Source organism: Lycium ferocissimum, chromosome 7, assembly GCF_029784015.1.
Source record: "Lycium ferocissimum isolate CSIRO_LF1 chromosome 7, AGI_CSIRO_Lferr_CH_V1, whole genome shotgun sequence".
Classification (NCBI taxonomy): Eukaryota; Viridiplantae; Streptophyta; class Magnoliopsida; order Solanales; family Solanaceae; genus Lycium; species Lycium ferocissimum.
In genome coordinates this window covers 10,198,871-10,269,999 of record NC_081348.1, presented here as the reverse complement: position 1 = coordinate 10,269,999, position 71,129 = coordinate 10,198,871, and the positions used below count along the sequence as shown (strand labels likewise).

Genomic DNA, 71,129 nt, shown 5'->3' with positions numbered 1-71,129 from the left:
TTGAAAAATTTCTTGGCCCTGGTTGATAGGCAGTTTGGTAAGAGGGTGAAGATCGTTAGAAGTGATAGCAGAACTGAGTTCACATGTATAAAGACTTACTTCTTCGAACATGGAATTCTTTTCCAAACTTCTTGCACAGGGACACCACAGTAGAATAGAAGAGTTGAAAGAAATTACCTTCACATTCTTAATGTGGCGCGAGCATTAAGATTTCAGGGTCATCTTCCAATCAAATTCTGGGGAGAATATGTCTTGACTGTGGGGTACTTGATCAATAGAACACCATCTTCGGTTTTGAATGGAAAAACCCCCTATGAAATTTTATACGGTGAGGAGCCCCGTTATGATCACTTAAGGGTGCTAGGGTCACTATGTTATACACACACCAAGGGAATAATGAGAGATAAGTTTGAAAGTCGAAGTCATAGGTGTGTCGTCTTGGGATACCCCTATGGACAGAAGGGTTGGAGATTGTATGACTTAGAGAATGATGAATATTTAGTCTCAAGAGATGTGGACTTCTACGAGACTAAGTTACCCTTTCTTTTGTAGGATCTGGTAACTTAGTCGACAACAGAAAAGTGATCCCGGTCGAAACGGAGGAAGGAACTAACACAACTTCGATAAAAAGCAGACTGATAATGTCAGTGCGAACGGAACTTGAATGGACAAAATACAGACACTGGATACCGAACCTACGGATCAGCCAGGATTAGACCGGATAGATGCCGGTCCAAATAGAGAAAATGTGGAAGAAGTACAAACGGAAGGTATTCGGGCCAACGATATGCCACTAGAGGAACAATTGGGTCGGGGTAAACGTCAGAAGCATGAATCGATTTGGTTGCGCAACTGCGTCACTGAAACATTCCGGAAAGAAAGTCCATCAACGCGTCCGCCCAATCCTTAGCAACCCTCAGGTGCGCCTTATCCTTTAGCTCACTATATATCTTATGATAATTTTTCCTTGCAACACTAAAGCTTCCTGGCAGCGATCACCACAGGAACCGAGCCAAAAACCTTCTCGGAGGCAATGAAAAATGAACCATTAGAGAAAGGCTATGCAGCAAGAGATCCAAGCATAAGGCCATGCAGCAAAAGATCCAAGCATTGGAGGATAATGAAATGTGAACGTTAGAAACATTGCCACCGGATAAGAAAGCACTCGGATGTAGATGGGTATACAAGATCAAGTACAACTCTGACGGCACAATCGAGCGATATAAAGCTCAGTTGGTCATTTTCGAAAATACACCGGAGGAAGGAATTGATTACAATGAAATGTTTGCTCCGGTTGCTAAGGTAGTAACCGTTCTGGGACATTTGTGGCTGCACGAAATTAGGAGTTGCATCCGATGGATGTTCATAATGCCTTCTTGCACGGCGACCTTACGGAGGAAGTTTATATGAAATTGCCACCGGGATTTCGTGTTCCTGGTCCGGGCCAAGTATGTCCACTCTGGAAATCTTTATATGGTTTGAAAGTGCTGGTTTGCGAAATTGTCAAGTGCTTTGATGAAATATACTCATACTACTCTCTCTTCACAATGCATCGAGGAGGTATGCAACTTAACGTCTTAGTCTATGTGGATGACTTGATTATCTCCGGCAACGATCATAGTGCCATTGAATGATTCAAAGACTACCTACGCGCATGTTTTCACATGAAGTATTTGGGCCCTCTGAACTACTTTCTGGGAGTTGAAGTTGCAAGTGGACCAACTGGGTTATTTCTCTGTCAACAAAAATATACTTTGGATATAATCTCTAAGTTCGGTTTACTCGGAGCTAAACCAATCAATACTCTTATGTAACATAATCACGGTTTGGCGGCGCCAAAGGAGCCTTATTAGGAGATTCGGAACCATACCGACGTCTAGTCGGTAGACTACTATACCTCAATTTTACGAGACTTGAGTTGTCGTATTGCATGCATGTTCTGTCCCAATTTATGCAGCAACCGAAGGAAGCACACTGGTACGCGGCTCTCTTGGTGGTACGCTACTTGAAGAAGAACCCAGGGCAAGGCATTGTGATGAGAAGAGATTGTGATCTCCAGTTGTACGGATGGTGTGATTCGGACTGGGATGGTTGTCCGTTGACTCGAAAATCACTTACCAGTTGGTTTATCTCCCAAGGAATCCACCCGTATCATGGAAAAACAAGAAGCAACACATTTTCTCTCGCTCGTCAGCAAAGGCGGAATATCGATCAATGACAATTACAGTCTGTGAGTTGAAATAGCTAAAGGGAATTTTGCATAGTTTGGGTTGAACATAAATCTCCGGTGAAAATGTACTGTGATAGTCAAGCGGCATTGTATATTGCGCGAAATCTGGTGTTTCATGAACGGATTAAACACATTGAAGTCGACTGTCACTATGTCCGGGAGCTCTGCAGTCCGGAATCATACTTCCTAGTTATGTGCCTACCAGTTAGCAATTGGCCGATGTGTTTACAAACACTTTAGGAAAATCGCAGCATCAGTATTTACTTGGCAAGTTAGGCTTCGAAACCCTCATGCTCCAACTTGAGGGGGGTATTGAGACAGGATGTGACCGGAACAATTTGTCCGGCCACGTCAGTGTGTCGGTAGGAACCCTATCCTAGTATAGTTGTAATAGTTATTTATGATGAATTTGTAATTATGGTAAAATAGGATTTTAGTTCTTTTAGAATAGGGTTACCTTATTAGACTAGGGCAAGGAGGACCTTGTATATAAGGAGATCATTAAGATGAATGAAGGGCAGAAAGAATTCTCCCATTATTCTTGTCTCTCTAAATTCTCGTCTCTGTCTCGATTTTAATAAAAACTTAATATTCACTATAGCTATAATCAGAATAATAAAAAGATAAAAGAAAACTTCTACTTTGAGAAGTTTCAGTTTCGGAGAGGAAAAATAATAGTTTAAACATAGGCACGTTGACTTGCCACGTTTGGACATGGTTTGAAACCATGTTTGGACATACAATTTGAACATTTTACGTTGTATTTTTTCTTATAGACATAAAAACCCCACAAATTGTGAAAACTATCAAAACATTCTCAATTCTTAGATAATCTTACCAAATGAGCAAATTATAGTTTATAACAAAATTAGTTTGGCTTTCTAAAAAATGCAACATCAATTAATCAAACTTTTAGTTCAATGAAAATTTAACATGAATAGTAATGTAGCTACTCTTTAATATAATCTTCCCACATAAATTAAAGGTTGGTAGACATAAATAAAGGTTGGTGGAAGTTAATGAGATTGGTAAATGATTGATGGGGGTAATTGTTAAAAATATCTATCAACTTATGAGTTTTTTTTTACAAAATATAAACTTATGGATTAAATTTTATATTTTAAAAAGTTGAAACCATGGTTTCAAACCATGGTACCAAACGTATGTCCAAACAGTGGTTTGAAACCATGGGTTGGCCAAACGCCTACTAAGACATGTTTTATTTAGTATGGATGTTTTGGCTCATAGAATGAGGTAAGACAGCTCATCCTCTGCATCACATTGCTCATATTGACAACTACACAGTCATAGCTAGTCTAAGTGAGTTCACTATCAAGTTATATTAACAGATCAAATTTTTCTTCTGTTGGTTCTTCATTTCCTGGAAAAAAAGATGGATTTACCGTAGCCTTGTAGGACAAATCCACATGAGGTAACCCGCAAGAATTGTTCCACCTCACTGCTTAAGGGAGCACCACCGGAGACTATGAGGCGAATCCTGCCACCTAGCCTATTCTTTACCTAAACAACAAGACGAATAAATGAGTCAGGAGACATGTAACTATCTTTTCCTTGTCCATAACTGAATATACCTCCTCAAAAGTTGAAAGATCAATGCAGAAAAAAGCAACATAAGTTTTTTTGGGTAGTTGAAGTTCTTATATATTAAAGTAGGCCCATTAAACATATAAATATGCTACTGCCATTTAAAGAAGTTCTAAAGAAATGCTTATATATTCTGGTTTCCATAATAATTAGGAAAAGATACAACCTTTCTAAAAGCTAGCAGATCAGCCAGTCGCGAAGCATTCTTCTGTTTGTACCCAAGATTCATCCATTTAAGCTTGCTGATTTTTGAGATGGGAATCAGAAAAGGATTGCCGGACAATAGAATGTAAAAGTTTGAATAGAACAAATAGAATAGAATATTACAAGTTATATAGCAAGTGGAACATGCTCCTCCTGAAGGGATTGAGCTCTTCAAGTGCTTTCAATACACCTGATAAGCATAATTTGAGACTTGATTACCATAATTCAAATTGTTTACAAGTAGCATCTATATAACTCAAGAAAAAGCTAAGATTTTCATGCCTTCATGGATCCTTTCATAAACTCGAGGTACTCCAGCCAAAAAGGTTGGCTTCAACTCCATCATGTCTTCTTGTATCTCATTGATATTCTTGAATACAAAAACAACAAGAAGCATCAAAGTTTTGGTAGTCATTAAGTTAAAAAAATTAAGACTCGAACGCAGAATTGAAAGCTCCAAGCTACATTCAGTTTCTTGAAGTTGAGTGTAGCCAGATATTGAACTTGTCATAACGCATTCCGACACCTTACCCCATGGAAGTATCCGACAGAAGCACCCTTATGGAAGAAATGTTCTTCAATCATCCGATCAAGTATATGCGCAAGTGGTAGGAAAGATATGTACACATCATCCACTGTCATCTATCAAGAGATCAAACATTAGTTAAAACAATAAATTTTGGCACTTCTGATAATTTGTCTAAATCTAAATATACAAGAATCATAAGGCTTAAGAGATTGCCAACACAATTATAAAAGAGCATTGAAAGTCAATTATGAGTAGAACTTAGAATGGGAAATCCTGATAAGATACAGATTCATATACAAGTAAGAGATGACCTGAAATTGTAGGAAAAGGATTTTTACTTACCTTGTCTTCAAAAATTTCCATAAAATGATCAACTCCTGTTACAGATGCTGTCATATTTTCATGAGTCAATATTACACCTTTAGGTTCCCCGCTAGTTCCACTAGTGTACATGATTGTACATATGTCAAATGGCTGTGGCGGTGAAGGCTCTGATGGATTCTCTTTACCCTGGAAAAACAAAAGGTATTAAATATTCTTCAAAATGAACAGCCCCCAGAAAATCAAAAGGTCACCCTTAATCCCTTGTTCTTGGCTTCTTGCTTTGGAAAGCATATTTTTTTGTGCTTTCCGTTATCAATAATGTTAGGCAATAGGTGCAATAGTGCTAAAGGAGCGTTTCAATGGTAATACTGATCAAATGAAGAAGACACGAAGTAAAATAATGAGCTGAAGAAACTTTCAGTAAATTACCATGTTGAGGAATTCATTCCAAGAGTATGGCTTAATACCCAAAGAAACTGCCTTATCCTTCTCTTCCTGCTGTAGCGAAGTGAAACACACGAGCACTGCAACCACAAGCAAACTCAATAAAAAATTCCAATCTGGAAGCTGCAACCAATACACTGGCAGACTTACATTTCAGGCGTTTAGCATGTTTGCACTCTGAATTTAGAAGCTGCAAAGATGACATCGAACAGAACCATTTAAAACTTAAAAATGCCAAATCAAGTAGTAAAGGTCAATAGTAATGAAACACAAGAAAAAATTAAGGTGCTTTAGATGATCCTCACTTCTTTCACTTTCTTGTCTTGAACAAAAACGATATCAACCTCAGCATGTTCAATAATAAAATCCACAGCGCCGGGTCCTACATCAGCATAAAGCAATGGAAGTTAGAGAGAAACCAAATTCTCAGTTAATACCTTCCAGGACATCACAGGCAAATGTCTATTTTGATATTGACCTCATAATTTATTTTCTTTTATCTAGTGAATTGCAATGACCTTAAATCATGAAAACAAGACCAGCATTTGCTGCTGTTATCCAGACAACATAATATAAGTGGGAGACTGTGGAACCATTATTTACCAAGGGTATCATAGAGAGGGACGCATATTAAACTGTAGCCACTGCAAGCCTGCAAACAAATTAAATCGCCTTATTAAATGATGTCAATGGATAGTTCTTTTGACAAAATTAAACGTATTATGTTTACACATGGTCCAGAACATAGACAAACCTCCATTGTTACTATCCACTGAGGACAATTGGCTCCATATATTCCAATTCGAGCACCCTGTTACACATTCGAACAATATTATATTTGATTTACGTGACATTCTTAAGAAGCTAAGCGGATAAAACTTTTAAGAGTCTATTACTTACAGGTTCAACACCGTGAGCCCGTAATGCAGAACCAGTCTGCAAAGTCTCTTCATAAGCTTCTTTGTAGGTTTTCCAGTTATAAGGACCCCACTATTTTAGAAAATGGAAAAGAAAAAGAAAAAACGAGAAGATGGTGAGTAAATACAGAGAAACATTTTATATTCCACTGACATTAAGCATGACAGAAAACCAGATAAGTAGATAACGTTGTACACCACCTTTCCATCCTTAAAATCACGCCATCCCAGCATTCTATTCCCTGGATATTTTTCTACGGCTGCTCTGTTGATCAAAAGAATAAATTTTAACTTTTTCTTCTTTCAATCCACGTAACTAAACTGACAGGAATAAACATCTATGGTTTACTAACATTGGATACAGAAATAATGGAGAAAGCAAACAAGAAAATCTAAAAGGAGATGGCGTTTGCCGCTTTCTTGTTTTCGCTTAAGTTATACAGCTTAAGCTTTGTAGGTCTATGGAATTTTCTCTCACATTCTTGGCTCATTTAGATGAAATGTTAACGCAATTCAACAGTTTTCATTTTAAGTAGATGCTCAAAAGTTCATTCTTTTTCACTGATTCTTGTGGACGTTGAAGGGAAAGTTACCTAAAAAGCTGCCAAGCTGTAGACAAATCAGGATCAGCTGGAGGAAAACCATTTTGAGCTATTGGATTTCGATAAACAGGACCAATAGATGGCTGTCCATTTTGGCCTTCTTTTCCTTCCTCTACCTTCAAACCAAACATGGTCATGCTCATTTTTTCAACTCCTCTGCCTCAGCACAAAAATACTCAACTCAAGTATATAACAAACACCAGTTTATAAGTCGGTCCAAACAGAGCTCATAGAGTAGTCACTGTAACTTCCAGCAAAGAAGTAGTACTAGAAGAAAGGACACAAAATAGACCTGCATGAGTGGAGTAACGACCTCAATTAATGTTGCAGCTACCAAGTACAGATCAAGATAAAAGAAAAATGCTTAGGACGTAATAGGGTGACTAAAACAGAAGCTTAGCAGATTGCTAAGTTTGTATTTTTTTTCAATGGGGTGGTTGGTAGTTGGCTGCAGGGAGAGGCAACTAAAAGTATGCAGCAAAAAAGGTGTGAGAATGAGAATTTAAGGAACACATGATTACTGGGAGCCATTAGAAACGTACCTAATTGGCTATAACTCACATTTTTCTTTCCCTAATCTAAGCTGTCCAGCAACAATAGAGAGACCGAGACTCGTGAACAGATTAAATTTGATGGATTTGATTATTTTAATAATGTTGAACCTATAGAACTTTTTGAAATTATGGGTTAATGATATTTGTTAAATTATTTCGATTATTTTAAAATATATACTACTCTGTATGAAGAAGTATTAGGTTCGGTTGAACCATTGATATATCCGCCTCTGCATGTGAAGTTACCATCTCCATACCCCTACTGTCCTACAGTCCTCGAAAGCTTTGGCTAAAATATTACAACCTCTCTCTCTGTCTCAATTTACGTGGCACAGTTTGAATTTCGAGAGTCAAAGTTTTTTATTTTGATCATGTATTCGGTCATGGAATCTTTAATTTTTTTGAGACAAAATTTATACATTTGAAAACTACATAAAAGTTACTATAAGTCGTAATAATTAACAATTCAAAATAATTAAAAGGCATATAAAAATATTGTGGTCAAAGAAATCTCAAAATCTGAAAGGTGTCACATAAATTGGGACGGAGAGTAAAGAAAAGCCAAATATCATTCCTCCTTTTTTTGACTTTTTTTTTTTTTCTTTTTGGGTTTAACTATTTGGTTTCTGAAATTTATTGTCCGGTAATCCAGATTCAGGCTGTATAGGGCTCCTTCAGGGGGAAAGGCTTCTTACTGTTTATTCTTAAGGCTCAAATTAGGGACCAAACTATTCAAAGGGAGAAAAATCTCATCTATCACACAACATTTCCTTGATATTAATGTACAGTGTAATGACGTGTAACGACAAATTCAGCATTTAGAATTAGTAAAATCAAAATGAACGTGATTTTATTAGATGTTTATATTTTAAATACTTTTTACATATATATACTATATAATAGTTCGAGATGGAAACAATAAATTCAATTGAATCCACAGGACCAGCTCTAACTCCGGCCTAACAATGGGAAATGACTTGCAGTGACTATGTCAATTAATTGAATTTGGCACAGTTAGGTGGTGGAAGAGGCCAAGATATTTGAAGCGCCTTAAATATTTTGCTATTTATTTAGAAAGTACACAGATGATCACCGTCCCAAAAGGATATGTATTAATGAAGGGTACGTTGAAAACAGAGAGGTAGTTGAAACCGGCATAATATTACTGATACAACTACTACTGCTACAGTGCTATCTTGGTAATTACTGTAGTATTATTTATACTTACTTTCAAAGGATAACACCTTTTTATATTTTAAATTTTTTTAACTTTAAACTTCTAATTTCACTCCTAACAACATACATAACCTCGAGCGGACTTTAGTAGGCCTTTCCGCAGTAAAATTACTGATTTAGGGTCTGTTTGGAAAACCACCTGCTAATTGGAATTGGTGTAATTACCCTAGTAATTACGCAGTGTAGTAATTATGACGACTTATTTATTTGTCATAACGTAATTACAGTATAATTACAAACGTATTATTTGGTTGCAAAAGTGTAATTATACAATTTGATTAAATTTTAAAAATAAAAATGAATAATAAAAAATTAAAGTAATATTTGACAAATATGTGCCTTTATAAATGATACTAAATTAGATACTTAAGATACATATTTTTTCTTGAAAATATATTAATTAATAATCATATATTGTAACTAATATTGTAAAAATAATTGATATATATTTTATATTAATAATATTTTAATTTAATTAATTATAAAAACTAAAAGCATACATTTCGTAAGAATATCATGGACACATGTTTGAGAGAATGCTTAATATTTATAAATATAATTCCATCACATTATTTAAATGTTTGACATAAAAATAATCTATCAATTCTAATTGAAAAATGAATGGCATGCAATGTGAAATAACAAGTCAATACTACTAAAGCAAATAAATTGGAACCGAAAATATAACATAAATTCAAAATCTATTTTTTAAACATAATACGCTTATGTCAAATACCAACATAACATAAAATAAGTTCCAACATAACTTAAGTAAATATAATTCAAAAGAAAAGAAAAACATAAGTCTGTAACCTCATTCAACAACGAAATTATACTTTAATGACATCGCTCGTTATATGTCAAGTTTGTTAACGACTTAATTTTCTAATATTAGGAGGTGTAGTTCCAAAAACTATAATAACACAATTATGTTAAATGAAGAAATAAAGAAAATAAACAAGAAATAAAAAAAAATGAGCATAAAGGTCGGAAAATGAGAACAAAAAAATGAAAGATAAATACGTAAAAAAAAATGAAAAGTAAAAACCAAAAAGAAATTAAATAATAGAAATGCAAAATAAATTTAAAAGAACACAAATTAAAATAAAAACAAAAAATAATAAATTAAAGAGTTGTCATGTCATTACATGGTTTAATTACATTCAATTCTTAGTCTCCCTTGATAATTGGAGAGTGTAATTACACCCTCCCTATTACACTAAATTCACCTCTAACTTGGCAATTAGTTGGCCAAACAAACATATCAAACTGTGTAATTACACCCAATTCTAATTCCTGTGTGGCTTTCCAAACAGGCTCTTAAAGAATTATTAACAGCTTAAACAATTGAGTGTCCTTATTTTGTTCTGTCCCTAATGAAGCGGCTCACACTAATCCTCGGGGGCAATTCGCAGAATTGCCCTTCGTTTGGGGTGGTCTTTAAATTTTGCCCCTCATATTTGAAATCTTTAAATTTTGCCCTTCGCATAAACCCATAGGTTCCAGGTTCGAACCCACGCGCGGTAAAATTTTAAAAAAATTCGCAAGGCAAGTTTAAATTTCGTTATCCCCCAACGGCATACACTTGTGGATATAGGTACCAAAGTTATGCGGACCTAAGATACTTATGCCTTATGGGCAGACTTGGCATAAGTATACGGTCCGAGATAACTTTGATAATTCATTCAAAAGTTTATGCCTCTGATTCGCATAAAAGTTTGCCCATTAAAAGTATGCCCCCAACCGCATAACTTTGTGAAGGAATTACCAAGTTATGCGTTTAACCTAAGATATTTATGCCTTATGGGCGGACTTGATAAGTATGTCGGGGTCTAAGCATAACTTTGATAATTCCTTCAAAGTTATGCCGGTCCGTGATAAAAGTTTGCCCATTAAAAGTATGCCCCCACCGATAACTTTGTGAAGGAATTATCAAAGTTATCGGACCCGCATACTTATGCCAAGTACGCCCCATAAGGCATGAGTATCTCGGTCCCGCATAAAATGTGTAATTCCTTAACAAGTGTATTGATGGCGGCATAGCGAAATTTAAACCGCTTTGCGAATTTTTTTTAAAATTTCGATGCGCGTGGGTTCGAACTTGGGACCTATGGGTGTTAAGCCAAGCAAAATTTAAACATTTCAAATATGAGGGGCAAAATTTAAAGACCACCCCAAAAGAAGGGCACTCCGCGCAAAAAAATGAATCCTCGGAGCTTGTTTAGGCAGAATTTTCTTTTTTTTGTGAGCATCGTGGTAAGAGTTGTAGATCGCTTCATATAGAATAATAGTTATCACAACATATTTTAGACTATAACAAATCCGACGTGTATTTTTGGTATGTGTCAAATTGTTTTCGAACTGTATGGCTAGTCAAACACGTAGAAATATATAGTTCAATAAAATTGAATAGTTCTACTAGGTACTAGCTGTTTGATGGGTTTGTATCTTTGGTTCCCCCTTCTCTTCATATTTGCTTCTTGAATATGCCAATTACCATTAAATCGTCAACCTGTTTGTCTTCTCAATTTAATTAGAACGCCATGCATGTTAGTCCATGTAATCTTTTCCAACACATATCAGTTCTTGCTAATACTATTATTTGACGATTTATCAAGGGATAAGGTATAAAAGTATACCTGAATTATGGTGAACTTGTCAACTACACATCTAGTCTATGTGAGGGTCCTATGACTTTCCTGAATTTATTTTTTCATCTTATATACCCCTTAAACTTATTTTTTTCGTGTTATTTACCCCTCACTAATTACTTGGTAAAAAAGGTTAAAACATAGCATGTGCAAACACGTGCTCATTCAAAACAAAAAAGGGGTCTCGATGTCTTTTTTCATTTGATTCTTTTAGACCCAAACAACCTGACCCTCATCCTCTCTTAAATCCTTCTTCATCCTTCTTTCACTATTATGATCTCCATCTTTTCTTTTAATTTTTTTTTATTTTCTGAATCACCTTGATTAAATTGTCGCTCTTCATTACTCTTTTGTGTACTCAAGCACCTTATTTGCAGTTGTGATTTTGTCGAAGTAGTACTGAAAGGAAGATGAAGGGTTTGAAAGAAGATGAGAATTGATCGGGTTTGAAAGAATCAATGAAACAAAACATTAAGACATTTTAAAAAAAAAAAAATTGAATAAGTGTGTGTTTGCACATGTTGTGTTTTTTACTTATTTTTTTATAGTTAATTAGTGAAGGGGCCAAATAATACAAAAAAAGTAAGCTCAAGGAGGTAAATAATACGACAAAATAAGTTCAGGGAGGTAAAACCCTCGCATAGTTTAGGTGTGTAGTTGACAGTTTTGTCATAGTTTAGGTGTGTTTCTATGCCTTATCCCGTTATATTAATTCATGTTTTCCAAGTAATTAAGAAAGACATTTAAACCAAAAGAAAAGAGATAAAGCACCAATACTTTTCTATCAAGCAACGTAGCCATTCTTGCACGGCATTTAGCAACGTATTTGAAAATCTGGACAAAATTGATTATCTCAACTTGCAATAGAAAACATGTTAGTACTCGTTTTAGAAAGTAATTGTAGCAGTTAAGAAAAGTTGGAAACAGTAGCTGTAGCAGTATAAATGAGTATAACAGCATGCAGTTGAAATATTTAGCTACCCAATTTATTGTCATAATAATGAGTATAATGGCAAAGAAGAGAAGCGGCGTTTTATTTAATTGTGACTTGTTAGTTGTTGTGATGAGTCACCACGAAGAGAGAGAAAGGGAGAATGAGATAGAACAAATTGATGAAAACTACTCCCTCCACTCCATATTATACTGTGTTTTTAACTTTTACGTTTAGTCTAAAATAAGTAGTACTCCCTCCGCCTCATAATAAGTGTCCCTTTTGCTAAAAAAATTTATCTCATGATACGTGTTATCTTAGGAAACCAAGACATAAATTGACTAGTTTATTTCAACTCTATCCTTGAACAAAAAAGAAAAGTTAAAGTAACATCTAAATAATGATTGGAAAAGTCACACAGTATCTTGGTATTGTTAGATTCCTAATGTCAAAATGATTACTACTTGTGCATGCTCTAATCAAGAGAAAAAAGTAAATAATCTTTATTATATAGGGGTAATTTAATAAACTTCACATTGCATTATCGATTTCTTAATATGATGCTTTTGGCTAAGATGACACTTATTATGGTACGGAGGGAGTATTAGTAATTTTTTAGATAATCAAGAAAATATTAATTGTTTATTTTTGTTTATCTTTATTTAAATAAGTAAATTATTTACGTATTCAAAAAATTATATTAAATTGATACTATTTAAATAAAAATAATTTACTAATTTCTTACCTTCTAAAGGGCGAGTGATTTTTTGATGAGTGTGCCCAAACAAAAAAAACACCATATAACGTGGAGAGCAAAGCCTTTCACAAAATTTGGAGTACAAAGATGAACATGAAAGAAAGCGACAGAGAGAGAATAGAGCTAAGCAGCGTAAAGAGGTAGTTGTCCGTGCAGCTCGACAAAATTAAATCACTTTGACTGTCCTCCAACTGGTGCATGCATGTTACTCAAATTATGTAGTACTATTTGATTAGGCATAAAATTTAAGAGAAAAAAATGATTTCTAAAATTTGTAGCCTAAATTAAACCGTAAACATTTATGTGGATATAAATCATTTTATTAAAGAAAAAAGAGAGTTTGCAAGTTAAGCTATTTCTAATTATAGAATGTAACCTTCTTTTTAGGACAAACTAAAAAGAAAAGCGTGTCACGTGAATTTGGAGGAAGGCAGTACAAAATTGTAAAACACAAATGGATAAAACGAACACTAAACTTCTTTTACAGAACTACATAGGTCTAACCAAAAATGGATCAATGTGTATTGAGTTTTTACAACGACCTCAAATTAATATCACATCAATAACTGAATTCATGATCAAATATCTATAGATTTTTAATAAATTTTTAATATACATACAAGAAAATTTTAATATAGATATAAGATTTGAGCAGAAGATACAATTTAACATGGACTCGTAAAAATGTAAATCTTCCCCTGCATCCACTTACGAGAAATAGCGTAGGGTTAAACCTAACCTCAACTGAATTTGCCCATTTTGCTCAGTTGGGGAACGAAGGTACCCTCAAGCACGCGGTGCATGGGGTTTGATGTTTGTAGTGGCACTGTAGCAGAGGTAGAAGTACCTATGTCTTGTATTAGGAATAAATATGTCGATAGTTAATAAGATTGAGTCAAAAAATCGAAACAAGAACGGCTTATTCAATACACACTCCAAGCAATCAAAAGCTCATTGTCTATTGCAGTAACAAATACTACCCAATTCACAAACTAGTAAATCATTTCGATGACAAAAATGTTTCTTTATCATGAAATCAGAAAGCAAAAAGCATGCAATGCAAAGCAGTTTGATTCTTTAACCAAGCAATAGGAGTAAAAAAAAAAAAAAAAAAAAAAACTAAATCCGCACATTGACAGCAAATATCAGAGCCAAGACAAAACCCCGAGTACCTTAGAAGAAACTCAGGGAAACAACTATCATAACACTGAACTGTGATGCAATCGAATATCTCAGTAAAGAGCATATTAAAGGTCCAAGATTTGGACCATGTCAGCAATCAGCATCCACATTCTGCTTATATTTTTATTTTATTTTTTTGAATAAGACATTCTGCTTATATTTGACTGAAGTGAGACATTTGCAAATGCACAAAACAATGCAGCTGAACACTAACAATCCCAACACTTTTTTCTCAACTTTCAAGATCTATGACACGACTATTTAGATAAATTTCAACAATTACCGAACAAAAATTTCTAATTTGAAGACTCACCAGAGATAAAGAAAATAACAGAGGCACAATCAACAACAGCATCAGATTCATCACATAACTATTTCCTCTGGCCTGAGGAAACTCGTGGTCAAATAAGTTTCTAAAGTCATTTTGAACCTTAAGGTCCACGAAATGTTGTCCGGAGCTGACAAACTATAGGCCATCCAAAAACATGTACGACTCTAACGAAGTTACCTAGACAGGACATATACAACATTTGGCATGATCCACAAATGGTTGACAAAACACGTACCCAAACTAAGACACTAGTGATTACAATACCATTCATGCAATAGCAGCAACCCATGCTTCAAGGTAAACCCTTAACGGTGAAATACTGATGGCAGTTAGAAAGGTTTACTAGCAAGACTGTCATATTCATCATGTGCCTTCTTTGTGTCTGCTTGAATATCCTTTAACTTTGACGTTAAACCAGCAATTTCACGGTCCTTAACCTCCTTCCTCGAAGTAGCCAGGGATAGTTTATCCTGTAATTCTGCTATTTGTTTATTGATCTCTTCAATCTCTCCATCAATACGTTCTTTGTCCGTATTATGCATGATAAGCTGATTATCAATATCTGCAACCTGTGTTTCAAGCTTTTCCTGCTTATCTTTCATCAACAATAACTCAGTCAGACGATCTCGTACAAGCTGCACATCAAATCCCTGGGTTTCCAAGTCGCTGAGAGTCTCCAAAATTTCCTGAATGGTGCTTCTAGGATCGTCATAGTGCAATCTAGAAGTCCTCTCTACGATGCTTAAAAAAGTTACCATATAACCTATAGCTACTCCTTCACGGGAACTCTCTTTACAGTTTTCCAACGGATTGAAATGTGGCTTCTGAGGAATCCTCCTGAAAATATCCATGGATTCAATTGTTGACCAAAGTAGTGTATTTTTCACAAAAGGCAAGCTCTGGCTTTCAGTTTGGGCTGCTGGGGTCCCATTGACAGGAGGTTGCATGGGAATGTCTTGTTTCTCCCTCGTCTCAGCACATTTTTTCGGACTACGTGCAGGTGAAACTCCTGGAGGAGAAAAATATCATCAAATAACAGCCAGAACAGGAAGCAACTAATGAAAGGTTAGTAGCTTACTCGATCCATCAACAGAAGTTGGAGACTGTATTTCTTCAAACCACTTTGCAAGGGGTTGATCATCGAATCCATTGTAGGGTATTTCAGCGAGAACTTCCTCACCATCGCTTGCTATCCTGTTTGATTCAGAAGTTTTTACTCCAGAAGAGTCAACAGAACCTACAGAAGGCCAATGGGAGGTTAAACACACGAGAAACTCAACAAAGAGAAGTGCAGCATATAAGCTGTTCCTCTCTGTTGCATGATATAAACTGCGTCCTAAACAATCTGCATATGGCTTTCAAAATTCAGCACATCCACTAAGTGTTCAAAATCAGGCACCAAATTGCCAACATCACCCTCCAAAATTGCAAATACTACTACTACAGAAGCCATAACTCACCTTGAGCTTGAGATTCAATATTTAAACTTTTTGCCTGTCGTTTTTCCCTCTTTACATAATGCTTCTCATGCTGCTGGGATGAAGACTGAACTGCTTTCTCATTTGACAGTTTTATATGGGCCACCTTCCTCGTCCTGCCTCTTTTTCTGCTGTGCCCAATTTGAACCTGTGCCTGCTCCTTACCATCTTTTTGATCGGGAACCTGTACCAGCTCCTCAATATATTTTTGATTGGGAACCTCTACCAGCTCCGTACCATCTTGTCGATTGGGAACCTCTACCAGCTCCTTACCATCTTTTTGATTGGGAACCTCTACCAGCTCCTTACCATCTTTTTGATTGGGAACCTCTACCTGCTCCTTACCATCTTCAATTACCATAACTTCTAGCTCGACAGGACCTGAGCTCTGATCTTTTGAATGATCTTCACTTGGTTCCTTATCTACAAAAACAAAGCAGAACACCTTAAGGGGAAAACCGGAAATCATTTTCTACCCTCAGACTGTAGGCCCAAGGAATTTATGATAATACCTGTTGGGATTGAAATTAGTTTCTTAGGTGGTCTTCCCCTTTTTCTTTTCTGACTGCTCTCTCCATCACCTAAGTGGTTGGTCTCCTAGAGAAAAGGCAAATTCAGAACAACAAGGCGGTTTAAAAAGTTCAATTGAAGGTGCTGAACTTGAACAGAATCTTACAAGTATTAGAAAGGAATCGAATTTAAACAGCATGGCATAAGTAATTAAGTCAGAACTCTCAAAGCACACAACAAGAAACAGAATAGTGTGGGACATATTATGCCTTTGAATCTCTGCTTACCTGTATACCATCTACAGCAGCATCAATCTGCTTCTGATCTCCAATAGCTTCCAAAGATTCATTATTAATTTGACGAGACTTTTTAGCCTTCGAGCTCCTAATTTTAGTACACTCCAACCCTATGATGACAGGAACATCAGTTTCTTTACGCATAGAACGTTTTGGAGTAACGTCAGCAGCATTTTCTATTGCAATACCCTTGTTACCTGTAAAGCAGCTCTAAATTGTATTTAGATTTCAAAAGTACCAAAAAAACATACGAAGCAAAGAAATAATACCTGTTGTAGGAGATTTTAGGCCTCGCAACTTCTCAAGTGCCCCACCCTTCTCTTCACCAAGTTCCTGGCATCTCTTTCTCTGCGTATATTTGGATGAATGCACTAAGCACTTTCTTTTTCTTTTCTTAAATTAGATGAATTTACCGAGTATGAAATCTGATTGACGCAATTAAATTGGAATGAGCATATGCAAATAAAGAATTTTCCAAGACCTTTCTTCACCCAACTAGGGGTGAACCCAAGCGGCCAAGCCAAACCCTTGAAAGGCGCAGCTCAGCTTGAAGGAAAAGCTTTTTGGCCCCCCAAAATGAATAAGTAGCTCAGGCTCAAGCGAGATGTTCAATGAGAGCACGCGTCACAACTAAAGCAAGAACCCAAAAGATAACTTCTGAAAAGGGAGCAATCTAGGAATCAGCAACAAGATCCAAATATCCATTGCAATTCCTCATTTCCCTACAGGTATTGTAAACGATGAACAAGAGGAAAATAGGGGAACGAAGAAGCAATAACTTCAGCTCAGACCAAATTTAGTGAAGCTGTAGACCCTCAGATAGAATAGAGTAAAGCCAAATCAATCACCCCGCAAAAGACGACTTCTGCTAGGTAGCAATTCAAAATTCAGTCTGGAGTCTAGGAACCTTTGATCTAGATTAGCAGATGGAAACTGCAGGTTGTTAAGTGGCCTTCAAATGGATGGAGAATAGGAGAAAGCGAAGAAGAGATACCAATTAAAAATAATAAAATGAAACAAACAAACAAAGAAGAAGCAGCTCTACTTTCATCATTGAACGAAAAGAGGAAGCAAAAGACTGAAGACAACAAACTTTAAGAGCTATTGGCTTTAGGTTGGTCAACTGACTGATACATTTACATAGTTAGTGGCAGAATAGAAAGAATATAGTCAAGTAGTTCACCAGCATGCTAATATAGTCAGATACGAAAGGGAAAGCAAAAAATAGATGAGCTGAGCACATTGAACTACATTCCTGAGATCGGCTCATTTGGTTAATCAGGATAGCTCCAGCTTGAAGGGTTATGAGCTAAGCCAGACTCAGTTAGCTCACAAGTGGTCAAACTCACTTGCACCTTGCTTCCAATTGAAAGAGTGGTCAATTGATACAAACAGGTCAGTTGCGGCACTACTCAGCATCTGTTTTGCTACTACTAAAATGTCACATCAATTTATGCTTCAATGCTGCAAAAAATTCTACGGAAAAACATCTTGGCAAACAATAGACACTCTATTTAATATTACAAGTGATGACTCTGTACACATGACACAACTAGCTTTATTTTGTCATCTAGCAACACCACATTGCTTCCTTCATCAATTTCAGCACACTCAAGCCAGAGATGTGGAACAGATTCCTCCCATAGTCCGCATGCATGTTAATTGATCTAAACGAGCAAAAAGGCGACAAGCCTCGTGGGGCTTGAAGCAAATGCATGAAATGAAGCACACACTTCTATGAATTAAGTGCACAATTTATGGAAGATTAAAAAATTCTGTACATATAGGAATTTAGTACTATAATAAACAAATTTCAACTAAAATAACTACATTTAGCATCCAATATACAATAGTGTTAATATTAATTCAACTCCTCAAAATTGGGATCCAAAAAGCGTCATTATTTGAAGAGTATGGCTTCACCCATGAAACGCTACCACCGCGCTTCACATCGCTTCATTGCATTAAGCGATGGCTTCTAATAACACTGACCCACCCCTCGGCTCTATATGCAATAAAAAATTGGCAGCGAGAAATGACTTACAGTTCTGTTCTGCCAAGAGCGAATATGAGGTTGCTCATCTCTAGCTACAGTTACTGAACTCTTCATTTCAGCATTTTCAGTTCTGGGGCTGGGATGACCAAAGGGACTCTTTGTACGGGGTTTTTTAGAAGGCTTTGAACTAAGTTTACAGGCTTCAAGTGACATGTCTTTGGGCGGCTCTAGTGGCTGTGGAGATGCAGCATCACGATTGGAAAGGAGAATCTCATCAGTTGAAGGTGTCTCATTAAGATCCTCTATATTCTTTATAGAATGATGTGTTTTTTCCTCAGAGATCTCATTCATAGTGCTTGATCTGCCAAGTGGAACATCCTTCTGTGGAAGACTAGCGTCATTGCAGTTATTGCTTCCATTAGTTTGACAATCTGAAGGAATTGGAATGTCCTGAAAGTATATTTGGGTAAGCTTTAGCAAAAGTGAAGTAGATAATACTGAAGGGCCTGTCAAACAACACTAGATTTCAGTTTTCACCCACTAACAATGTAGGTCAAAGATCTGGAACCAGAAAGTCAAACCGAACTTCAGTTCTTACTATTTAGCTTAATCGGTACCATGTACTTTGCTTAGACACTGTACAAACTCAGATCAATTGAGAGCATTATCGCATAAACACTTCTTAGCTCAAGTCATATTTACAGTCAGATATACAGTTAAGAAAGTCAAATTACTCAAAAAAGAATTAGACATGGAAAAGACATAACAACTTATAAAGCAAATGCTAACACGTAACTAACCTTAGAGGAATTTTAAAAAATGACAGTAAAAGAAGATTATTATTTGTCTTTTGTTATACATATATTTTTTCAGAGGAAAACTCAAGCTACTAAATGTATATCTTCCTCAAGTCAATTCAACTCTGATGTCCACACCCTGATACTGGAAATATCTTGATAGACACGAGATGCCAACGCCATGAAACAACAAAGAAAAGATTAACCTTTTACAGCTTAGGAGTAAAAGAACATCTTGTCCGAGTGCCATCCGTCACGTAACCAATGTTCATATTTCAACTTAAATGAACAAATTCCACCTACATCGGGATGGTTTGTTACTCGGGGAAGTGGGGCGGCCGCTGCAAAATAAATTGGTGCTTTGCTACTTACAACTTACAGAACCAGATGGATTATATAAGGCCAGCAATAAAACCACTATCACCATTATTAATTTTTTGATAAGTAAAACTACCACCATCTGACCACCAGGAAAGAAATAATAAAACAGAAGTCTGATCCCATAAAAGTAACAAGACCTGAAAACCAAAGGAATTCAAATGGACCATACCCGATTAGTAAACCATTGCCCATCTTTCCAATCCATATGAGGTCTCAAATCAGAGTCGCTAAACTCCTTCTCCTTGTTAGGGGTCTTAAAAAAGACAATATACTTACTACCAGCAAGCTCTCTAGTGATGACACCACTCCACCAGGCAAGATCATAAAATGCATCCACTTTTTCCAGCAAATTGAATTTCTTCCTTGTGATTTGCGGTGGAAGAGGTCGGATATGGAACGAATCAACTGTTACTTTGTCAATAGCTGCCTTTTTGTTGACTGTCCTATAGCTCTCCACCAAAAAAAGGCCATTTTCACAATGTTCAAGGACTTTTGAGGGAAACCAAGCATCACGGCAATCATCCCTATCGAACGCTACTTCCACATTCTTTCCCACACTAAACATCAATGAGCCTGTTCTCTTTCGACAATTAGACATGACGAGATAAGAGGACAATTATAGAAATCAAGAATTCAAAAGGGATATGAGCTTTGAGTAGAAATGAAAACAACGGAGCAATGAACATGAAACAAAGGTATGTTCGGTAAACTTGAATGTTTGGTATGATCAAACATGTTTTTTTCTGGAAAATGTATTACTATATGAAATCATTTTGCAATGTTTGGTTACATAAAACAGCCTCTCTACCCCCACACAGGTAGAGGTAAAGTATGTCGTACATCCTACCCTCCCCAAACCCCACTTGTGGGATTACACTAGATATATTGTTGGTTAAATGAAATGTGAAATATCTTCTCTCTAAAGAAAGGGAAAACAACTTTCATGCTCAAAAATGTCACTAAACACACGAAATCGTGCCCTATTGTACCATAATAACCCCTTTTCATACCCCCACCCACTGGAAAATGATTCTTGAAAGTTAAAGCATTTCCTCATAAATACATCATGCAAAAACATTTTGTTTCATACCTATTATAAGACCAAAAGAAATAAGTGAGAAGAACATACTGAAACGCAATTGCAGTTATGGAACGAAAAAATGACAATACCTGCTTCCCGGGTCGGACCCATTTCCCTTTGACCCATTTTTTATGAAATCTCAACTCAGTAACACCAAATACAAGTTCGTCCGGTGGGTTATTAAAGGTCACTTGATACCTAAAACCGTCTAAGACCCTGGTTACGACACCTGTCCACCAACCATCCTTATAAGAAGCATCAACAACGTCGTACAACTCAAAACTGTGAACTGTCTCAAGCGGAGGTACGGGTCGTACAAAAGAAACAGACAATAGCTCCCTTAAAGGCTCGGAACCATTTTCGTCAGCGAAAATGTTGTTATACTGAACCAAAACCCTATTTTTCTTGGATGTGGGAGAAGAGAGACCGAGGATTGTGGCTTCAAACCACACTCCTTTAAAACCTTCTTCGTCAGAAGTGACTTCAACAGTGGAGCCTTTTGTGAGATATTGGAGCTGCTGCTGGAGTCTAGTTGTTCTTGTACCACCACGCATATTGTTTTGCCCCTCTTTCTTTTTAGGGCTTTTTGTTAAAATCCAACTGCGAATTCAAAGCCCTGGAATTGTTAAAATTCCCAATTTCCCCTTTTGCTTTCCCCTTTTTTGACGTCATATTTTCATGATTTTCGGATTTTAATATTTGGGGCCTGGGCGGGAAGATTCACCATTCAGCTTTGGCGATATTTCCTATAACAAACTCTATCCTTAAATATATTCACCTTAGTGAAATTTATTAAACTAATGCCTTCATTCAGTAGCGGAGTCAAAATTTTCACTAATGGGATTCAAAATATAAGAAATTAAAAAAAAAATCACTTTTTTTTTGTATTTTGGAGTTGGAGTTGAATTTGGCCATAATTTTTGAAATTGTAGTTTTTGTTAAAATGTAGTTTTAAAAAAGTGAATTTTTTTGAAAAACAAGTTTTTTTTGTTTTTGGAATTACGAACAACAAGCCATTTTTGTATTCGTATACAAAATATAAATTCAAGTTTTACATTTAAAAAACAAATCACAATTCTGAAATCATCCTTTTTTGCAAAAAAATTGAAAAAAAAAATCCTTAAAATGAGGAATAAAGTGAATAACTCTTATGGCCAAACGCCCACTTAAAGTGTCTTTAAACTGAAATTGTATTCGGAATTCTTATGGCCAAACGCTGAAAAATGAAAAAAAAATCTGGAATAAAGTGAATAACTCTTATGGCCAAACGCCCACTTAAAGTGTCTTTAAACTTTTTCCTTTTGGAGATATATTTTTATACTTTCAAGGTGCTCATTTTCAAGAACCAATAAGATTCCACTATTCTCTTTTTACGATTAGTTGCTTTTTATCTTGGAGCTGTAATATTAATTCAGATGAAACATATTTTTGCATATAGATGAGTGATATAGCTAAAAGTTTACATGTGCTGTTATAACAATTTAATCATATTATATTAAAAGTGAGAAGCTTCAACCTTCAAAGTTAGATTACAATTTTACCCCTATAGTAAATCAAAATATAATAAAATATTTAATTAAATAGTAATATTTTAATTACATAAATGTTAAAATACAATTTCAACAACAGAAATGAATTTACGACCCAGCATTTATTCAAAACCTAATTAAAGATCTAATTCAATAATAATATTAAAATTACATAAATGGTGACAGTATAAGAAGTTTATTAGTCCTACGTTAATGCTCCATTCAATTCCGCCAAAACGTGTCTAGCTTAATTATTCACTCCATCATTTACCACTAAACTAGAGAATGGTGAGCCCGTGCAACACGAACAATGAGTCAGTTTATAAATTTTATTAAATAAAAATATTTATAATTCATTATCCAGATAACAATTGTTATAGTCCTATATTTTTAGGTACGGAGTAAAGAATTGAGCGTTAGCTTAATTGCTGAGTTCCCTATCTTCCATGATTGAATTGAAGAGTTCAAATCCCATTAATAACGCAGTATTCCTTTCCTTCCACGATTGAAGTGAGGAGTTCAAACCCCATTAATTGCGTAGCATTCCTTTCCCTTATTCCCCTTCCACCTTCTCTCTGAGTGTAGCACAAAGAATTTTAAAGAGAAAATACAAATTGACTATATCGATTTTTTTTTAAAAGAATTATCTATAAAAATATTCATAGTGTTTTTGGTACAATCTAAATCCTCCCATTTCTCTTAATTTCTTCTGTTAATTTTCTCTAAGTTTAACTTTGCCATTATATGAACTTACTATCATAATTTAAGTCCTAAACTATTTGAAATCTTCTCTTATTTTCTATCTATCAGGGAATTCTTCTATCATAAATTGAAAATTTATCCTAATACAACTGATGTAATAACCTATTATTATAATCACAAATTTGATTGTGATTAGCGCAAGTAATCCACATAACGATGGTAATACTTTGATCTTAAAATATTAATCTATGCTACTTATCATTTAAAATTTTCATATTAAGAAATAATTATGATGGATAAAAAGCACGGCACAAAAAATATCAAACTAACTATTGTAGAAGCTAGTGCTATTTATATTTTGCTATTTGTAGTTATTTGGTGAGAATTTTACTATAAAAAATAGTCAAATCATTATAATTCAGATATTCTTATTAATAACTATACTAATACTAATCTGAAAACCATTAAATGAAGCCAAAAGCTTGATATAAAAGTTTACAAAAATTATTAAGACACTTTAATTTGCTGGAGAATACAAATAGATATGTAGCTAGGGGAAGGGGTCCACGTGGAAAATTATTTGTGAGACAAATGTTAATGACTAATGATAGAAGGAAAGGGGCGAATTGGTCCACAGACTCAAGTTTGTATTGGAGCTACAATAAATTACTTTTGCAACCAATAGAATTGTTTCATTATAAGATAATTATGGATAGGATGCACTAAATGACCGAACTGCCCTTAACTTTAGTTTTATTTACAAATAACAAACATGTCGATCCATTCTCCTAACCCATGCTTCTATAACAGTATAAATAATGATTCCCGTTATTTATGTTGCTGAAGCCCATGCATTTCTTCCACGTTCTACAGTTATTAAACAATAGCCTCCTCTTCATTGCTACAAAAAGTCTAGAGAATTTGAGAGGTTGGATTGAATAATTAGATATAAATTAATTCAATTAACAAATGTGCTTATTTCAAGCAATGCCAGTCAGCAAAAACAATATAAAAGCAAGAAAGGGGCTTCATTTTCCTCAAGTCTTACGCTCTTTCTCTCTGTCTTTATAGGCTCTGCCATCTGGAATATTTTTTAGCAGATCTTAATAAATTTTTAATTTTTTCTTTTTTCCCCTTTTAGGTCTCGAATAGTTTGCAGAAGAGATATGGAGAAGTACATAGAATTGTTTGATGCTAGAATCAGAGTCGTCACTAGATTCAACTTTCACTATCCTCAAACTTCAGATCAACAAGCTCTTCAACACCAATTTTTGTGTCGTCAACGGCTTTCAATTTACTCTTTTTATCATAATTAGGCTGGAAAGTAGAAAAAAATTGTTGTGTTGGAGGCAACCATCTTGCTTATTGATGTAGACCTATAGAGTTTCCCCTAGCTAGAACAGGAAATATGACTCCTCCATTTTATTTGTAAGTAACTCTTTTCTTTCGACTATGTGAATCGTGTGAATATATTTTATAATTAAGTTGAACGAGCATAGAATTACGAGACTCAAGTTGAGAAAGATTGAACACAGAAAAGTATTGTACTTTGTATTACTAGATATGATAATAACGTGAACTTTATACGTGAGAAAGAATTCAAATAACCTGTGATTTTGAAATTGATTGACTCTCTCATTTTTCTAATCTATTTTTTTCCATTGTTGTGCTATACAATGATATCTCTTCACGTCTAATATGTGCATTATCCTTTTCATCTAAAAAAACTAATTTTTTTAAATAATATAATACACATATTGCTTATGGGGAAAAGAAAAGTAGAAACAAACATTATATTAAATAATGCTAAATTTTGCTAAGAAAGAAAAAGTGAAACCAAATATTGTATTAACAATGTTAAATGGTATATGAAGATTAATAAATATCTTCTACTCCCAATCAAACAACGCCTAAATGTTTCGGGATACTCAATGATAGAGTTTACAGCTTCTAATTGGCCAAAGAGATATGCATCATCAAAGATAGAAAATTCTAAATTTTGTGTATCAACAAAAGCTAAAGTTGAATATTAATGCACAAAGAAGTAAGCGACAGTAAGAAAGTATGAGGCTACATTTTCTTAAAAACAAGCCAAAAATTTTAGGACATGAAACAATTGTATCCATAGTCGACGTTGCTCAAATTCATATTTAACTATGTGTTGTTGATATATAAAGAAAAGGAAGTACTGTCAAGTCGACACCTAATTTTTGACCTCCCATAACTTGTTTTGATTACCCAGAGTCCTTGAATATTAAGCAAAGTGAAATATGTGTTTTTAGAAGTCAAAGTAATTTATAAAATTATTTAGATAATATTTTACCAATTTTTTGTTTGATAAAGTAATTTCTATAATATTATAAATTAATCCAAGTATTTTACAATTGTAATGTTTTTGCTAAATTAACCAAGAGAAAATAATTTACAACAATTATTTACTTAATTGTTTAAATTGTCAAATTGTCAATTATTAAGTATTTCACTCTACTTTCAAGGAAATTGATTAATTAAAATAAATAATCTTTTTGCCCCTCAAATTTCAGTTTTTGCATAATCAATTGATATTGATAATTTTTTAAATTAATCATAATTATTTTAGATAACTAATTGTGGTGATATTTGTAAATTGCTTGTGATGTGTTAATTATGGCTACAATTGAAATAATTAACTGATTAGTCAAATAAAGGTCGTATTTGAAATAATCAATTTCATGAAATCAGCCATGTTTTTAAATTAATTAATTATTTAGTTTTAATTAAAATGCTTTAGTAATCAACCCTTTTGATTTTGCCTACTCATTAATTTGCACATTTTTTCCCTTTATACATATAAATACACACTACTATATGTATTCGTAGAAGATGCGTGTATATATATATATATATATATATATATATATATATATATATATATATATATATATATAAACGGCCTTTTAAAAAAAAAAAATGGCCGAGTCCAACCCAACGAGGGCCAGACCCGGCCCAACGTTCAATTAAAGAAGGGGCAAGGGCCCCTTTCGTTTTATTTCCGTAACCAAACAAACCCCACCCCTTCCCCTTTCCATCTCTCTTTGAAACCCTAGTGCCGCCATGGGGCGGTGGACCCGCTACTATGTCATCCTTGCCATTTGTGGCAAGTTTGTAGACGTACCATGATTTTCTCAGGTTTGGTGTGACCGTATTAAGCAACGCATTTAACGTTTTACATTTTTCTTGTCAAATATTGTCCAAACATGGTATATTTCGCTACTTTTCTTTGCTTTCTAGTCGATTCAACGTTAATACTTTGTGAATCCTTAATTGTTTTTGGTTGTTTGTGAATTTGAATCCGTGGTTGCTATTGGTTCATGAGGAACCGAGAAGATCGACTCATTTTTGGGTTAAATCTAACCCTTTATCTGTTCATTTGCTTTTTCTTAGGTGAACAAAGGAGGACTTTCTGCGAGGAATATACATATATTCACTAAAAAAAGGAACTCGATTCTCTAGCTTTGGCAATTTTGCTTTGAAACTTTGATTTCGAGTCCTAAGTTAAAATTTTAAGTCTTTTTTCTTTGTTTCGTGGCTTGAGTGTGAGGTGAAAGTGGGTCTAAAAACTTCCAATTTCAATACTCGACAGTTTCGCACATCGAAGAGGTGATTTTCTTTCCTTAGTTATTTCCTTTTCATTTCAGTCATTTATATTCTAATTGTTTGTATGGTTTGATGTTTGTGGCTATTTGTGATGTTCTAAGTCTTATAATGCTAGTTTTGTTTTAGCTTAATCTTGTTTTACTTAGTTCTGTAAGTTGTTTAGCCTTATGTGCACTTGGACGATTTGTTAAGTAGATTTTAAGAACTTAGTTGTATATCCTTTGATTAAGTTATGAATTAGTTTTAGGAAAATAACTTGTTAGTCATGTGAATATGTGTTTTATTCTTCATGATCAGCATCTTGAGTTTTCTTGTTGAGCTATGCTTTTTTCTGGTTATGATAGCTTGAAGTCTGACCTATGTATTCAAGGGTTAATTAGCTATGAGTCCTTCTAATCTGGAAACTCTTAAGTTTAGTTATATTAGTTTAACCTTGATCAGTCATATGTGATAAAGCTTGGGGTCTATTTGACCATATTTGCATTTACCTTGGTTCATGTCCATACATTGTTATAAGTTCATTAGGTATAAGTGTTTGGATAATGAACATGCTAACTAATTAGTATGCCCTTATGTTCAAAAGGTAATGACTTGATTTATAGCTTTCTTGTCTATTTTGTGGGAATAGGTCTACTCTAGGTGTGAATCATTTATGATATCTGGGTATTTGACTAAGTTTAAGTCATCCACATTTTGGATAAAGTAGTGTGACATGATTAGTCTATTAGTATCTTGATGTGTGAGTTGTTTGAGAATGTTTTTGGTAATGTTTACCCTATCATTTATTAACTTAGGAAGGCGTGCTAATCTAAATCTAAGAAGATCTAAGGGGTATCATTAGTCCCTTTTAGTCTATACATATTGTTTCCTTTTGTGGTTGAGTGGCATGATGGGTGTTTATGACTCTGGAGTACATTTGATTTCAAACCATTCAATTAAAAGAAGGAGTTTGATACAGCCACATGATATTTAAATGAGAGTAAGGTTTACTACTTAACTAAGTGATTAGGAAAAGGGTAATAGTTAGGTTTAAACATTTTGATAGTTTTAAAGAGTGTTTGGTCACAATATGTTTGTAAAGTTCATTATCCTGTCTCAATACTTACTTGGTTTTAATGAGTCTCAGTTAATGTTTTCGAGTCTTTTGGCATGTTTCAAAACCAGTTCTGTTTGATGTTTGATTCAGCTTGGCTCATGAACAACCACTATTTTACCTGTTTGAGTCCAGCTTTGTGCTTTTACATGATCCACCCAACAATTTGAAGCTAAGTGAATATGCAATACTTCCTATTTTTAGGTTGAGTTCTGTTTCAAAAAAGTTTTCAAAGACGAGTAAATAGCCATGCTTTAAACTGAGTCCATTTTCTCTTTCTTTTATTTGGGACACTGTTTAAGAGTGAAGCACTCAGGCTTGATTTACTTAGTCAGTTTTTTTTGTTTGGATCTTGTGCCTCGTTGCATTTTTTCTTGTTAAAAGAGTTAAACACTTTTTGGCTGAAAGATGACCTGTTTGGATTTTTGAAATTGCTTTGGGATTCCTAGTTGCTCTCTTGTGTTAGGAGTCTTTTATTTGGCAGAAAATGCTCAATTTGTAGTTAGTCTATGGGACTTTGAAAACTGGAACATTTTGTTGGAGAACTGTTAAACTTCTTTTTGGCAAAATTCATCTGCTGTGTTGATTTTAAGATAGACTAACTTAAGTAATTGATAACTTGCTAGGTGGCTTGTTTAGTCACTTTGTTTTGGCTTGTTTGGTCACTTTGTTTTGGCTTGTCTAGTCACTTTGTTTTGGCTTAAATAGTTTCACCTACTCACTAAGAAAAAAATAAGTATTTGTCCTTCCTGAAATATTGGTTTAAACTACACATTGCTGCTTCACCTCAAAGATAACTAAAGTAGAATTCTAGGCAGTTCACTTGAGTATATTAAAGTCTGCTAAGAGAGTATAGCAGTCTTATTACTTTCTCATGATATTTGATTTAAAACTTGGCTTCTTTGGGAGATGAACTAGTTCTGGAAACTGTTGCTTACTTGATAATTTGTGTGTGACACCTAATGGCTATTAACTGTTTCTCCTTGGAGATTAATTATTCATAACTTCAATTCATACCTTGTGTTACTTGCTTGGAGGATGCCTCTCTGAACTGGCTAAGTGTTGATGCCACAAATAGATTAGATATACTGGTTTTCTATTCATGTAACTGTGGCCTATCTCTTACTTTGGTATGAACCGTGTAATAGAAGTGTTTGAGCCTTTCATTAGTCATGATTGAATTTAGTAAAATATTGATGTTAATAGTAAGGTAGCCAAAATCTGCTAAATGTATACCTAAATATATTGATTAGGAGGCTAGTTGTTGACACCATTTCATGTACACTTCATCTCCCATAGTACTATGAGCCTACCACATAAGTGGAGAGGCAAAATAGCACTTAGGGATGAAGCTCAAACCTTCCTTGGTGTCTACCATGCCTGGGGTTCCTAAAAACCCCTTGGATCTTGTGTCGCATCATGAACAAGAGGGTAAGAGCTTTCCCTCGCTTTAATCTTGCGTGTAAATTCAGAGTGATCATTTGATTGGTATTTTCCTTTTTTTGTTTGTTTACTCTTTAGTTCTGGGCTCTGATTTTGTTACTGATTGGCTCACATAAGTTAAAAAGAACCTTGAATAGTTTATTTTTCCTCATATCCTCTTAATGCATTAGTTTTCTTCCCTATATACTAGGTGATATACTAAAATATACAAAGTATATTCACTTTTATACCCTCAGAGGTGTATAGGAGTGGGTATATTCAATATACTTAAGGTATATCATTCTTGCTATTCATGAATATGAGCCTGCATTGTGTTAGTTTAAGTCTCTTGGGTCGACTGTTTTGTTTTAATTAATGTTTGGGCCTCTTCTAGCACTTTAAATGAGTTTTGCACTTGGGCTGAATATTTCTCTTTTCTTCCTAAATCTGAGTAAACAGTTTATGTGGGCTTGGGGATTTTCTTTATCATTTGTGCCTTACATTGTTTCTGCCAAGAAATTATATTACCACTTAATGACCTACTTATTTAGTTTATGCATTTGTTTGGCTTGAATGTAGTTGTTTTGTGACTTAGTATTCTTACTTGGACAAATACTAATCCTAGTCTTCTTGTGTGTTTCATGGGAACCAATCTTGGGCCCTTCTGGCTGTCTTTTGCACCAATACTTGTTGGGCCTAAGGCCCAATCCCCTTCTCTTTGATCGAGTCCGCTAAGGAATGGAAAGGGAAGCAAATATGTGTTAGAAGGCCCAGCCAATGGGTGAAAATGGCACTGATGGGCTTGGGTAGGCCCATCAGTTTGAAAGTCTACTTTCTTTCCTTTCTATTTTTGGCATGTCTATATATGTTGTATATGTATCAAACACGTGAATAATGAAACCCTATGCATGTGTAGAACTTAGGAAATTAGCGTTTAGTATTTTAGGAAGTCGCTCAAAACATTTTCAAACTCGGTTAATTCTAATTTTTTGCACGACTAAAATTGGTATTTAATCTGATTTTGCTAGAAGTTAAAAATTTAACTCGTATTTTTTGGTCAAGGTAATTGATTTTTCTCAAATGGCTAAGTGGCAAATTTGGAAACCTGTGGCAAGAAAATCTAGAAACAGTTTATTTTAAAAGAAGCACAAAAATGATTTTTGGGCCTTCATCCCGTTGGCTTTGATCATTTGCGAGTTTTTGATGTTGAAATAAGAAATGAATTTTGGAAGAAAAAAAGAAAAGTGGCTTGAGGTTCATTCTGATGGCAACAGGCTTTGAGATATTTTAAACATTTGAGCAAAATTCAGGAAAATGGTTTGGACACTAGAAACTTGAGATTTGAGAAAGATTGGGCTGGTGGAAAACGGATTGTTTTTCGAACTTAAAACATTTTCGACTGTTGGGCTAAAAGCCCAAAACCTTATTGGACTGAAATGCATTTTGGACCAAGTATGAGGATAAGATGGATTTGGACTTAGAATACTATTGACCTATGGCTTCAAATAAAAAAGAAACAGAACTGAATTTTCATAAATAACTTATATTTTTCATATATAGATATGTGTATATATAAGTACCAAAACGGAGATATACTCCATATTTGCAATATACGTATAAAAACCCGTAGGTACTAAATCTATTTTGTTAGGACTAGAATAGTAGTGACTCTACTCGAGAGAAATCCCGAGTGTGTCCTAGTCCGGCAACAAAGTGAATTGAGCACTTACGCGGATTTTTAAAACCCAAAAATTCTTTTTTATAAGGGGATTTTTTACCGAATTTTTCCTTGAAATTATGATATGATATAAAAATGACATCTTTGCGGAAAATTAAACATTTAGAAACAAATAAGTACATTAATCACACATTGAAGCTCGTAGGTCAACTGTATTCTACGGATCTTTAATATTAGGGTGCGTAAAACCTTCCCTAGGGGATCACCAGAACCCGTACCTCGAACTTTGGTCCAAAAGATTTTTACTTATTTTTGGAAAAATCTTTAAACCCGGTTTTCCTAGTTTTCCATAATAAATTAGGTGGCGACTCCAAAAAATACTAAAATCCAATTAGAGCACCAACAACCTCGTAGTAACTTTTATGCCTTACCCGCATAAAAGCGATCCATAACATTGAATACTTTATATTTTATAAGAATTGTGTAATTGAAGTCGTACAATTTAAGTGCAATTCATTGCACACTTAGTATAGTATTTGTGAAATGTTTGTTCTAATTAGTGTGTTGCACGTGTTCGAGAACTAGTGAATATAAAATATGTGTGTCTTAACTATAGTGCTCCCTTGGTCCATTTTTACTTGTTTTGGATACTAAAAATAGATGTCTATTTTTACTTGTCCAGTTGGACATCTATTTTTAGTATATAGGAAGCGAAACTAGCGGTCAAATAAGCTAAAACAGCAGCTTTTGAGCACTTGTATGAAGAGCTCGAGCGCAAAGGAGGAGATAAGAAGTTGCATAGGCTCGCTAAGGCTAGAGAGAGGAGGGTTGGCGACATGAAGCAAGTGAAGTGCATCAAGGGCGAGAATAGAGATGGGTTGGTAGAAGAGGCGAGAATAGAGCTTGAATGAAGAAGAAGACATGGATATCATGTTGGGGAAGTTCGAGCAGCCTGAGAATCATCGAGATTTTAGATATTGTAGGTGAATAAAGGTTGCGGAGGTAAAAAGGGCAATTCGTAAGATGAGAAAGGGAAGAGCACTGGGCCAGACGAGATCCCGGTGTATTTTTGGAAGAGCGCAGACAAGGCAGGTACAAAGTGGCTGACTGGATTGTTTAATGTCATTTTTAGGATGACTAAGATGCGTAAAAATGTAGGTGGAGTATAATGGTTCCTTTGTACAAGAACAAGAGTGATATTCAAAATTGCAACAACTATAGGGGTATCAAGCTACTAAGTCATACTATGAAAGTTTGGGAAAGAGTTGTCGAGATGAGGATGAGGAGGGGTGTGTCTATATCCAAGAACCAATTTGGATTCATGCCGGGGAGATCAATTACGGAAGCTGTTCATCTTGAAAGGAGATTGCTAGAACAGTATAGAAACATGAAGAGAGCTTACACATGGTGTTCATTGATCTGAAAAAGGCGCATAATAAAGTCCTTAGGGAGGTTCTCTAGAGGTGTTTGGAGTCTAAAGGTGTGTGTGTGGCATACATTAGAGCAATTAAGGACACGTACGATAGAGCTAAGACCCGGGTTAGAATAGTGGGTGGCGACTTAGAACACTTTTCGATCATAATAGGGTTGCACCAGGGCCCTTAGCCAGTTCTTATTCGCACAAGTGATGTGCGAATTAACATAACATATTCAGGGAGAGGTGTCGTGGTGTTACATAATTTTGATTGATGAGACGCATGATTAAGTTAACTATAGGCTAGAAGTTTGGCGACGACCTCTAGAGTCTAAAGGTTTCAGGTTAAGCAGAGTGCAAGTTCAGTGGCGTAACGCATGTGGTTGAGGTGGAAGTAAAGATCGATGCACAAGTCCTAGCCAAGAAAGGTAGTTTCAAGTATCTCGAATCCATAATACAAGGAGACAGGGAGATTGATAAGGATGTCGCGCATTGTATTGCGGCGGGGTGAGTGAAATAGAGGTCAGGACTCTTCCCGGCGCGCGACAAGGATGTGTCGCCAGGGCTTAACGGCAAATTCTACAAAGTGGTGGTTAGACTGACCTTGTTGTATGTGGCAGAGTGTTGGACAGTAAAAAATGCCCACGTTCAGAAGATGAGTGTAGCGGATATAAGGATGCTCAGATGGATGTGTGGGCATACTAGAAGGGATATGAGGAGAAAGTGGCACCGGTGGCGGACAAGATGAGGGAAGCGAGATTGAGATGATTCGGACATGTGTGGACGTGTCAGTAAGGTGAGGAGGTCGAGGATTAGGGCACAGCATTAGTAGGTAGCTGTGTGTTCTCCTTATTAATAATGTTAATAGTAGTCGCGTAGTGCACCATTTGCTTTTAATCTTGATATTTTGTTGTTGTATTTTTCTTGATATCATGCTTCAAATTCTTTTTCTTTTCTTTTTAGCCGAGAGTCTATTGGAAACAACCTCTCTACCTCTAAAGGTAGGTAAGCGTTTCAGACATCTTATCCTCCCATATCCAACTTGTGAGACTACATTGTGTATGTTGTTGTTTGTTGTTTTACTTGTCCAATTTGAAAACCAAGAGATAGTTTATCATTCCATACCTGTTTTATCCTTACCACTCCCTCCGCCCACATACGCCTCAAGAAGCGATAAATAGAATAATAATTTTACTATATCGCCTTAATTATTACTAAGTCATCTAATAATTAAAATCAAATCAAACATACTTTAAAAGTTATGCAGCAAATAATAATTCATTGAAGTTTCCAACTCGTCCATTTTACTTGGCATATGTACTAAAAGTAGAGCATCATACAAGTAAAAAATTAACATTTCAAATAAAGACCTCCCAATGGGGTCGTACCCATGATCTATTAGAAATCCTTATTTATAACCACAACAATATTAGAAAAAATCCGTCTTAAGCAAGAGCAATGGCGTATATAGCAACAATGAGCGTCTCTCAAATTTCCTCTTCCATATTCATGCCGGAAGTCCCAGTACTCAAGTCCCATAATCCACAACCCTCATCCCTTTTCCTCAAAAGAATAAAGGTAGTAGTACCTCATAAAAGATTAAATCTTGTTAGAGCTAGTAGCGTGGACGAGTCCCCACCAGGTCTTTACTCTGCCAAGCAATTTGAACTCACTCTTGAAAACGTGGATATGGTTCTTGAAGATGTTCGTCCTTATCTCATTTCTGATGGGGGAAATGTTGATGTCGTTTCTGTCGAGGACGGTGTCGTTTTACTCCAGCTTCAAGGTTACTTTTTTTTTTTAATCCAATTTACCCCGTCCCATATTAGTTGTCCTGTTTCGCTTTTTGAGAGTCAAGTTGACTAATTTTTAGAGCTGAATTGGATTATGTCAATTCAATATTTTAAAATTATAATTTAGATATTCAAAGCTACACAAAAATTACTGCAAGTTACAATTTTTCTCATATTAATCTGGTGAAAAAATATATTTTAAAATATTAGTCAAACTTTATATAATTTGACTTTTAAAAAAAGAGAGTGGACAAGTAATATGGGACGCAGGGAGTACTTGATTTCTTGCTCGCAATTTAATATTACTCCCTCCGTCCCAATGCATAAATATATGATGCTACATCTCCTAGTAAATGCAAAGTATAAGCTCTGGAAAGCTATGATCTCCGCTCCTTGAATATACATTAACAACTTTAATGATATCAACCAAATTCAATAACAAGAAATTGAAATAGGAAAGAAATAAAAGAGATAGAAGTTGTCACAAGGTATGAAATAGTGAACAATAATTAGATGGATAAACACCTAAGTACCTTCTATTAGGGTTCAAGAACAAGCACCTATACTATTTGAATCCTCAAGAGGACAGCTTCGTCTTGCAAATCCAAGGACAGAGTAAGCAACAGTGGCGGAGCCAGGATTTCCACCGAGGGGGTTCAAAATATAAAAAAGTAAACATACGAAGAAGCCGAAGCCTAAGGGGGTTCAACATTTATTATGTATACATAAAAAATAATTTTAACCTTATAACCTTATAAAAACAGTGTTTTTTTCCGCCGAGGGGGTTCGGATGAACACCCTCGGCATAGTGTGGCTCCGCCACTGGTAAGCAAGGCAATCAATGGTTCACCCACACCCTCAAAAGTCATCACAATATTCACCTAAAGTCTCTAGAAATGAACCCTAATCTCTACTATTTCTAGCAAGTAGTAGCTCCTACTTACAAAAATAGCCAATATCTAATTAAACTATGGCTAAAGAGCCTAATTAGGTTGTGTCTTGCAAATCCCCCACTTGAATATCCACTATAGCCTATTGTGAACCTTCAAGACTTCTTGTCTTGATCTCCTAATGCTTCTTAAGGTCTTGAAGGTTGTTGGCAAGCTTCCAATCCAAGATGGCTATCTTGGGAGTGATCATGGATATATGCAGCAACGTTGGGAAAAAAGTAGTCGTGTCCTGATTCAATAGTCTTGGTTTTGACTAAGCACAGGGATTAGAGTTAACATTGTGCGTTCTGAAGAGAGGTAAACCCAAGAAACTAGCGTCGGAGTTCCTATTTACTGAGTTTGAGATTTAATGAAATAAAAGCAAGACACATCTGAATTTTTTACTTAGTACACTCTACTTCCTCCATTCCACTATGTTTGACACTATTTCCTTGTTAGTACGTTTAAAAAAGAATGACATATTCCTATATTTTCTGAATGAGAATCTTTTTATAGCCACATAAATGTTATGGCATGTTTAAGACCACAATTTTCGAAAGTTTTTTAACCACACAGATGTTATAACATATTTATTTCTTTCTTTAATAAGCTTTTTGCCAAGTCAAACTATGACAAACAAAGTGAAACGGGGGGAGTAACTATTTTAAAAGGGAAATGCAGCTGGAAGAACAAAAGTATGTTGTACTTATAAGGCCACTGCCACTTACTCCTTGGATGTAATGTAGTTTCAAAAAAAAAAAAAAAAACTTAATAGATTGGATAACCTTGAGTTCTCCCCAATAGGGAATTGTGAATGAGTTTCCGAGGCCCAACCGTTCCAAACCAGCCTAAGCCTGCAGAAATATTTTATGCAAATTATGTAAGCCAAATTAATGTTCACTTTGAAATACTTTTTGTAAATAATTAATTTTCAGGTATTTATACTGGTTAACAATGTATTCTTCTCTCTTATTTCTGTTGAACACTTCCGAAGCCTACACATGCTGTAGTAGCCCCATCAACAAGGTAAAGATGATGGGATAAGAGATCTTTATTTCTTCATGCCTCTCTTTTTCTTTTATCTCCTAGTATACTTCACTAGAGTGACTAAGTGGGACTTGATTAGCTCAAGTAAAACTGAAATATTTAAGATAAGATTGCAACATTTGTTCAAAGATCAAGTGTCTGTTTTTCTTTCTTGTTTTCGGGTATACTTCTCTATGAGCATATGTTGTTATTGAGTCATGGTTAGTAAATAATTACAAGTTCCCGTTAACAAGAAAGTTAGGCCCGCAATTGTACAGGATGTGTTGTTGACCTAAGTAAATAAATAGTGGGGCAATTCTGCGTATTTAAATTTTACCCCTCATATTTGTGGTCTCTAAATTTTGCCCTTCGGCTAAAACCCATAGGTTCCGGATTCGAACTCCCGCTCAGTCAAAAATTTTTAAAAAATTTGCAAAGCAGAGTTTAAATTTCACTATGCCCCCTCCGGCAGACTTTGCCTTGAAGCATATATATATATATATATATATATATATTTTTTTTTTTTTTTTAACTTTTCAAGTTAAACTTTTAGTTAAACTTTTAGTAATGCCTTAACTAAAAGTGTGCCCCATAAAACATAACTAAAAATATGCCCAATAAAGGCGTAAGTTTTCCTTAAGGCATAACTAAAAGTTTGCCTTATAAAGCAAAGTTTAAATTTTGCTATGCCCTCTAAATGAGAACTTTTAGTTATGTTTAGCTAAAAAAGTACGCCGGGTATATATATATATATATATATATATATATATATTTTTTTTTTTTACTTTTCAAGGTAAACTTTTAGTTATGCCTTAACTAAAAAGTGTGCCCCAAAGACATAACTAAAAGTATGCCCATAAGGCGGAACTTTTCCTTAAGGCATAACTTAAACTTTGCCTTATAAGGCAAAGTCTATGCCTTAAGGAAAAGTTCTGCCTTATGGGGCATACTTTTGTCATGCCTTAACTAAAATTCTGCCCCATAAGGCATATCTAAACTATGTCTTAGGAAAAATTCTGCCTTATGGGGCAGACTTTTAGTTATGCCGGATCCGGCATAACTTTAGCTTTTCCTTAAAGATTGTATGCCGGATCCAGCATACACTCCCCCAGTCCTGCCTTGCGAAATTTTTTTTTTATTTTATGCCTGAGCGGGGGTTCGAACCCAGAACTTCATGTATTCGCCCACCTTTCCAAGCGAAGGGCAAAACTTAAAGACCACAAATATGAGGAGCAAAATTTAAAGACCACAAATTTGAGGGGAAAAATTTAAAGACCACCCCAAAAGAAGAGCAATCCGCGCAAAAAAATGATAAATAGTAGCAAAGCCTTAGGTAAAAATAGTACTTGGGCCAGTTATTTTACTTAAAACTAAAAAATTTTTTTGGAAAAAAGATTGGAAGATCTAGCCAAAGAAGGTGATAGCCCTGTAGATTTGTTCCCATGGTTCGATCCTTAGTGTCCTCTCTCACCGTTTAAACTTTTCAACGGTTGAGGTGGTTTACAATTCTATAATCTCAAATTTCCGACTTTTGACAAAACCTGGAGAGAGGAATACTGTAACATAGGGTAATCTTCTAAAGTTCATGCAAATACCAAGACTACGGAAGAAGGTTAAACCCTACATTTTAAAATAGAAGAAGAAGACAGACAGAGTGCAAATTTCCTATCAAATCATGAGATTACTTTTCATGACTCAGACCTAAAAACCATATTCATCTAAATGCCAAAGAAGATTACAGAGAAGGAGGGAGGAAGAGAGTGAACAGAATTATAAGTATAGGGAGAGAGAGTGTGGGAGAATCAGAAGTTTCATTACATGCTAATCATTAGTTATTCATGATAGCTAATAGATTTGACTCAGGAATTGCATTGTTAGCTACTATGCGACTAAGACCTAAAAACCATATTCATCTAAATGCCAAAGAAGATAACAGAGAAGGAGGAAGGAAGAGAGTGAACAGAATTATAAGTATAGGGAGAGAGAGAGTGTGGAGAGAATCAGAAGTTTCATTACATGCTAATCATTAGTTATTCATGATAGGCAATAGATTTGACTCAGGAATTGCATTGTTAGCTACTATGCGGATTTCATGTGAATGAACAATAGTTGTTTCATGGAAACATGGAGTAAGGAGAGAGGTGCCATTTGTTGTGCGCTGCTAGAGTGAGAAGGTAATGGTGGGCCACCCCCTCCATAATATTTCTCCTTAAATGTGCTTATGGGGTTGCTTAAAAAATTTCTGATACATCTATGGTGACCTTTTGATTCATAACTGGAAGGCTTAATGTTTTGTACACAATGTATATAGGAGCATGCGAGAGTTGTCCTAGCTCAACAACCACAATGAAGATGGGGATTGAAAGGGTACTCAAGGAAAAGTTTGGAGACGCCATCAAGGATATTCGCCAAGTATATGATCAACAAGTAGTTGACACAACTGCTGAGGTGAATATTTGCAAAATTAGCTGTTAATGGATAATATTGCAGTCATATGGTTTTAGAAATGTCTAACTAAGAACTCATGTTCCTGCAGGCTGTGAATGCTCACCTCGATATATTAAGACCTGCTATCAAAAATTTCGGTGGTAGCGTGGAAGTTTTATCTGTTGAGGAAGGCAATTGCAATGTGAAGTATGTAGGGCCTGAGTCTATTGGATCAGGAGTCAAAGCCGCAATTAAAGAGAAGTTCCCGGATATTGTCAATGTAGTGTTTACTGGCTAGATGGCTTCGTGATTTTGAGAAGTTCTTCAAACATATTGTGTGAGGTTAAACGCCAATACTGTTGTCTGTTATGTAGGAAAGATGTATAATCCCAACCTTTATGGGCAAACTTACAGAAGTGCTCACTATGTAAAGAAATAACAGTATGGATGAAGTGGCCAAGTTATTTTGTATTGATAATGATAAGATTGAAAGCAGTATTTTTACATTTCAATTATGCTGTTCACATTACTGTAAGTCATGGTTCGAGAATCAATTGTGCAGAACATCTGAACTCCGTCTTTAACTTGATCTTGTTTCCTCTTATGGTTGGTTGGTATAAGTTTGATCAATAAGGACATTCTGTGAATGGAGGAATTGGCATAAATCTGATCTGAAGTTATGTGCTTCCACCAATCGGCTGAAAGAGTAGACACCCAAAGTGAGGTTAAATCGAGAAGGGTGTTTGGACGAAATAGCAAGTGATTAAAAGGTAGAAGAGTTAAGAAATGCAATTCTTTATGTTCTAAGGTGTCAGGAGGAATGGTAGAGTTTTGTTTCCCATGCCACCTCAATTACCTGGCTAGAGATCTTTATGGTTGCTTGTGCATAATGGCCGCCATCCTTTGATGACTAAGCCCATGTAGATTTGATAGACTACCAAACCGAAATATGCATCGTCCAAGTGGAAAATAGCAGATTTCTCACTCCAAAACAGCGGTAATGCAAATCCGAGTCTTAATCTATCCAACATAAACGATGTCTTGCGCTCCGGCACACTAGACGTAACTATGAATGACATCCTTGCACATTCAGCTCTCAATAATTCGTTCTAATTTGTATCCCTAGTATTTATTCTTTTGGAAATTTAGTTCATGACACCCACGCAGTGCAACCCAGCGACAGAGCAATTAAGCATGACAAACATCTAACAAGGATAAAGCTCCTTTATTGCTGTTTTTGTATCCGTTGATGTACGTATGCTTTTTTGATCATTGGGATTTGGGCAGCGTCAGACTGCTTTCCTGCTCTCTGGAACCAGCAAAATTGTCCATGCATAATGGAAATTGATGAAATTCTTTCTTGCAGTTGACAAGGACAAGGAGGAGATATCACACATTTGAGTACAGAAATTAATATACGTCTCGGACACTCATTATATGTAACTACAGTACTATGTACTTTTACATCCATCGAATACAATAACCATATCTATATATCGGAAAAGAAGATAATCCAGAGAGAGAAACAGCTGCACCAAAGCTGTTATGGTTCACAATGAGGGCCCAAAGAATCACTGACACTTTCCGTTTCATCTTCTATGCAGTGCCAACTCATATCCATCCATCCTGGTAAAGCAATCTAAACGCAACTAAAGCACAACTACTTTGATTTGTTAATACAAAAACAGCAAACATGGCTCAATAATTTACTGAAATGCCAAACAGATATGGTAGAAAGGCGAGGCTAACATGCTAATCACAACTTTAAGATACAGATATATTTACAGACTGCATGGACTGTACTGTGAAGCAAAGGAGGACCCAATCTACATAGAAAGGCATTAATTAGAGGGGCATCTCACATTTCTTGTGTCACCCAAATGAGACAGCCACATTTGAACTTTTGCAAGGCTCGGTCATGTTTCATGCTGGAGGAAATTCAAAAAGGTGCAGAACACATCACAATGGCACAAGAAATTCTTCCATTGAGGCGATTTGCCTTGATTCAAGCAGCTTATACAGCTTCTTGTAGCTTTAGTCCTGCTGTACACAACATAGGTAAGTAAGGTGTAGATGAAATTAAGCAAATTTTCTACAAAGAACTTGCAAGGTTTAAGCTATTAGGTACTATCATATGGCTAAATTCTCAAACACCACTCCAAATAAAGGCAGTGAGATGAATAATGCACTAACCCTCCAATTCATCCATCTGAAGTCTTTAACTTGCGCGGCCGTTTTGACTGTGCTGGAGAAGACGGAACTTCTGATAATCGTCCAGGCCCCTGGATCCCCAAATTAACATATTAGACTCGTAGAACTGTTTGGACTAATTTAGAGATTCATTAAAAAGGCTAATGACGCTACCTTGCGTTTCTGGTCCTTTTTACCAGCTCTTTCACCTATAGAACATGAAATTTATTGGCACCAAAAGATGAAGTGTGAGTTTGAATGAAATAGAGAGAACAGTTCGATCATTATGGAGTACATCTTTAACAGACAGACTAAGTACTTCTGTCATTCACTTACCTCCAAAAATTGCAGAGTCGGGGACGAATGTTCTATCTTGGTCAGTAGCACGTTGCGTACGCTGTCAACAAGTTACACACAAACAAAAAGATATATCTTTATCTAATCATCTCGTGGAGCACCAAAAATTAAAACGAATAAAGTTTCTGTAAAAAAAATAAAATAAAAATAATAAGGGCAAAGGCCGGGTACAGAGTTAGAAGCAGCATCCTCACCTTAGGAGGTGTACCAGGTGTTTCAGAATATGAACCTTCACGATAAGATGAGCCTTCTGCCTCCTTGTATTGTACCTGATTTTCATGACAAGCATTAGTGAAATTGGGCCATTGGCCTCTTCTGATAGGAAAGAAGTGAAAACTGTCGTCCTTGAAGCTCTAACCTTGCAACTAAAGCATCTCCAAACACATATGAAAACAATACATACACAGAGAAGGGAGATGTGGTTTTGAACCAAAATGAGAGAGAGGGAGGAAGGGGGGGGGGGGGGACGAAAAAGAAGGTTCATCTAATCAGAAATGACGGAAAATGATATACTGCAAAAGCATAGGAGACAAATTGGTCAGATAAATCTCAAAACTCTTTTTTTGATCTTCATATATAATGGTTCTTTTCTTTGAGAAGGGTCACATACAATGTTTCTGTTTCCTAGATAGTTTACTTCTTTCACCAGCTATTAATTGAAATTGAATGGTTTCTAATTATTGCTAAGTAATCATTTGATGTATGCAGCAAACTATGGTCTGTGTGAGTTGAAATGCACCCAGTATTCTACCCAGCCACTCTTCACTTGACCCCACAACTCCAGAGGTTGCCTTTGGCAGACAATGACATCTAACCAATGTTGCATGAACAGAACATGGGGCAACCCAAAGAAGACACAAACTTTTATGATATTCAAACAGTACAAAAATTGCAATCAAAATGTTTAGTCTAAAGCTCAATACAACTCACGATCAAGAAAATTATAGAAAGCATACATAATAATATAAAATGTCAAATACCTGCTTTTGAAGATTTAACAGCGTTAGTATCTCTTTCCTCAGTTCAAGATGCTCAGCACAGACAAGTTTTGTTGGGACCTTTGGCTTCAAATTAACCTACAGATGAAAGAAAACCATATTCTTCCCAGTCAAATTAGTGGAAATATTTCTCACGCTATAAGATAGTTAAACCAGGAGGGACAAGAAAGAAAAGAAAGGTGCTAAGGAACAGCAGAATTGGTGGAAAAAATATATAAGAACTTGTGGCACACGTGAAATGGTAACTCAACAGCACAAGTATGGATAATTAGATAACTGAGTATAGAACTTGTGCCAGGTAAAATGGCACCTCAACAGCATAAGTCCTGATCACTAGACAACAGAGATTGCACCTCTAATGATAAATTAAGAATCTGTGCCAGGATAACGCCACAGTGGTTTGAAGTACATATACGACAAAACAAATGTATTAAAGAGTAGAAAACAAACCCCAAGGTCTTGTAAAGTTTGCTCGACCCGTTTGATTGTCCGAAGTCCAGCTGCAGAGCTCGCAGCTTGCACCATTTGCTCTAGTCCATATGTTCTCAAGTACACGCGCAGCTGAAAGTTTTCGGTCAGTAAGATTGGTATTTGATATTATGCAGATATGATTTTAAGTATTTTTACTTTCTCCATAAATATGGTTTGAGCTAACTAGGAACTTCTAAAGATCAGTTTCTCCCAGAAGGAAAAATGTTTCTATAAAAAATGGACCCAATACTTACTAAAATAGCTCCCTGCACGTGCCTAAAATCCTAGAGCCTGTTTAGATCGGCTTGGTTTGGGTGCTTTAAAGCCAAAATAGCTTTTAAGCACTTTTGTAGTGTTTGGGTAAGACAAAAAAGTGCTTTCATATGTTTATAAACCAAAATAACAAAAATAAGCCAAAAGCCATTAGTTACGATTCCTAACTTATGGCTTATGCTTATAAGCCATAAGCTGTAAGCCCATAAGCTATAAGCCCATCCAAACAGGCTCCTAGTGACCTCACATCTCCACTTTTGACATTCTACAGAATATATAAAGATTACATACACTGCAAACTACAAAAAAATCCTAACAATACAATGGATACATGACCTATGAGAAGACTACTTATCAATGAAAGTTTGACTAGATTGTCCAAGTTAAAGGAGAACTTTGAAGTGTACCATAAGCAGGAAAGAATCACAGAAAAGGACAGTAGAAATCTTATTCTCAAACATACCATGCGAAGAGAAGCCAAAGTGGAAGCAGTTTCTGACACTGCAGGTGCAGCAATCCCAGAGGGTAATTGAGCACTTGGGGAGGTTGATGTTACATCAATTCCAGCAGCCTTTTCAGCGCCTTCCGGACCAGCATCTGACACATCTGGAATTTCTGTCTCTTCAGCTGCCTGAGAACATGCAATAATCTGGTTAGTGTTGGTTTTCAAGAATAATAAACAGGGTGACAGACATCCAATAACTATATCTTCCCTGGAAGAACGTTTCCAATAAAAGCGGGTAAAAAGAGCCCTACTACTCTTACCTTAGCAGCTTTTCTCGACTCGGATATTCTTTTTGCTTCAGCAAGAACCTAAGACCAAGGTCCGAAAGGCAGGTTACTGATTTAGAAAGAATAACTGGCACAAAAAACTGTAATTATGCACATAGGTTATCTGGAGGCTCCATTTAAGAACTAAGATGTGCTGTTACACATGGGATGATGTCTAAATTTCATCAAGGAAGGAATTCAAATGTTAAAGAGAAACTACGACAATAAGCAACAGGATGCACCAACCTCTGCATCTCTACGCTCTTGCAGCTTTGTTTGTGAGAGCACCATCGACAGTGCACGTTTTCGCTCAATCTCTTGAGAGACATTGTAAGGCTCCTATAGTATTGTAAGAAAAAAAGTTAGAAATACCACAAGAAATTTATAGAATAAAACGCCAGTTAGAGGAGATAAACTTGGAGAATAAAGAGTAGTGGGTGGGTGTGTGTGTGTGTGTTGCTCCAAAAGTAGTGAATCAGAAAGAAAAATAGTCCTCAGTTGATAAAACCATAATTGTTAACTGACCTTAACAAGGGGATGTACAGCAACATCGGTAGGAGATGGAGCCCTAGCAATTGTGATAGCACGAGATACTACATATGACAAGGTCCAAAACCATCATGAAAATCAAAAGATATTTGGAGTTATTGATCATATAGAGTGGACAAAACTAAATTAGTTTAAGCAATTGATAAACAACGAGAAATTGTAGAGTACCACTGTAGTAGCGGTCCTTCAGTTCCTCAACTGTACGATTTGAAGGGAACCTATCAGCTATGATAACGAAACGGAGATCAAACCTCTTGCACAGATCAAATAATTGATCTGTCTCTTCCTTGGTCCATGACTAATATATGAGAATAAGCAAGTGAGTTCACATAGATATAAGAAATTGAAGAAACAATAATTATTCCTTTCAATGACATAAACATCTGTACGGACAAAGGAGAATGCATGGAAATTTCAAGCATAATCCAGGACCAGTTCTCAACAAAGTTAAAACTGATTATTTGTAAGTTGCTGAAGGATTTCAACAAAGATAAAATACGAATATAGGTAGCAAGATACTTCATATCACGTCAGGCAATTGAAAGATTTCTGCAAAAGCTACAAAATAAATGTCGCCATTGGGTAATTATATTACATGATGTTAACAGTCATTCAATAAACCACTACAGGATATCAACAGTCATTCAATAAACGACTACAGTGAGGGTGTTGTTACAAGATTCTAATAGAGTTTAAAGTTCAACTCAAAGAACAGATAAAGCTAATGATTCTTAATATTGCCTTCCAAGCAGATATACATCTACTTTGGATACTAGTTTGATACTTACAGGATTGGACAAGTACTTCTCATACTCCTCGTCAGTGTACTCGAGCACATCCACTGACTGCATCCATCAGATAGAGCAGATTTAACAGCATATATAGAAGAACCCTCAGGAACAAGAAGAACCCTTGATATACCTTATTATACTTGGCAAACGAATAGTCACCTGTAGGCGGAACACCATTAACAACTCTGACCTGGGAGTTATCGAAGCCAAATGATTTTCATGAGTGGATGGTTTGTCAGTTACTATAAGCAGATTTTATATCAGTAGGGACACATACCCAATGATAAAGCTGTAAGTTATCTTTTCTAGCAGAACTTGTGAAAGGAAGCCATTGCCACGTAATCTGAACAACAAATTAGAAGAGTTTATTAGCTTCTGTTAACATGAAGAAGAAGCACCACTAAGAAACATCCACCAGCGAAACAAAAACTTTGCTAATCTGTTAAACAAAGAAGACATCCAGATGACCTACTATTGTAAAGAAGTTCTAAGGATTTGCAATTGGCTGGAACAGCACATCAACTTAGTTCCATAATCAATTATAACAGTTAGAAATTATGCTAGTTTGCTCATTGTCATTTCGCTACTCCATTCCGGAGAGAAGATAAAAAGCTCTACTGCTTCGTTATATTATGCTGAGGAGAAAGATTTACATGACTAGGGAATGAATAAAATGGCTTTCCATTTTGGTCCAACTTTCTTCTATTTTTTCTTCTACATAGTTTTTAGCTAATTATTCTAGGGTTTGTAGCTGTTTTTCATGCTACTCTGAGTTCATAACATAACATAACACATTAGCAAGGAATTTCAACAGAGACCAAAGAAGAAGTCTGTGACAAAAAGCTCCACGGATGACAGCAATCGTATAATCCTCAGTTCCTCACCACTCCAAAACAAAAGAAAATGGAGTATCACAGCTACAACTAGTTTTTTTATGACACCAGCTATGAGAATTACTCGGAGATATTGTCGAAGCAAAAGCAAATGCTTAACAAAAAATAAAAATTGTGGGCAGGGAGAAGCACAGGTACTGTCAATCCAACAATCCTGGGTACCTGGTTAATTTATGCAAATTCAATCTCATCTCCACCAAATATTCACAATCAACCAATTAGTTAGGGCCAGCAACACGGATCAGTATTCAAAGCATATCAAAGTCTCACTATTTTACAATGCCGAAGTTCCAGCTTACAATTCAACCAACAGCAGAAGTATTATTACTAAAAAAAAAGAAAGAGAATTAGGGAAAGTAACCTTTTCGGACTCAGAAAGAGCTTTTCGTTTCAATTGATTGATATCAGTAGAAGGCATAAGAGGTGCAATGCCACCTGTAAGTGCATAAACCTGGAAACAACACAGAAAGGTAATTAGCAATTCTGGATACTACTACAATTTGCAACAGTATATTATTATGAGGAGAACAAACCTCTCGGGAAATGCCATCAGGTTTCCTTTGAGATTCTTTTTGAGGCCTCGATTTCTTTTCTTGGGACATCAACGGCCCATTTTTGGGCAATCCTAAGATGTCCTTCGCATCCATATTTCACTTAGGGTTTGCTCCAACACACTAATATAAAAGCACAAACTAATAAATTAGTACCAAACTTGAAGGAATTAGGTTTTCTTTTTTTTGGGAGAATTAGTTTCCACGTGAATGGGAATATGAATTGAAGAGTAACGATCCGTTTCCCTATTTTTGAGCGCGAAATCGAAGAAGAGGATTTACATTTTTGCTATGAATTGCTGGACCGGGCAACTATCCGGGTCAGTCACCACTCAATTGGGCCTCAACTTGTCCAACATTAACAGTAGTGGACTCGTCTCACCGGGCCCCTTCCTCCTTCAGGATTGGCCATGCGCCAATGGCTCATTTGTTGAAGATATAAATAGCCACCTATCAAAATAATAGCAGCAATTTTTTTTATTTTTTTTGTATATTAATAAAAATAAGGACGATTTTAATAATATACAATCTAGCATGACATATTACATCCACATGGCCATATTTTTATCCGAAGACATGACCTTAGATAGGAGCTTATGGAGGACTCAGATTAGGATAGAAGGCTAGTAGGTTGTCCCGCGCATCCCTTCGTACTAGTAGTTGCAGTTTTGATCTACAGTTTATTGTCCTTTGATTCTTGCTACTATATGTTGTTTCTTGTACCTTGAATATTTTATTTATCTGTGGTAGCTACTGCTTCTTTTTTCTCAGACTGCTTTATCAGGGTTTTCTTTCGCTTTCGTTAGTTGCATTTTCATATTGCTTTGAGCTATTTGTGCCTATCTGACCTTTTCTCGTCATGTTTTTTTTTCTTGAGCCGAGGGTCTTTCGGAAGCAGCCTCCCTATCTTTCGAAATAGGAGTAAGGTCTGCGTACACTTTACCCTTTCCAGACCCCACATTGTGGGATTTCACTGGGTATGTTGTTGTTATTGTTGTGGCCATATTTTTATTTTACATCCGCATAGTCAACTCATTTTTGCAACAGTGTTTATACACATGATATACAACATTATATACTTACTGTAGATAATGTATAAACCTTGCAAAAAAGTGTATATTAATGTACATAGAGTGTTATTTTCCCATTTACATAAAATGCACATGCTTTATACATAATAGTATTATGTATATTTGTCTAGCGAATGTAATTATTTTTGACCAACCGGCCATTTCGGGTAATATTAGAAATATGGGCCATTTCGGGTAAATATTTTCTCCAAATATACATAGAGTGTTATTTTCCCATATACATAAAATGCACATGCTTTATACATAATAGTGTTATGTATATTTGTCTAGCGAATGTAATTATTTTTGGCCGACCGGCCAAATATGTAATTTGCCCTTATTGAAATGCAATGGTCTCGAATTGATGTCCTTCCAACGTTATTTCGGGCTCTTGTATGCTTTTCAGGCTCTGACTTATGTGAATTTTTTGTGCTAGTAAGAAAATTTTAATGTAATCGCATATTTATTAAAGAAAGTATTGGGGTTTAGCCTCTTATTTTTAATGCTTTTATTGAAGGGGATGAACTTGATTATATGATTTTCTTATTGGAATTATTTGCTAGGGATAAAATGACATTCAGCATAGGGTGTGATTCAACTTTACTAATTAGTCTAAATAGACGAGTTAGTTTCAGACTATTATAATAATGAAGCGTAACATAGCAAAAAAAAAACTTGTGAATCTGTATAAGCTTCAATCCAATTTCAATTTAGTTTATCAATTTCATCGGACATGAAGCATTAATACTAAAACAAATGCATCTAAAAAGTTATAAGCTTCTGATATCATGTTAATAAGGATGAGTATATTGTTTCTCTTTTTACCTGTTAATTCTTATTTGAGTACACGAAATGATTTACACCTAATCTCCTGGTTCTGGTAATAAAATATATAAATAGGTTATCTAATATCTCCATACTTCAAGAAATTGGTAGAAAATAGCTCAACTTCTTGTTACTAACAAACTGCTGCTACTTGGCAAACTATAACCAATCCTACAATGTGTTTCTTTCTCAACGCTTCTTCCTTAGATTAGCTCACCTAAAATAATTTTACGCCAAAGTGAACAACTCCTTCCACTCTCCTCTTTTGCTTTTATCAAATTTTCTTCCTTTTTTCCTTTGATAATCCAATATGTCATAATCCCTAACCTGTCAATAACTAAACTTTATGAAAAGTAATCTTTCGAATATAAGCAAAGAGCCTTCTCTATATTTCCATGTCATAGTATCCAGTTGTGAATGTATTGATTTAGACCAAGATTTTTAATAGAAGGGTTATCACCACGGATATTAAAAAAAGGGACAAAGTTTCATACGAAATATTTCGAGTTTCTTTTGCTTTCATTTTTTTTTTTTTTGATTGAAAAAGTGTATTATAATATTGATATGGAATGACTGATGGTTATGGTAGTTTTGTGGTTGTAATGCGGTGGACGATGAGTGAGAATTGGGACAAATAATTGAGGCGGTGAATATCTATGTAGATCCCCTGAATATCCGTGTATATCTACCATGTATAGCTGTGTATCTCATGTATATTCAGAAAAATTTGTGTGTTATATAGTGATATACACGACACAGAATATACATTATCAGAACTTGTGTCTGAAGTGAAGTCATTTTCTATGTATATAATATATATCTCTGTATGATATACAATACTCCTTTCTTTTCAATTCATTTGTCTTAGTTTGACTTCGCACGAAGTTTAAGAAAATAAAGAAGACTTTTAAATCTTGTGGTGTTAAATATGCCATATGCATGTAGGAAGTTGGGGGTAATAGTTATTAAATATAAAAGTGACATTCTTTTTTAAACGGACTAAAAAGAAAAGTAAGACAAACAAAATTAAAATAGAGGGAGTAATATACACAATATACAACATGATAAACCTGTCTGAAAATCGGCTGGAAATGAAACTTGGGCGATCACCATTTTTCCCGACTACCGAGGAATACCTTAAACATTTTATGAGTGGTTTTTGATGAAGAGATCGCGGGTGGGTTGAGAAAAATGTGAAGAAAGGGAGACAAAATTATAGGTATTATCCATTGCTAATTCAAACCCATTTATCCAAACTTGTTCAATAATGGTGGCGAAAATATTTTTCACCACCAAATTCAATATAAAAAAGTACTATAACCACAATTTGAGCTCAAAAAAGACAACATATTTTGTCAACTAAAACTTAAGAGGCAGCTGGATTGAAGAAGAGAAATAAGGGAAGTGACCTATCTTTCAAATATATACAATATGACCAATCCGCATAAGGACTGAAAACATGACCCAATTTGGTAATAAACTTTAAGTGTGACTGAGAATACAAAAACTCTAAGTTTATTAGCACTAAGTTGGACAAAGTGTGCGAGTTACACGCGTATTAGGAGCATATATGTGACAAGTTTAATTTTAGAAATATAAAAAAAAAAGTACGAAAGTTTAAGCAAAAGCAAACAAAAAGAAGCAGCTTGATAGTGAAGCTTATTGCTTCTTTGTTGTAATTGTTCCATTAAAAGAAATTTATTTTGAATATTACACAACCAATATTATTTGTGTAACATCCCTTCAAACATTTGACAAGTGAAAAATTGAGTCCCACTTTGTAAGTAGCAAAATTGAGTCCCACTTTGTAAGTAGCAAACTTTTAAACTTGCTCAAGTTTACTTTATCGACTTTTCTATATCGAAAGACCGATGGTTCATCTGCAAAATTTTAGGAAATGTTACCATGATATATTGAAAATAAGAGAACTATCATATATATGTTAGGTACAATCTCTTCCAACATTTTTTAAAGAATTTTCTATGAGAACCATTTGAACTAGCTGCAATTTTAGTGGAAAAAACAATGAAACTTCTTTCACCTCTAATAAATTAATCCAAGAAAATATGTAAATTATGATTGAGAGATATATATTAGGAAGTAGGATCACATATAAAGTCTCCATTTGTGTCTTCACCTTTAAAGAATAAAATCATCTCAAAATATTCTAGTATCCTGACACTACCAGTACAATAAATTCCCCATTACCCTAACTAATTGATGTAGAGCTCTTTTTCAATTTATTTGGTTTAATATAGATTGAAATTTTTTTGTATTGCGAAGGGATGTTGAGAGAGTATGAAGGGTTGAATGAGAGTTATTAGTGGTTAATGTGAGGAAGTATTCACACTTATTTATTTTCTCTTGATATAACCCGTCAGACAAAGAGAAGCTTCGAGCTTGATTAATGGCAGTTAAATGAGGTACAAGTTTGAAATTTTTTGGAGTTGGTTAACATAGACGTGAGACGACACAAGAAGGTTTAGTTTGACTAATTTTGAAAATATAATATTGTGGACGCAATTTTCAACTGTCAAAAACATAAAGGACATCACACAAATAGTGTCGTTTGTGTGAAACTCAAAATAAGATTTATCTTTCTCCACCCATCTCTTGTCATCCAATTTGAAGTGGCTTTGTTGCTATTGTTGTCAGTGGCTGCATTAGTTGTCTTCGGCAAAATGGACTATCATTCTCATTCCTCCCTCTTCAGGTAAACAATGACCAATCATTCTTGTCAATGATATCAAATCTTCTTCACCTACCATGATTACCTTGATCCGATCACCTCTCTTATCTTTGATACCACATTCTACTACTCTTCCTCTATCATTTCACCCACTTCTCCTACTTCCCTCCTTACCTCAATCACTTCCACACTTCTTTTACTCTTTTTCATTATTTCTGTTATTTCCTATCTTGTTGCACACCTCTAGCTGATAAGAAATTCAAAACTTTTACTTCTTTTCCTAGCAATAACCATTATTCTCCGTCGCTTGTTGCTACCTGAATTCTCCTAATTCAAAACTGCTGATAAAAAAGAAATTGGGACGTTAGTGTGAAATCCTAGAAATTGGGATGTTAGTGTGAAATCCTCAAATGGATTTACTAGTTGAAAGTTCAAAGCAATAAGGAGAGTTGCGAGTCTTGATTAGCGAGAAAGTCAATGAAGGTGTGATGGTTGAGTTGGATAGTTTGCAATATATATGAAGTGGAATTGACCCACAACCGAAGGAAAAATGAGTTTGAGGGCTTTAAATAGTAAAAGCCTTCGTATTTTCAGATTTTATTTAAAATTTGAACTTAATGGACATGTCTGTTCATGAAACAAGATGACTATTCAAAATAGTCACTTTTCTAACTCTATAAATAATGCCTTCCTTCATGAAGTGGCTATGAAAAATCTGCAGGTATAACATGGGCTTTGTTGTATCCTGAAGGGAATTACTTGTATTTTCCCAATCTGTATACGGGCAATATCTCTTTAAGGAAAGTCGATTCTTCACAAAAGTCGATTCTTCACACTTCAAAGCCATTATCTTGTTCGATTATGTTTTACCTATTTTTCTAACAATCTTAAAGGGATATTGAATCATGAAGAAGATATTCGTTATGAAGAATTCAAAACGGTGACTGCGTGATACTACTATTGTTGTAGAGTCGAACTTGAATTCGATGTATTATTCTTGTCAAGTCAATAAGCAAATCATATAGTAAGAAAAGATGATGAGCAAAGCCGTCTTTCTTGGATATACATGAGTTTGCAAAGTTTTGCCTCAGCCACAGATTTATATTAGATCAGGTTTGGACTATAGTGTTAATGTGTTACTGATAATTGAAAGTGAAAGGAAGAATTTTTGCGGTTGCCGTGGAACAGGGTCATTTGTGTGCCGTCAAGCATGTGAAGATATCGTTCTCATGCAAAGCCATTTGTACTGTTTACAGTGTATTCAGAGAAGAAGGAAAGTGTATCATAAAAGGTTGTTTAGGCAGAATACTGTCGATTCAATTTACCTAAGCAGAAGGGGTATGCGTTTCTTCTTTTAACAAAGAAGCCTTTTGAATGAAATAAAAGTAAATTCATTGCTTCGGTGGGGCAATTGCAATGCCTCTTTTGATTATCAGTCGACAATTTTATCATCAATGCCAAGACATGAACGAAAATCACATGTCTTCTCGTCAAAATAATGGATCAAGGAGGAAATAACACAAATCGAATTCTACTTTCTTAACTCTACTTATTATTTATAAGTTTCTACCCTTTGTGATCTTGTGTGAAATTTATTATAACTATTAGGGTAGATAATTCCATTTGGGATGATCTTAGAATGCATTTTAAGTATGGAATGAGATGTCTTATATGTATATTATGATTTTTATTCCATGCAAAATTAAATAAAATGCCATAATCTATTGATATAACTAAAATGCATAAAGATCAATTGGAATTTACTTTCAAGTTATAAAATGATATATATGAAGTGGTCTATTTGGATGGATCATATTTATACTTGAAATTTGTTATAACAATTTGGGAAGATCTAAAGAGAGTGATAATTTTATTAGTAAATTGCTTAGGATTATGAAATGTTGATAATAAAATATTTGTGTTAGAACAAAATGATTTGTTGATGTTAGATGGTCCTTATGAATTTTGAAAAAGGCATTTGAAATATTTAAAGTGTGGGGGTGTTTGACTTATGATTAAAAGTCAATATTGAATTTAATGTTTAGTACAATTTTGAAGAACTTGAGATAGAAATTATATAGTTCTTCAACTCCCACAAAATCCTTAGGTGGATATTGACATGGCAATGAATGAATTGAGAATTTAGTCTATCCTGATGTCGGCAAGTTGATGAGAAAACTAATTTGAAATCTGACTATACGTCTTTTAAGAAAAATGGTGTTATTTCGTGAAAGAGTGTCACTTATGAAATTATATGTTCTTTTATAAAAAGGAAGTCACTTGAAAGGTTGTGACTTTTCATGATAAGATGTGTTTGTTGAAAGACAACCCTTCGTAAAGACAAAGACATTTCATGGGTCTTGATCTATAAAGTGAAGAACCAACTGATGTTAACGATAAAAATCCGTATAAGATGGATTGGTTACAAGAGTGAAGGTGCTATTTAGAGCATCAAAACAGAGTTGTATTCTATTATGGAAGCAGAGGATATTTAGCATACAAATGCTTTAAAAGAAGGAGATTGGTTGAAAAAATATTTTAAAGGTTGTGGCCATAACTGATGCAACCATTCCCATTTATTGTTATATTAATGATGCTACATTAAAACTGTGTAGTTGATAATTTCATATGTAATGAAAAGTCTAGACTTTTTAGTTTATGACATGTCTATGTGAAAGATTTGCAATTTTAATTTGTCGCGACAATGATTTATATTAATCTTTTAAGATTTATTAAAGAAAATGCAGTACAAATAAATTGTGAGGGAATAAGGCTAAAATCCTTAAACTAAACACAAGTGATGGGAACCCAACTTTGAGTTAGTATATACTCTAACAATACAAGTTCAACGGGTAATAACAAGTCACTTGTGTTGATAAAGCGCCAGTCTCCTCATTTGGAGCCTTGATTCCACTGTACTGCATATTGTTATGTGAGGAGTTAAGGAGTTGTTAAATGCCTGAAATAACAGGGCCATAGTGACAAACTCCTTAGTGCAAACTGTTACGAGAAGAGTGTGAATTTATTCTTAATGAAATTAGTAAATGTGTGCAGTAACAGGGACATAGTAACTAATTTCACCTATATGAATATTAAAGTGGTGCCGCTTCAAAGCAAGATTTAGTGGGTTGATCTTGTAAGTATGCATGGAATCAGGATGAGCATATGACCATAAACGTGCTAAAGCAAATACTGAATTTTCTAAGATACTAAATAATATTTTGGGTGTGATATTTTCGGTTTTGACACATGAAGTTGTGGTTCAAATCTTTAAAGATACCAATAACTTCCTCAGAACTTTAAAGTATTTACACCAATGGAAAGTTTAAATCTATTATAAGTTACTCTCTGGTATGCATAGTGTCACAAGAATATTACAAACTAGTGAGGGATTGTTAGATAGTTTTTAATATAAAGTGAGATTGACTCACGACCAAAGACAGAATGAGTTTGAAGGCTTTAAATATTAAAAGCCTTTGTATTTTCAGATTTTATTTAAACTTTGAACTTAATGGACATGTCTGTTCATGAACCAAGATGACTATTCAGAATAGTCACTTTTCTAACTCTATAAATAAGGTCGTCCTTCATGAAGTGACTGTGAAAAATCTGCAGGTATAACACACACTTTGTTGTATCCTGAAGGGAATTGCTCTCGTATTTTTTTCAATATGTATACGGGCAATATCATTTTAAGGAAAGTCGATTCTTCATGCCTCGAAGCCATTATCTTCTTCCATTATATTTTCCTATTTTTCTAACAGGTTGTGAATCGAAGAGAAATAAATGGAACTCGATGGAGACAAAGGTCAGTTACGAAATGTAATTAAGGGGAAATGGTATATTTTAAGAATTGTTTTAATATTATTTTTATAAAAAATAAAGAGTGATGTGCCATATTCTTATCTGATATGTGGATTCTAATGTGTTATCTACATCAAAGGGATCGATGGATATATGTCGAGTTGTCTCAAACCGGTTGTCGGACGCGATTGGTTTCCGTATGTGATATTGGACAATTCTCACCTCTTGAGCTATCTTTTGGGGGGTTGATTTAGGTCTGAGGTCTATTTCCTATGATGATATCAGAGACAAGTTTATCCCAATTCTCGATTTACCCAGATATTGACCCTCCATATTATATTGTGCGTGCTCCAATTGATAGGCCCGGTCATATTATTTTGGGGGGGGGGGGGGGTTAAGTTTTTAGCACAGGTTAAGGGATAAGAATTTGATTTCTTACTAACTCATGAGTTAACTTTTTGAGGCTGAGTTAAACTCACAATTAATTTTTTGTCGATAAGCACGATCAAAGGTATTTAGTATAGTGATTTAAACATGTTCAGGTATTTGGACAGAATTTCGAGAAGTTGGGGAATCAAAAATAGAATTTGGCGCAACTAGTCTATTTATATATTTATTTATCTATTTATTTATTTAATTATTTATTTATTTATTCTTTCTGTCTTTACAAATTGCAAAATTGTTAGTGCGGCGATGACTGGTTGGGGAAGTAGTTAGAGGACCAACTACCTTACCCGCCGAACTAATCAACTACCAAATTCCTTACCTTTTGCCCCTTCTTCCCTTTTATGTAAGGAACCTTTATTTAATGTTTCTGCAGCCGTATAGCTTTTATTCTACAAAATTGCGGACTATGGGGGGAATTAGAAGGTAAGGCCGGCAATTAAGCTTCCATGTTCAATCCTTAAATTAAGGAATCAACAGAATAATGACATATATAATTTTTTATGTGGTTTGTTTCGTACTTGTCTGGATGCATTATTACATTTTACTAAATATATAATTTGCTTTCCCCTTCAATTCCTTTTTGGTGATTTCTTTTGTTCTCCCGGGTATTAACTTTCCGTAGTTAGAGCGGTTAGCACGTCTTTGCTTCTCATGATAACACAGAAATACTTTTTCCAATTTTCAAATCACTTAGTGAATAATACGACTGCAATCATTATCTCTTTATGCAATATGCACAAATTCAGTATCATTATATATTTAAATTATTTAAAACATTTTAACCGAAGACGAGGAAGAATTTGTTTGCGGTAGTGGTCAATGACGTTAACATATGCCCCTCTTAGTTGATGACAGTAAGTGAAAAAGGTTGAGATACTACATACTCGCATAGTAGTAGTAATAGTGGTAGTATCAATATTGACATATTCTTCAGCAGATTTAGTTAGAAAACTAGCGGAGAAGTGATAGGTAATATTGTCAAAGCATAACATGGCGTTTATGTTTGGTCTCTCCATTGGCCGCAATATTGTGTCCATCTCAAGTTCTCAACCACTCTTCACATCAGCCCACATCTTTAATTTCTTGCCGGCGTGCATGTGTATAAAGTACAAAGAATCTTTTTTGCCTCCTATGTGAATTTAAATTGGAAGGTGAAAGCGTTAATAAGAAATTAGACCGACTTGTTCTTAAATTAACACGCAGTACGAGCAAGCAAGTAAAATCAATTACTCATCCACCGGTCCATATTATATGATGTTTTTAACTTTTGCATTTAGTCCAAAATAAATAGGTACTCTATTTAATTAAGGGTAATTTAGTGCGGGCATCTCTTACTTTCTAGGGGAGTGTGAATTTTTTAGAGATTGTCTAAGCTAAAAGCATGGAGGAAGAATAAATTATGAGAGATGTTGAAGGGGGGTGGTTGCTCCGTTATATGCATGCTAATGGGGCAAGTATGTTTTTCATTGTGGTTTACCTTCATATTTTTCATGGTCTATACTATTCTGCTTTGTTCAATATTAAGATGAATTATTGAAATTAGGTCATTTGATGTTCAACTATCTACTACGTAATTCTTCATTTTTATTTGGATTTGAGAAACTCAATCGTATAGAGAAGTTATTTCATCTCCAACTCGGGATTTTGATTCATAGAATTAGCCATCATATTATATTCATGGATCTATCAACTGCATTTTCTTTAGTGAATGAAAGAAGGTGTCTTAAATTTAGATCAAACTCACGTTAGCCTTGGTATTATAAAATGTTTGAGAAGCCATTCGTTGATTAACTTTCAGGTGGGTAAGGTATCTTCACCATAACTATTATTGTAAGAAGAGAAAACAGAATCCAAGTGCAGCAGCTTGTCTCTCTATAAATAGATTAATTAGTTCCTTTATTGTTTGTTTAACGATATTAAGCAACGAAAGTGATTGTGATGATGAATCATTTGAACCCTGCTACCATTTTGTCTCTCCGTAATCAATTATTTAATTCTAAACTCCTGCTTTTCTTCATGTTACTTGTTTCTCCATACTTCAACAGAGCATAATTGAGTTTCCATATAATATATCGAACCATTTCACTTCTTAGTACTTCTTTTCAACCATACTTGATTTTTATAATGCTAAAAGGTGAGTACTCTCTCAGTTGGTATCTGGTATTAAATACTAACAACAGAAAGCGAAAACAGCATGTGGTTAGTGGTAGGCCTGCAGATAAAGGTGCCTCTAATGTGCTTCGTCAGTTAATTTGCCTCTGAAGTAGAAGGCAGCGTTAGAACAAAGTCGAATTAAAACAAGATCGATGACCAATAGAGGCATATTCCTTCTTGAGTTTGTCTATGTTGACCATTTGCCAAGAAACAAAGTACCTTTAGTTGAACATATAATACTCTAGTCCTATAAATTATATTCTCTCGTTCATCTTCGACTAGAAAACTAACTACAATTTGTTTAATTAACGGCAAACCTCTTTATACCCATGCCACTAGGAATTTTCTTTTTCTATTTTTTTCTTTGTTTACATAAAAGAAGGATGAGTATAAATCTCGAATTCTTTAATTATTTAGGTTGATTTGAAGGAGACAGCCAATCAAAAAGTATGCAAGGTCAAGTAATTAATTAAGTACTTCTTTCTGTGCTTGATAAATTAGTCGTAAACAAATGTGAAGTGGGTGCCATATTATAGTAAATACAAAGACTAAGCGTTGGGATTAGACAGAGACCTCGGTGGTTTCATATTTATATTTTGACTTCTCAAATACATCTTTTCAAAAAGTAGTATGAAACGTTGAAAAAACGTATAGTATAAAATAATATGAAGGTAAAATACAAAACTCCGTAACTACTAATTGAAGCTTTACAGCAGGTTTTTTTTTTTCTTAGGAAAAATATCAACAAAATTTGATTGTCAAATATTAACGGATGGTTCAAGATTACCATGCACATTCTTTAGTAACCTACAAATCTAGTTGATGATCACAGAAATAGATGGTTATTGTATTGGTAATTTGCCGTTTGATATAAATTATAAGATGAATTAAGTTGATAGAATTTTCCAGAATAAAAAGAGTTAGGTCCAGTGATTTGGAAACCCAGACTTATTTATTTATTTCTAGTTACATCTAGAGCCATGGTTATGAATCTTGAGTACAAGTACTTTCATTTTTTTTTTTTCGATTTAATCATCACAATGTAGATAATAATACAAATAACATGAGTAATTGATCCTTTGTTTTTTCTTGGCAAAGGGAAAAAATGTATTTGTGATATACAGAGTCTAATTATCAACCTGACAGACAAACTTGTCCTGACAAATTGACAATTCTACAGTTGCGTAAAATATTAAATTGCAAAGTACGTAATTCTTATACTCCCTACATTCTATCACATTTTGCTTCTCTAGAGTCAAATTACATGTGTGATAACATTTTGAAATGTCTTTTTCTTTATCATATTAATATGAGAAAAATTGCACATTATAATAGTATTTTTCGTATAGATTTCAAATCTAAATTTTAAGTTTAAAATATCAAATTAATCTAATTTAATAGCTTCGAAAATTAATCAAATTAACTCTAAAAAAATGAAACGTGACAAGTAAAAATGAATGGACGGAGTATGTTGATTAAGCTCTAACATCACCAAGACTTTAATAAAGAGTATTAGTTACTACCCCAGTTCAACCAACACCCCTAAAGTCAAAACTATTCACAAGAAATAGGGTAAATTTATACCTCACATAAAATCTTAAGGGCATATATAGAGGGTAATCCGTGACTAAGGCGCACATTTCCACAAGTTACTTTCAGACCAAACATATTTGGTTACAGATATATGTTTCTCAATATATTCTCATTGTCTAACAGAATGCAACAAAGGACTTCCTTAATTCGTTTGAGTAAGAGGCTGATTGGGCAAGCTTATGATGAGCTGGTTAGACCAGTTTATAATAAACGTTTTTCTTATAAATCAAACTCAGTCATATAATATAAGTTTATTATCCCTAACTTTTATAATTTTTTATTTGACTAAATCGTTTACCATTTAACTCTACGAGTAATATTTTTTTTAATCTCCAAAATCAAACATATTAATTACAAGTACATACCTATTATATACCAAATTCAGCACTTGAACTCAAACACGTAATAAGTTATTTATAAATCATGTTCAACACTTAAAAGAACTTTTTAGTGTTTGAGCTTTCTTTATTTTAATTTATCCAAACACGCTTTAAATACACAGAGTATCTGAAGGTGTATGTGAAATTTCGCTATGTGAAATTTCGCAAGAAAGTAGCTCATAAAACAACCCTAAGGGGTCATTTGGTGGGGGAACAAGTTATCCTAGGATCAATTATCCATATTAATTACTCCGTGATTGTTATCCCATCCTCCCACGAGAATAAAAATAACAATATATTCAGGAATATCTAATTTCGGGATTAGTTATATCACGATTTTATACCAATCGAATGTGGGATAAACTCATCTCAAAACTAATTTCGGGATTAATTGTCCCTTATCCCTCGTACCAAACGAGACCTATAGCCAGTTTGGCCAAGCTTCTAAAATCAACTTATTTTGAAAAATGTTTTTTTCAAAAGCGCTTTTCTAAAAGTATTTTTGCCGATTAAAAAAAAGCCATACACCAATTAATTTAGAAAGACTTTAGAGAGTGATTGTTTCAAGCCAAACTTTTAAAAAGTGATTCTAAGTGTATTTTTCCCAAAAACGCTTTTCAAAAAAGTATTTTTGGGCACAAGCAATTATTTAGCTTCTGAAAAACAACTTCTGCTACTCCCTATAAACACTTATTTTCTCCCAAAAGCTTAGTCAAATACCTCACTTTTTAAAAATTAACATTTATTAAAAAATATAAACACTTTCAAGAAAAAATAAATTTGACCAAACAGATTATTAGTATACATATGAAGAGGGAAATTTAAATGGAACAAGAGACTCAGGAAAAGCTGAAGTCAAAATCCGCGTAGATTATTTGTTTCGCGGCTGGTTCAAAAAAGCAATTTCGCGTCACTTAAGATAAACGTGTTGAACAATGAACAGTAGTAGAATCCAAAGAGAAGAAACAAATCTCCGCTGGACACACAGTTTTAATTTGGCCCCAAACTGTCATCCCTTGACTTAATGTCCCTATTTGCCGACCATTCTATTTGTCCCTTAGGTTACCCATCAACACATTCCCCACTCCCCTACCTATGGATCACCATGCCCCTTTCGACATTTTCCCCTATTCCCTCGCCGCCACACCTTAATATAGGACTTCTTTTAAAAAAAAAAAATCTGTTTGACTTGAGTGTCGACCATAGTCTAGAGCTAGCAAAGAAAAAATTAAAGAGAATAGATTTGGCTAGAGTGAATTTTGTATTTTTATGGTTTAATAATTCAGTATTTGAAATTATTCACTACATAATTAATTCAAATTCGTGACATGTATGAGTCTAAAGAGAAAAAAAAATGCTTTCTTGTCAGGAGCTTTCCATTTTCAGTACTAGAATTCCAGTATCTAAACATATCGTTAGGGTGCTGTAACTTCAAACATTCCGCCAGTTAGTACTTAGTACTCCCTCCGCTTCAAATTTCTTTTTTCTAATTAATTTATTTTAAAAAGATTGACACATTTTTATAATTAAAAATAATTTAACTTTATAAAATAATTTATAATTACATAAATATCTAAGGTTAATTTTAAATCATACATTTAAAAAGTTTTTCTTTATTTTTTAAATTCAATGTCAAGTTAAACTAAGACACCGACGGAGAGAGTATTAAAACATGGGTATGCAATTTTCATTTTCAAAGCAATAGACTGATCTGTGATTGTGGTCAGTCTACTGTTGATTCTACTATTTGATGCACGTGCGATATTACCGAGTCTTAAAGTACATCTGAATCTGATCCGTGGACTTGTGGTCACTATTTTAACCCAGTCTTGAAAAGATGTAACGTTTGCTAAAAGTACATCAAATTTGTAGTAATGAAGAAAAAAGAGACTAAGCCCCGTTTGTCCATGAAATAAAAAAAAAATCCATTTTTTTTTGGAATTTCGTTGGAAAATGAATGTGAATTGTTTTTAATCGGTTTACCATAATTTTTGAAATTGTAATTTTTGATGAAATGTAATTGTAAAAAAGTGAAAACAGTGAATTTTTTTGAAAAACAAGTTTTTCGAATTTTTGATATTCCGGAATACAATTTCAAGTTGTATTCGGAATTCTTATGGCCAAAAGTTGAAAAGTGAAAAAAATTCCCTGAATAAAGTGAATAATTCTTATGGCCAAACGCCTACTAAGTTACTCTCCAATTTAAAAAAAATATAATTTTCTTATAAGTTACTACATTTTTTATTTTATCCAAGTTTTTATAGTCATATAAATGTTATGCATAAAATTTTAAATTATAATTTCTTTCTTTTTTGAATCTAAACCGATTACAATTATATCCCATTAATTAGAACGAGTGTCATAAATTTTGCTGGGAACCTCATTTTAAAAATTGTTGAATAGTATACTCCATCCGTCCTAATTTATGTGGTACTTTTTATTTTTTGAGAATTAATTTAACTAAATTTTAAAGCTAAATTAGATTAGGTTAACTCGATATTTTAATATTAAAATTTATATATTTGAAAATTACATGAAAAATACTACAAATGACAACTTCTCATATCAATTTATAAAAATACATTTTAAAATGATAGTTAAAATTTATACAATTTAAATTTCAAAAATTAAAAAGTGCCATATAAATTGAGAAAAGGTTAGTAAAAAAGTTTGTCAAGGTCGTGGCAACACCCCTACGCTTCCTTGCCCCCAGTCCCACGGCACCCACGACACCCTTTCTTGTTTGCTTTTTCTTGTTATTTTTTTATAATAAAAAATATTCCTTTATATATCCTTTGAGGGCCCCTCTCCAAGTCCTAATTCCCTCGTTTCCATCTTTCTAATCTATTTATATGCATCATCGACGAGAGCTCATATCGATAGGGCATTCTAGCAAAACTCAACTCCTCCATTAAAGTCTTCACTCTTGAAAATCACATACTCCTCAAAGACAACTTATAACTTGATTATACATTCTAATATGGTCGTGTCAACTCCAACTCCGCTACTACGGCGTGCTAACAAGAAAACCTCGGCTTTAGGAGTTCCCACAATTGACTTGTCCGATGACAAGTCCAATGTGTCTGAACTGATAGTGAAAGCATGCGAAGATTATGGTTTCTTCAAAGTAGTAAACCATGGTGTTCCAAAGAAGGTTATTGCGAGAATGGAGAGGGAAGCTGTGGACTTCTTTTCACGTCCAGTTTCGCAGAAGCAACGCGCTGGACCTGCGACTCCTTTTGGGTATGGTTGCAAGAACATTGGATTCAATGGGGACAAGGGTGATCTTGAATATATTCTTTTGGAAGCCAATCCTGTTTCTCTTTCTCAACGAGCCAAAACCCTCTCTAATGACCCTTCTACTTTCAGGTAACATTTGTTTTTTTTTTTTTTTTTTTTTTTTTTTAAATTTTATTGGTTGAAAGAATAAGTATATTACTCATTTCATCACATTTACGCGACATTTGTCAATTTATATTAAAAAAAAAAAGACTTTTAAAACTTATATTTTAGGACAAATCTTAAATATTTGTATCTCTATAAATAATATAATTAAAGCTAAAATGATAATTATAAAATTAAATTATTTCTAAATATAAAAAAGATGGCAAAATAATTAAGACAGTAGTAATACTTAATATGCGTCAAAGTAGAAGTAGTTAGTGCAATTTATAGCTCTCGAACTAGATAAGCCAGTACAGTCCGTGTTTTGCCTAACAAAGGTAGTTTTTAGCAGAGAGGAACCAGCTATAGAAACAAACGTATTACCATAATTATGTTTTCTTTTATCCTTTCCTTAACTAGTAGGTCGCTATTCTATTTTTCTCTTAAATTATGTTGACTAGGTGAAATGAGAGTTTCCTAGCTGCTGGTGGCCGGTGTATTAACAACATGTAGTCATCATCATAGTTTGATCTGTGATTCAACATCTGCCACTGTTACAATTTTTTTTAATGTACATCTTATTGTGAACGCGATTTGATCTACGTCCATCTCTTTTTAGTTTATTCGGGTCAACTTAATAGGCTTTTTTTAATTTGCAAACATGAAAATTACATCTCAAAAATCAAGAAACGAACATAATTAGCGTCTTAAACAAGGAATCACACTCATTAACACCCATTAACAATAGAAGTAAGATCAACATTTTCACCACCAAGGGACTTGCATCTCTTATGTATATTAAAAAGTGAATTTGGACAAGTAAAATAACATCTTCAATAAGAAAATTACACCAATCAAAATAAGAAAAATAATAAAAAAAACTCTTCAGTAGGTAAATACACCCCATAAGTAAATGTAGAATTAGATAAACTACAAGTTCTAAAAAATAAATCATAAATTTCATGTTTTTTTTAAGCAGTGCTACGAAATTTTCATCACAATTTAAGTAATAAAGTGATTTAAATTGAATTTAACAATTATAGAATAGCATACATTTTTATAATACACTCGCTCCATTCATTTTTATTTATCCATTATACTAAAAATATATGTTCACTTTTACTTGTTAGTTATATAGTTTGAAAAATCAAGACATAATTTATCATTTTATACCTATTTTACCCTTATTATTAGTACTTAAATTCATTTCCCATTTTATTTATTGCTTATTAAGAGTGTCCCAAGTCAAATCTATACAAGTAAACATGGAAGGAGGGAGTAACAAACAAAAGAAATTATAAAAAAAAAGAAAAGAATTTTTGTCTCAATCCAAAATTCTCATTGAGATCTAAGTTTTTCAATTTAAATACTCACAGATTTGAGATTAAGAGAAATGCTTAATTTAAGGGATTTTGAAGTTTCTATTTGTGTGTTCTCGCTAAAAATCACAGATAAAATAATAGAAATGAGGAAAGACAATATAAATAATAAAAAGATAAATAGAAAATTGGGAGAGCTAAAAAGGAAATTACTGGTACAAAGAAAGTAAAAAAGCACAAAGAAAAATGGGAGTCGAAAAATGTTCAAGATATATTCAAACTTGTGTCTACCAGTCGTGACACCTTTGTCTAATTTACAACTGGGGGTGACAAAATTAAATATTTAACCTAATTTAAGCAAATTACAACATAAGTATATAAAATATTTATTAACCTAGGGGGTGCCATGCCACCCGCTACCTAAAGGGTAGATCCGCCCCTGGTCATCACAATGTTAAAAAAAAAAAAAAAATCACAATGTTAATGTATCCTGAAATCGTATCTGATATTCTGATCCATCATAATTAGCTCGAACACTGGCGATTGACAGCCATTTCATTTTACAACTTGCGTTTTATTTTTTTCCTTGAGATGAGACACATTTCTGATTTAGATTTACAAAAAGACTTAGACATAAAATGTGAACATTCAATGGCGGTGCATGTACACAACCAAGCTGATGAAACTCTCCGCTAATCCAGCTTTGTTATTTGGACCAAGTCTCAGGTCATAAAAACAAAGTGCAGTTTGTTCTTCTGATTATTATGCTCTACCCCACTTAAACAAAATCAAGTGGGCATTATATTATCCTGTAGGCCATTAATGAATTTACGTCGCATTCGTATAGTTCCTCTCATATTCACGTAATATATTATTATACAATTTGGTTTGGTTACATCATCAATTACGTGTAGGGGGGATAAGAATTAGTAATATTTACTTTTTTCCTGAAGATATTCTTAGAGGAGATGCATTAATGGGTCTTCTCAACTGTACCAAACGTTTCATCAAAATTATCTACAAATTTAAATCTTGTTGCGCAAAGATAATTAAATATATAATGGGAATTTGACGAAAAGTTAAAGTAGTATAATATAAAGACTATAGTCTTAAGGTAGTTAGTTTGAGGCTAATTAAATTAAATGGTTACCTGGAAACAGACTAGTTATATTCTTTTTTTAATTTATACGGGTGGCAACTCCTTTTCAGGAAAAAAGATAGGTTACCTAATGCCTGTTTGTTCTAGCTAGCTAGCTGCTGACTGTTGACCAGCGAAAGGCTATATTGGATTTTTAAAATGCAAGTCAAATATATGTTTACACGTACGTGGATGGATCCCCTTTCTAGGTCAATATGGTGAGCTTATAGTTGGATGAGAAAAACCTTTCAGATAATAGCATGCTAAGTTATAGACACGACCAGACTACCCAATTGTTTTCGAATTTTAGATGTATATATCATCTTCTTAATCCCCAAACAGTTGCACTGTCAACTGTAAACTTGATGCATATCTTTTTATTTTATATTTATATAAATAGACTTGTAGCTTTCTATTAGAACATCTAAACAAATTTATAACTAATATATACTATTTCATCCGTCCCAATTCATGTAACACCGTTTGACTAGACACACAATTCAAGAAAACAAGATTTTTTTTTGAAATTTATGATCTAAAACAAAGCTTAGACATTTGTGAGGCTATAAATCATTTTATTAAAGATAAAATGAATTTTAAAGTTAAAATTTTCTAATTATAGAAATGTGATATATAGGACATATGAAGGAATACTTTTTTACTTTTATTTTTCGCCGTTGACAAGCATAATAAATGTGAGTATTATTATACTAGTAACTACTAACTAGTAACTACCGGCGGCAAACGGGATAAGTCAATGAATAATGTAACCAATTTTCATTTAGGACCACGTACAGGACAAGAATAAGTCAAAAGCCTTTAATTATATTTCATGCTATTTTAATGTTATAATGTTTTATCGTCACAATCTTTAAATAAGCAATTTAGTTCTTGGGGTACTCCAAGCTGATGTCATTGTGCAATTTGCCTTGTAAATTATGCAGCTGCGTCACAAATGATTACATAAGTGCAGTTAGGAAGCTGGCTTGCGACATTCTTGAATTGGTGGCTGAAGGTTTACGGATGGAAGACAAGTCTATGTTTAGCAAGCTCATAAGTGATTCACAGAACGACTCTTGCTTCAGGGTCAATCACTATCCCCCATTTAATGCACCTAATCATAGTCATCATCATAAAGAATTTAACAATCATTGGGACCCATCATCAGTGGAAGAAGAAGAACGACTCCACATATCTCCTCTCCCTACTGTTGGATCAAAATCAAGAGTTGGATTTGGAGAGCATACTGACCCTCAAATATTAACTATACTTCGATCAAATGACGTTAGTGGCCTCCAAATCTGTTCTCATGACGGATTTTGGATCCCTGTTCCTCCAGACCCCAATGAGTTCTTTGTTTTTGTGGGGGACTCCTTTCAGGTCGGTGCCTATTATTTACTACTTGCGTTCAAGTTATATACACTTAACAATGTCAAAATTTTGAATACTATTAGTTAAATATAACATTGTATACCAGATTGATTATCAATTTTACTAGATTATTAAATACTTTCTCTATCCAAATTATCTATTATTCTTTTTAATTAGCATATCTCAAAAGAAAGTAATACGTTCTTATTTAGAAATAATTTAATTTTAAAATTTTCATATTAACTTTAATGAAATGATTTGTAGTCACATAAATATCTATGATTTAATTTAAATCGTTTCAAAATCTTTCTTGATTAAATTTCATGGTCAATCAAACTTTGCCATTGAATTCAAAGTTTTTTAATAGAAACATGGACTCAGAATAACATGTACTAAAAGCTTTTAAAGCTATTGAATTCAAGGACTAATTATGGGAAGAACAAATGGTGCAGGCTTTGACGAATGGAAGATTCACAAGCGTGAGGCATAGGGTGCTGGCGATGAATTCATGGAAGACCAGAATGTCCATGATGTACTTTGCGGCTCCTGCACTTAACGCTTGGATAAATGCTCCTCCTCAAATCAACAATATTCTTTTGACTCATAATATCTACAGGCCTTTCACATGGGGCGAGTTTAAACAGACTGTATATTCCTTGCGTCTGGCTGATAGTCGTCTTGACCATTTCAAAAATCACACCCAATAGATGATACCTCATTAACTTTATTTGCTCTCCAGGAGAGTACCTTTGCTCGCTCGTACTCTAATGTGAGGAAAAATCTTTTGGAGGCCTAGGAGGTATAAAATTAATTCCATATGCGTAGTTAGGTGTATTGATAGTGTAAATTTGTTGTTTACATTTTCAGTATATAGAAGCTAAGTTAGCTCTTTATAATCTTGTACCAATCGGCTGTCCGCTATATTATGATGAATGATGGCAATTCTTTTTTGGAACTTTAGACAATTAAGAAAAATAGCAGTTCGATCGATGTAGAAGGCATTTTGTGTTCGCACAAAGGTACGAAAAACGGTCACGCTTTCACACAAATTTCGAACTTGTAACTTATAAATTGCACTAAAACCGTCCCTTCATCTTCAGACAACTAATAAGATAAAGTTTATAAAAGAAGAAAAAATGTAAGCCAGTTAATCCTAATTTGCAAAATTTTCTTTGAAAGCTCATACATATGTAGCTCTTGTGGCACATTCTGGATTAAACATTGTAACCGCAACTATTGAATCCACATTGCATCAAACCCTCTGAGCTGAAATTTGGGATCTTGTCTGTCAGCAGTCTGTTGGATATTACTTTTGCGCATGCTTATTGAAAGTCACATCCTATCTTGGCTGTATATTACACCTCAAATGATTGTTACCTAGCTAGGAGATATGGTGCAAGATTAATTAAGTGGAATGTAACAGAATTCCACTTACGCTATCAATGATATAAAATAATTGTAAGAGAATTCCACTTACGCTATCAATGATATAAAATAATTGTATCTTTTAAAATAATTTGGTATTGTTCTGATTTCGTGATCTGGACAGTGGACGCTTGTTTAGTCGGTCTCCAATTAACGTTTGAAAAGTTTCTAGGGAGTATTTAGCTTCGAAGCCACTCCCTTAATTTAATTTGCAACATGGCCATTCATTTTCTTTTCCCTTTATTTTTTCATTTTAAGGTTAAGGTTAGTGGTCCCGAGATCATTTTATAATTTTAAAAACTTTGGAATTTACAACTTATACACTTAAGTCTCCTTTCACTTATTATTAAAATATACAAAAGCCCCTTCTCTCTCCTCACTTCTTCCCAACTCCCGCTCTAAAAAAATTGAAGTTTCCATTAGAATTCTCTCTCTCCCAGTCTTGACAACGTTCTTGCCGTCCATTCCAGGTATTTTCTTTAATTTAGCAACTCCTCCAGGGCATTTAGAGCTCCATTTTGCCATGAAAGTTGTTATCATTTTACGAACTCGATAGAACCCTAGTGTTCATAAAGTTGAGATTTTTTTCTTCAAAATTTTGGAAGTTTTGCCTGTTTTTTGCTAGAAATATGTGCGATTTCTACTTATTTTGCTTGTTTCGATCTTTGTTTTTCTGTTTTTGCTTTTTGTAAAGTATGGTCTATTAATAGACTTTTGGTCGATTATTCTTGTTTTTTTTTGTCGTGGCGTTGACCAACGTCACTGTGTTTGTATGTAGATTATAAAAAATGGTTAGAACTAGAGGAAGAGGAGGGCACATAATTCAAACCGTTCTAGGGCCACATCTGACGATAGAAAAAGAAAAGGTAGAGAAGTTAGATGAGAAGATAAAAGAAGAAAAACTGTAGAACCTGAAAATGAAGCGTACTCAGAGGAGAATAATGATGTGTATAGTGTTGAGGAAGGTGAAAGAGATGATCCCCATGTTTTTGAAGAGTCCGGTGGTGAAGAAAATGCTAATCCCTTGCCATTGCCATATTGTGCAAGGACAATTGACGTCGACAAGTATGGTCTGATTGATTGGCTGGATGATTACGAATCGTTTCCAGCAAAAGTTTCGGTTCAGAGTAGGCTAACATTGCTTCTTTGATTTTAAAACATCGATAAAAGATCATAAACTTAGGAAATTGTTCAGGCATTCCTGTTTTGGTCACTTAAGAAAAATATCGAACAACGATAGATTCAATGGAATGTTGGTGCTTATACTGATTCTTCGTCATGGTTCGTAAGAAGAAGCGCGAGATGTGGTTCTTGGTGAATGACAAGCCCGTGTGTTTTGGCTTAAATGAGTTTTCTTTGATCACTGGTCTAAACTATGGATCATATCCTAGCCGAACTAGAGAGGAAAGGGCACTTAAGAAAGGGGCAGCATTCTGCACAAAAGTTCGTCGCGATAGAAAGATTTCTGCAGAAAAGCTATTGGCGATGATCAGAGGGCCTAGGCTGACCAAAGAGGAAAACCTCAAATGTTGTCTAGTGTGGTTTCTGCACACAATAGTGCTTGCCAAAGATGTGTCGAAGGGTGTGGATCATGACACGATATAAAATGGCAGACGATTTGGAGTTCTTCAGTAGCTATCCTTGGGAAAAGGAATTATTTGAACTCACTCTGGACTACTAACAAGAAGATGAACGTTCAAGCACCACGCGGTGCACGCAGAGAAAGGGCCGCATCATACATGGCGGCTTCCCCCGGGCATTCATGGTAAATATTATGACCACCGGTGCCGATGCAGCATAGACTATATGTCTTGTTTATTTTTCACTCAATTTTTATTTACGTGATTATAGTGTCCGGGGCATATGAAGCTTTTTCTGCACTTGGAAGGAATACTAGGAAATCAGAGGAGGTTTCTTTCCCTATTCCTAGGATTCTTAGGTGGCACACAAAGAAAATGGAGCGATTCGTTGAAGGAGATCCATTTAAGAGAGCTGGAGTTATCGAGGTATTAATTTTTTAGCAAAAAGATAAGCTTAATGTTAATGTTTTCTTTATTTGTAGATGGTGCACCACTTAACTCATCCCTACAAGTGCGTGAGTTGAGAGGATTACATGAAAAATATATTTGTCGTATGATGATGAAAATAATGACCCAATCATTGATGAGTTGGAGCGTGAACTTGAAGGCGTGACTGTTTTGATTACACCAAAAAATTCGTCGAAGGCTTCTAGTCGGAAGGCGAAGGAGTCCATGGAGCATTTTGATGAGGACTATACTCAAGAGGCCGAGGATAATCGTTCGGAAGATCTTGGAGGTAGTTCAGCCGCAAAAGATAATATTGGTGTTGAGACATCTATGGGTCGTCGCACCAGTGGGCGAGGTAGAGCATAATCAAGCGAAAGATGTGGAGAAGATTGAGGAGTCTTTGAGTATTCTTATCGCTTATGTTGAGGGGGAAAGAATTAGAAAGAGCGAGAAGGCGAAGAAGAAGAAGAAGAAGGAGACTCTCAATGAAGCTGCTGGTGAGGTTGAGGTTGATGTTGATCAGCCAATTGCTCGATATGTCGATGTGCCAAATGCTCAAGATGTTCATGTGCCAAGTGCTCAAGATCTCTCTGTGCCAATTGATCAAGATATCCCTGCTATTGTGTCTACTGCTGAAGTTGAGAAAGAGTCTGCTACTGAAGTTGCGAATGAAAAAGAAGCCCCTGCTGCTGAAGTCGAGATCCCTGCTGCTAAAGGAAAGAAGGAAAAAAAAAGTCCCTGTTGCTGAAGGAAAGAAGGAAAAAGAAGTCTTTGCTGCTGAAGTTGAGGTAGAAAAATAAGTCCCCAATGATGAAGCTAAGAATGAAAAAGAAGTCCCTAATGATGAAGCTAATGTTGAGTTTTACGCTGACAAAGCTGTGTCGACTGTTGTCGAGGAAATTAGTGGCTTTATCAAGGAGTAATTTGATATTTGGGTTGTAACAAACAGTTAATTTGTGTGTGGTGGATGATAA

The 71,129-nt window shown here is 34.7% G+C and overlaps 5 protein-coding genes across 9 annotated transcripts in view; 2 read left to right on the top strand and 3 right to left on the bottom strand.

Moving 5' to 3' along the window:
* LOC132063315 (long chain acyl-CoA synthetase 1-like) overlaps positions 1-7,325 on the bottom strand; it is an 11,090-nt gene extending 3,765 nt beyond the window's left edge. The window contains exons 1-14 of the mRNA XM_059455800.1: positions 6,847-7,325; positions 6,455-6,518; positions 6,237-6,326; positions 6,091-6,147; positions 5,940-5,988; positions 5,642-5,718; positions 5,487-5,526; positions 5,322-5,416; positions 4,911-5,078; positions 4,571-4,681; positions 4,322-4,409; positions 4,163-4,229; positions 4,002-4,077; positions 3,634-3,751 (exon numbers count right to left, since the gene is read on the bottom strand). Coding sequence (XP_059311783.1) covers positions 3,634-3,751; positions 4,002-4,077; positions 4,163-4,229; positions 4,322-4,409; positions 4,571-4,681; positions 4,911-5,078; positions 5,322-5,416; positions 5,487-5,526; positions 5,642-5,718; positions 5,940-5,988; positions 6,091-6,147; positions 6,237-6,326; positions 6,455-6,518; positions 6,847-6,998 — 1,252 coding nt within the window. The 5' untranslated portion in view covers positions 6,999-7,325. The remainder of the gene's footprint in view (positions 1-3,633; positions 3,752-4,001; positions 4,078-4,162; positions 4,230-4,321; positions 4,410-4,570; positions 4,682-4,910; positions 5,079-5,321; positions 5,417-5,486; positions 5,527-5,641; positions 5,719-5,939; positions 5,989-6,090; positions 6,148-6,236; positions 6,327-6,454; positions 6,519-6,846) is intronic.
* A 7,160-nt stretch (positions 7,326-14,485) lies between these two features.
* Positions 14,486-21,643, bottom strand: LOC132063313 (DUF724 domain-containing protein 3-like). Of its 4 annotated transcripts, none has more exons than XM_059455794.1 (9): positions 21,126-21,643; positions 20,125-20,535; positions 18,826-19,227; positions 17,051-17,129; positions 16,773-16,978; positions 16,488-16,572; positions 15,958-16,398; positions 15,576-15,734; positions 14,486-15,506 (listed from the first exon to the last, which is right to left on the bottom strand). In XM_059455794.1, exons 1-9 carry the CDS (start codon positions 21,588-21,590, stop codon positions 14,827-14,829), a joined length of 2,928 nt encoding a protein of 975 aa, XP_059311777.1. In that variant the 5' UTR covers positions 21,591-21,643; the 3' UTR covers positions 14,486-14,826. The 4 variants fall into 4 exon arrangements, with proteins under 4 accessions (XP_059311777.1, XP_059311778.1, XP_059311781.1 ...); XM_059455795.1 differs by having other exon boundaries at positions 16,773-16,891; XM_059455798.1 differs by having other exon boundaries at positions 20,125-20,528; positions 21,126-21,298.
* Positions 21,644-33,890: 12,247 nt separating this feature from the next.
* LOC132063312 (nifU-like protein 1, chloroplastic) lies at positions 33,891-39,220 on the top strand. Its single transcript, XM_059455793.1, has 3 exons — positions 33,891-34,296; positions 38,570-38,706; positions 38,795-39,220. The coding sequence occupies exons 1-3, from the start codon at positions 33,969-33,971 to the stop codon at positions 38,981-38,983; spliced, it is 654 nt and encodes a 217-aa protein (XP_059311776.1). The 5' UTR covers positions 33,891-33,968; the 3' UTR covers positions 38,984-39,220.
* An 861-nt stretch (positions 39,221-40,081) lies between these two features.
* On the bottom strand, positions 40,082-46,637 carry LOC132063310 (SWR1-complex protein 4). Of its 2 annotated transcripts, none has more exons than XM_059455792.1 (17): positions 46,512-46,637; positions 46,340-46,429; positions 45,363-45,428; positions 45,216-45,275; positions 45,083-45,139; positions 44,463-44,592; positions 44,271-44,338; positions 43,992-44,084; positions 43,740-43,787; positions 43,438-43,605; positions 42,681-42,791; positions 42,213-42,308; positions 41,427-41,501; positions 41,212-41,272; positions 41,050-41,084; positions 40,879-40,967; positions 40,082-40,728 (listed from the first exon to the last, which is right to left on the bottom strand). In XM_059455792.1, exons 1-16 carry the CDS (start codon positions 46,623-46,625, stop codon positions 40,887-40,889), a joined length of 1,353 nt encoding a protein of 450 aa, XP_059311775.1. In that variant the 5' UTR covers positions 46,626-46,637; the 3' UTR covers positions 40,082-40,728; positions 40,879-40,886. The 2 variants fall into 2 exon arrangements, with proteins under 2 accessions (XP_059311775.1, XP_059311774.1); XM_059455791.1 differs by having other exon boundaries at positions 40,082-40,725.
* Positions 46,638-62,329: 15,692 nt separating this feature from the next.
* LOC132063309 (gibberellin 2-beta-dioxygenase 2) lies at positions 62,330-67,658 on the top strand. Its single transcript, XM_059455790.1, has 3 exons — positions 62,330-62,860; positions 66,277-66,712; positions 67,156-67,658. The coding sequence occupies exons 1-3, from the start codon at positions 62,472-62,474 to the stop codon at positions 67,408-67,410; spliced, it is 1,080 nt and encodes a 359-aa protein (XP_059311773.1). The 5' UTR covers positions 62,330-62,471; the 3' UTR covers positions 67,411-67,658.
* Positions 67,659-71,129: the final 3,471 nt, after the last annotated feature.

Excerpts from the sequence above, each read along its gene's own strand:
- LOC132063313 (XM_059455794.1), bottom strand. The coding sequence starts at position 21,590 with ATGCGTGGTGGTACAAGAACAACTAGACTCCAGCAGCAGCTCCAATAT. Across the intron at positions 20,536-21,125 it reads GGGTCCGACCCGGGAAGCAG|AGAACAGGCTCATTGATGTT; the intron begins GTATTGTCATTT and ends AATTGTCGAAAG. Across the intron at positions 16,979-17,050 it reads CCTAAAATCTCCTACAACAG|GTAACAAGGGTATTGCAATA; the intron begins GTATTATTTCTT and ends GCTGCTTTACAG.
- LOC132063312 (XM_059455793.1), top strand. The coding sequence starts at position 33,969 with ATGGCGTATATAGCAACAATGAGCGTCTCTCAAATTTCCTCTTCCATA. Across the intron at positions 34,297-38,569 it reads CGTTTTACTCCAGCTTCAAG|GAGCATGCGAGAGTTGTCCT; the intron begins GTTACTTTTTTT and ends CAATGTATATAG. Across the intron at positions 38,707-38,794 it reads TAGTTGACACAACTGCTGAG|GCTGTGAATGCTCACCTCGA; the intron begins GTGAATATTTGC and ends ATGTTCCTGCAG.
- LOC132063310 (XM_059455792.1), bottom strand. The coding sequence starts at position 46,625 with ATGGATGCGAAGGACATCTTAGGATTGCCCAAAAATGGGCCGTTGATG. Across the intron at positions 41,273-41,426 it reads CACCTGGTACACCTCCTAAG|CGTACGCAACGTGCTACTGA; the intron begins GTGAGGATGCTG and ends ACTTGTTGACAG. Across the intron at positions 41,085-41,211 it reads CGACTCTGCAATTTTTGGAG|GTGAAAGAGCTGGTAAAAAG; the intron begins GTAAGTGAATGA and ends CATGTTCTATAG.
- LOC132063309 (XM_059455790.1), top strand. The coding sequence starts at position 62,472 with ATGGTCGTGTCAACTCCAACTCCGCTACTACGGCGTGCTAACAAGAAA. Across the intron at positions 62,861-66,276 it reads AATGACCCTTCTACTTTCAG|CTGCGTCACAAATGATTACA; the intron begins GTAACATTTGTT and ends TAAATTATGCAG. Across the intron at positions 66,713-67,155 it reads TTGTGGGGGACTCCTTTCAG|GCTTTGACGAATGGAAGATT; the intron begins GTCGGTGCCTAT and ends CAAATGGTGCAG.